At 45.7% G+C, this 71,239-nt stretch overlaps 2 protein-coding genes across 2 annotated transcripts; one reads left to right on the forward strand and one right to left on the reverse strand.

Moving 5' to 3' along the window:
* Positions 1 to 8,557: 8,557 nt before the first annotated feature.
* On the reverse strand, positions 8,558 to 20,603 carry HBEGF (heparin binding EGF like growth factor). Its single transcript, XM_081501002.1, has 6 exons — positions 20,199 to 20,603; positions 19,827 to 20,000; positions 16,724 to 16,901; positions 11,278 to 11,433; positions 10,428 to 10,518; positions 8,558 to 10,020 (listed from the first exon to the last, which is right to left on the reverse strand). Exons 1-5 carry the CDS (start codon positions 20,242 to 20,244, stop codon positions 10,446 to 10,448), a joined length of 627 nt encoding a protein of 208 aa, XP_081357128.1. The 5' UTR covers positions 20,245 to 20,603; the 3' UTR covers positions 8,558 to 10,020; positions 10,428 to 10,445.
* Positions 20,604 to 35,048: 14,445 nt separating this feature from the next.
* SLC4A9 (solute carrier family 4 member 9) lies at positions 35,049 to 47,354 on the forward strand. Its single transcript, XM_081501003.1, has 21 exons — positions 35,049 to 35,266; positions 35,619 to 35,779; positions 36,070 to 36,183; positions 37,440 to 37,495; positions 37,645 to 37,796; positions 38,031 to 38,118; positions 38,449 to 38,603; positions 38,926 to 39,042; positions 39,212 to 39,386; positions 39,527 to 39,660; positions 39,828 to 40,090; positions 41,171 to 41,229; positions 41,442 to 41,630; positions 41,759 to 41,872; positions 43,073 to 43,234; positions 43,380 to 43,558; positions 44,234 to 44,306; positions 45,726 to 45,794; positions 46,004 to 46,177; positions 46,783 to 46,938; positions 47,301 to 47,354. Exons 1-21 carry the CDS (start codon positions 35,049 to 35,051, stop codon positions 47,352 to 47,354), a joined length of 2,862 nt encoding a protein of 953 aa, XP_081357129.1.
* Positions 47,355 to 71,239: the final 23,885 nt, after the last annotated feature.

Consider the following 71,239-nt stretch of genomic DNA (forward strand, 5'->3'; position numbering starts at 1 on the left):
ACCCAGCCCAGCTGTCTACACTCCTGTCACAGCAAAATCAGTTCCTCATTCACATCATCCTCCCTCCCACTACTGACTGTTCCTTTGCTTAGAATAAGCTTAACCCCTCTCTTCCCCTGGGCCACATCTGTTCATCTTTTAGGACTCAGCTTGAATTTCACTTCCTCAAGAGGTGGCCTCCTTGACCCCCGCCGGAGCAGGCTCACCCACCTGGTACTTCCTACTGCCCCATCACAAGTCTCTTGACACTTGATTGGTGTGACTTGTTTAATTGTCTATCTTTCCTGTTAGAGTACAAATTCCTAGAGGGCAGAGCCTGAGTCCTGTTCACTCTTGTATTCTTAGCTTCTAGAACAAAATAGGAATCACTGTATGATGGTAAATGAACACATGCTCTCAGTAAACTAGATCAGTAACTATCAACTAAAAGTTGCAATATGGCCTTTCTCAGCAGCCTCTTAGAAATATCAGTGCTTGTTCATGATAGCAGTTAATTCTCAGAGTTTCTCTGTGATCTGAGTCAGCGGTGATGTGCTCTGATTTCTTAATGAGGAAACAGAGCTCCAAGGGAGCAGGTGATCTGCCCCAGGGAAGCAGAGAGGTGAGGCAGTCAAGGGCTCCAACTATGACCACACCACCTCCACCTCCCCCCACCCCAGTTTTCTTGTTTCTGAGTACAAGGCGGAAATGTAATGTCATGACACACTGGGGGATTTCTTTCTTCCACTGCATTTTTCTGATGTGACTCCAGCCTGGGGGGTTGGGGGAGCACAGGCCACAGCGGGAGGGAGGCGGTGGCGGGGAGGTTCGCTGCCACCACATTCCTCAGCGGCCTCCGTTTGCATAGCTCTGAGAGAGAAGAAAGAAGTTAGCAAGCTTTGGCAGACGCACTGGGCATTCAGCTCCTGTTCTGGCAGCTGGAGAGCCTGGGCCCAAACACATGTTCTGCCAAGGCCAGGGAGGCCGGCCCTCTCCCGGCCCAGGCTGCCAGAATGAGGTAGAGGAGGTCAGGGCCTCTGCCTAAGATGGGGGATCACAGAAAGAGTCCCCTTCTTTCTGCCCAGTCTGGCAGCCAGTTGGCCAGGAGCCAGTAAGTGTGCATGCATGGGGTGGGGAAGTAATGTCAGGGCTTCAAGGCAAGTCCTTCCAGGTTAGAGGGCTGGTGTGGACACTGGAGAGCCTGGGCGCTATCTCTGCCCTTGCACACACTGGAGATCCTGGAGGGGAAGCCCCTGGACAGATGTCCCCACCCAGTTGCTGGGGCCACTGCCACCACATTCCAGAGAGGGCCACAAGTCACAGACCATAGCTTGAGAAAGAACATGAGGCCTTGCTCACTATGGAAACCAGGCTTCCCAGGAAAAGGTCACATAGTTGATGTGGCTGTCATCCAGACACCTTAAAAGAAGCCCTGTTCCTCCTTTTTCTGAGGACGCCTGTCCGTAGAAAGGGCCTGAGATAATGGGGATAGCCATTGACCTGTTGTGCCCGGCTCCAGGCAGGCCCCTGTCAGAGTTTCCCCCTCTCAGGAAAGCCCAGTGCTATATGCACATCCATAGCCTGACTCCGACTTGTACCCGCTGGGTCAGCCCTGCAGGCACAGCCATGAGTCCGGCAAGGAGACTGACAACAAGAGCCACAATGGTAAAAACCAGCAGAGGGCTAGAAGTCAGAGCTTGTCAATAGCTGTCCCGGATTGAGTACGTCCTTCACACTGGGTATTATGATAAGTGCTTTACATGCACCATAATCCTCCCAAAAATCCTAATAGGAAAAGTGAAGCTTTATGCAACTAGAGATTATCATACCAAGTGAAATAAGTCAGAAAGGGAAAGATAACATATGATATCACTCATAACCAGAATCTAAAATATAACACAAATGAACCTATCTGTGAAACAGAAACAGAATCACAGACATAGAGAACAGACTGGTGGTTGCCAAGGGGGAGCGGGTTGGGGGAGGGATGGAGTGGGAGATTGGGGTTAACAAAGCTAAGCTTTTATATAGAATAGATAAACAACAAGGTCCTACTGGATAGCACAGAGAACTATATTCAATATCCTATGATAAACCATAACAGAAAAGAATTTTTAAAAAGTAAAGCTTTGAGAGGTCAAATAACTTGTCTAAGGTAATTATACAACCAGAAATTGGCCTGGTCAGGATTTGAGGACTTCCCGGATGGCTCAGTGGTAAAGAATCCACCTGCAATGCAGGAGCCACAGGAGCTGCGGTTTCAATTCCTGTGTTGGGAAGATCCCCTGAAGGAGGAAATGGCAACCCACTCCAGTATTCTTGCCTGGAAAATCCCATGGACCCAGCTTTGTCTAATGCAGAGCCTGGACTCTTAACTTCTACCCTATTTTCACTCATTTCTTTTTTCATGCATTCATTCATTTATTCAATTGTCCATTCATGCATGTATCAAACATTTAGTGAGAGCCTCTGATGAGCTAGGAACTGTGTCAGGTACAGGCAGAGAGAGCTGCAAAAGAACACTCTCCATGACCTCCACGAGCTCACAGTGGGAAAAACAGATGAGCAAACAATAACCATACACAGTGCAATGGAAGCCATGGGAGAGGAAAACCAAAGCTGCCATGAGAAGAGGACCAGTTTTCCTTGCATTGTCCAGGCCCAGGTGCTGTGAAAGTGCAAAGGAGGAGTGACAAATACAACTGGGACTGGACTCCAAACTAGGAAAGGATGTTTGTACCTGCAGGGTGGAACTTGGATCAGGCTTTGCACACCTTGAATCTTGGTGTCTGGAGTTGCATCCACTGGGCAGGAGAGCACACTTACCTGCAAATGGACCTGATCAGGCCCTCCTTACCAGGCACAGGGCTTCCCAAGGCCACTGATCCACTCAGTACCACCGAAGAAATAGAAAGAAATCAAGCCTTCCTAGAGAGTCTTGGGTGAGAGTGTGGTATACATAACCAGGCTTAACCCAGACACAAATGGCATAAGGAAGAACAAGCTGGTAGCTTCTTCCTTTTTTCACACTCTCAGTGAAGCATGCCTGCTATTGAAAGCTGGAGGACAACAAAAATAAAACTAGTCTCTCATCATAGGGAAACCAACCCAATGACTTCTAGGTTACAAGGAAATGAGGGTTGGGGAAAAGGGTGACTTAATTCCTCCTGTCTGTCTGGTTGCTACACCCACATCATACATCTTTGGGGAAGCCTCCCACACAGGCTATGAGCCACTAACTACAGCACTCCAGCCCTGAAAGGAGCCCTTTTCCTTAGATGCCCTGTTGTTTAGTAATGGCCAAGATGCTGGGAGGGAAGAAAGAAGGGAGGGGGGATGTTCTCTGAAGAGCAAGAGGGCTGGCTTCCTTTACAGCTGTGTGGGTGGCAGTGAGCTAAGAGGTCCTGTTTTCTCCTCCATCAGTCAAGGGGGCAATCAAGAAAAAATGTGCAACTTTAAAAGTTCAAAAAGAAAATCCAAGTCACAACAACCTCCAAATTACATTAGCATGGTGGTGGCCTGACACTCCAGAAACCAACCATGGAGCGGGCAATTCTAACTTCCCTCCCCTGCTCTCAGGCAAGGTTAGCCTTTTCCTTTTTTCCAGGAATGACACTGCCTGGTGTCCTGTTCCCAGAGGCCTGTCTCAGCTTGGGCACCTCCCCACAGTGAGGAGGAAAACACAGAGCCGCCTTCTCTCTTTGGAGAACAGGGGTCAAGATAGAAGCTTGAGGTCAATGAGGAGCCTGGGCCCTGCCGGACTAGACAGCATTCACCAAATTGCATTAGGTAGTAGTAGCAGCCTTCATTCCTCTGAGTTTCAGAGCCTTCTTCCATTAAACTGGAGATAATAATGCTATCCATCTCCCCCAGGCACTATAAGGATTAAATGGCTCAGACGGTAAAGCGTCTGCCTACAACACAGGAGACCAGAGTTCAATCCCTGGGTTGGAAAGATCCCCTGGAGAAGGAAATGGCAATGCACTCCAGTATTCTTGCCTGGAAAATCCCATGGACAGAGGAGTCTGGTAGACTACAGTCCATGGGGTCACAAAGAGTCGGACACGACTGAGCGACTTCACTTTCACTTTCTAATAGAAGAGTTGTGAAATACTATATGTCATGTGTCTTTTTCTCTTTTTCCTTTTTCTATCTTCAAGTCCTTCTTATTTACCCTTTTGGTTCCATTTTTCTCCTCCTTGCATCCTTTTCCCGCCCATCACTCTCACTTATAGTGCCTTTCTTTACCTCATGTGGACTTAATATGTCCATGAAAGAATTCTTGATTTCTGTGGCCCCTGTGAACATGATTCCCCATTCCTTCCCATCCTGATGAACACAACCATTATGCGGCCAGTTTCTCAGGCTAAAATCCAAGAAATCAACCTTGATTCTTTTCTTCCCATAGTGCCCACCTTTGATCCATCAGTCTGTCTTACAGGTGGTTCCTCCAATATGTATCCTGTATTGGACCACCACCTCCTCTGCTCCCACCCTAATCCTGGCCACCATCATGTCTTGCCTGGATGACTCCAAAGGTCTCCTAATTTTTGTCCCCTAAGACTCCGTCTCTGTATATCAAAGTCATATGTGTTAAACGTACATCAAATCATATCACTCCTCTACTCAAAACACTCCACTGGCTTCCAGATTGTTCACCACAGCCTACAAGGCCCCACATGATCTGGTCCTTACCTCCTTCTTAAGTCTCTGATGCCTATGCTGCAGCTCAGGGGTTCTTTTTTGTCACACACACATACTAAGCTTATTCTTTGCGTGCCTGATCTTGTCTTGTCCCAGTTCAGATGTTATCTCCTCAGAGAGACCTTTTTTGAGCCACCTATATAAATTAATTCTACCCCCACTGACTCTCTAGCAGATCATACTTGTGTGTGTATTTCTGAAATTATTCTATTTCTTTATTTACACATGTGTTGTTGATCCATGTGTCACTCTTGTTCACTGTTCTCCAGAAACAAGGATAGTACTTGGCACATTATAAGTGCCCGGTCGATTTTTTTTGAATGAGTAAATGAATGTACTTGCTGCAAGACAGCTTCTTCTCCCTCCCCTGCCTCCCACAACTCTATCAAAATGCCCTTCCTCTTCTTCAGAGCATGGATTTCATTGGAAGTTGATAGAGAGGCCTCTACAAATATTCACTGAATGAATGAAGCTAAAATGAATTATGTCAACCAAGAATGCTAGCCTCTTAACACATGGCTATTCCCAAGAATATCAGTATTCTTAAACAGGAAGCTTGAATTTCAGGCACTGTTGACAAAGGCAGAAATTTCAGGCCAGCCAAGTTGAAGTGATATGTTTAGATTGAGTTGCTGTTCCATGGCTTCTTAAATCCACATATATTTGTTAAAAACCAAAACTGATGGCAAAATGTAAGACAATTGAAAAGTATTGTTCGTTTCTAAGGAAAAGAACTGTGGACTGAGAATCAGAAGCCTGGGTTTCAACCTTGGATGTGCCACTAATTACCTTGGATGTGCCACTAATTAGCTTCTTGGACAGGTTGCTGATGATAATCAACATTTACTGAGCAATCTAACATTTGGCTGGCCCTGAGTGAGGCACTTTACTCACACAGATCATTTCTGCAACTCTTCCAGGTGGGTATTTTTAGTATGTCTAGTTTATAGGTAGGGAGGAAGGTTCAGAGAGGTCAGGTACCATGCATGATACAGTGGAGCCTAGACTCGGGCTCAAGTGTGTATCAAGCTGTACTCCTGCTCCTCCCCTGGCACCCTAATAAGGCACCTTAGGGCAGGAGAAGAAACTCTGAGGAGTTGCTCTCTCAGATTTCTTTGGTGGCATTTCTTCACTATATTGTTTTTTGGATTTGGGAGGAAGAGAAGATAAATATGGCCCCAAGAACTCATTTGGGAATGTAGTTAGTGGTTAAAGGATTAGGTTAACAGTCTGACTTTACCCCTCAACTTAAGCAACTACAACACAGGAGAGTCAGAGCACTTCTCTCCTGACCCAGCGGACCCTGTTCAGTGAGCACTCAATGACTGTTAAACGTTTATTAACCTGATAATGATGATTACGAACATCATAAAGTCTCTCCAAGGCTGCTGAAAGGGAAGCTCACAGACAAGAGGTAGATGCTCCTCAGTACTCACGAGGGCCCAATCTCTTCTGCTGACCAATCTTGAAAAGTGGCTGATGGTTCAGATGCTCCCAGAGACACTGTTATCAGCCAGGTAGATGCCCAGGGGACCTCCTCTGAGGATGCTGAGGAGAGCTTTCAGCAGCAGGGGCAGGAGGAGAGAGCAGCTGAAAAGCAGGAAGCCCAGAGCCCACAGGAAACATTAGCTGTGCTCAGAAAAGCCCAGCCCCGTGTGAGGACTAGAGGCTTGAAGCTTAGAAGCAGGAAAGAGAGCCCCATGAAGAGTTCAAAGTAACTCATACTCCAGTTACTTCTGACATTTGTACCATTTTTTTCTGACTACTGTAGTAATACATTGGTATTTTACAGAGCTTTGCATAATGCAAACAGCAAAAGAGTCCCCTATCCAAGTTTTAAGAATCTTTGAAGTTTAAACAAAAAAAAAGAAAAAACAAAGAAGAATCTTTGAAGTTTAGTACCTATAAAAAATTGCACAAATCACACTCAAATTTTCTCAAAGTGAGGGGCACCTAGGTAGTCAGTACCTAAATCTTGGAATATAACATCAGAACACCAGAAGTATCACTATCTGTCCCCTTCCAGTCATTACAGATCCTAATAGCAATCCCTTTCCTGATTTCTTTCCCTACAGATTAGTTTTAAAATTTTAAATAAATGGGATCACACAGAACGTATATATCCTTTTGTGTCTGGTTTCTTTGATTCAGCAGTATGTTGTGCTGTGCGCTCAGTTGCTCAGTCATGTCTGACTCTCCGCAACCCCATGGATTGTGGCCCACCAGGCTCCTGTCCTTGGGATTTTCCAGGCAAAAATACTGGAGTATGAGATTCATCTATATTGCTATTTAATATTTCATTGTATAGCTATACCACACTGTATTTGTTCATTTCATCATCAAATACTGATGAGTAATGGGGTAGTTTCCAGTTTTCAGTTATTGTAAACAATGCTAAGAGCACTCTTGTACATACCTTTTGGTGAGCATACGTACTCATTTGTCTTGTGTAGATCCCTGGAAGTGCTTGGTTACAGGTGTACATGTGTTCAGTTCTGGATATTCAAAGAGATATAAGATCTCTGTGTGGGCTCCTGGAGAAACTTCACAGTGTCACAACTCTCTAAGAGAAGAGGATGAGGAGGGGGCATCCATTAGCACTGTTCCATGGCCTCCCAATGGATCTCTGCCTCCAGTCTATCCAGGTCACTACGACCTGCCCCAAATTCCATTCACCCTGTCATCCCCATCCATCCTCCCCAACAAAGACCCTTCTTTAAACCCAACCACACTTCTAGGGCAGTACTGCATCCCATATCTGTCCACTTGCTGGCCTTGGACTGGATTTTAGTCATCTCTTGTATTCACTCATCCACATAACAAATATTGTGTGCCTCCAACTCAATTACACTGTTTTACAATCTGGGATTGGAGCAATGTCCACACCCCAATCTTCATGGAGCTAGCATTCTAGTAGGAAGAGATAGACAAAAACAAATAAGAATATGTTAGTGGTGATGAGGGCAGTGGAGAAAAATAAGGCAGAATAACAAGGAGAGCAAGAGTGGGCTGGGAAGCAATGTGCTATTGTGTAACAGGGTGGTCAGGAAAGGCCTGCAAGACAGACAAGTTCTGGATTATGTTTTAAATGATCACTGAGTTTTATGTTGGAAATGGGCTACATGGGAGTAAGGAGGAAGAAAGGAGACATCACAAGAGTCGGGGTAAGAGAGAATTCCCTGGTGGTTCAATAGTTAGGACTCCACACTTTCATTGCTGAGAGCATAGGTTCAACTCCTGGTCAGGGAACTAAGATCCCCACAAGTGGTGAGACCAAGTCAAAAGTTAAAAAAATGAAGTCTGGGTGAGAGATGATGGCGAATTCGACTGAGGTGATGATAGTGGCAGTGATAAGAAGTGGCTGCACTCAGCAAGTATCCAAAAGGTGGGTCTGACAAGATTGGCTAATACATGGAATGTAGAGCATGAGAGGGGAGTCAACGTGTCTGTTTCCACCAGGAGCAATGCCTGCTTGCACAGACAGCATAGTAGGGTCAGGTCCTAAGGCCAAGGTCTGCTGACTGAATGGGTAGATGTCTTTCTCAGTTACAACCTTTCCTTTGTGAAAAGCCTGTTCTCTCCTGTCTCAGATATGCTATCATATAAGTATTAAGACAAACAATCAAAGTCAGATTACCAGTTGCAGCTCTGTCACTTACCAACTAGGTATCCTCAGGCAAGATACATAGACTTTCCAAGCATCAGTTTCTGATTTTGGAAAAATGAGACAACAATGGTAGCTTCCTACACAGGGTTGTTGGGGATACTGAGATAGTATACATAAACAGACCTGGTGCAGAGCCCAACAGAGAGTCAGGGCTTAGAAAATACCTGCATTAAACCACTCCCCAGTTAAAACAAGCAGACAGAAGGCTACAGAGTAAGGGTTATCTTTATTTGAATTGCAAAGTATAAATATGAACCGAGTTTGGAAATACAGTTTTAGAAATACAGGTTTGGAAATACAGGTTTGTAACAGTTCAGTAATGGCACCAGAAACTTCCAGAAGGGACCATGACAGCATACCTTTGTAGTTTGGGTGAGGTGGGTGGGTTTACACAAAAGCCCTCCTCACCTCCATCCTTCTCTGTAGCAATTGGTAGGTTATCAATTACTAAGAACAGTCAGCTCCAATGTTTCCTGTTCCTCCTCAGCCTTTTTCTTTGCGAATACCTTCTCTAGGTTATCCTCTGCTGCACTGACCCCTGCATGGAGTAGCACCAGAAGAACGGCAGGAGTAAGAGAAATGTCTTGACACAAGGGACAGTGAGTTCCCACTCTGTGGACTTGAGCCCACGGAGAGTGAGGGACCAGGAAAGCTGGAGGCATGGAAGCCCAACCTCTTCTGGGATCAGGCAGGGAAAGGACACAGGATAACACTGATATCTGTTACATCTTGACATCAGCACCGCGGGCTTTCAAAACACAAATGGTAGACACAATCGCCTAGGCAAGACTGCAGTCCAACTCATAGAGTGGATCTGACAAAGTTAATTCCTACATCCTGACCATACAGAACTCCCCTTGTGGCACTCTGATCATGGAAGATCTTCAGAAATGTGGACAGACAATGGATGACTACAGTTGGGTCACCGAGCCATCTCATGTTTGCGGCAGAAGAGTCTAATGTTGAGCCAGATGGTGGGGGATATGGGGTGGAGGGCCAGGAAATTGCCAAAGTAACAGTCTAGGCACTTGAAAAATTATTGTTAGATTGTTAAAAACTAAATAAATTAACATACATAGAATAAAATAAATATATAATTTAAGAGGCATTTACAAACAAACAAACAAACAAAAATAGTTGTTATTTTTCCATCTGGGTAGAAATCCCAAAATTCAGAGTTCTCAGGTCTATGGTATTTCACAGTTAACCCATCAAATCCAGCGCTGGAGGGTCCAAATGGCAGATCCCTTGGTGGTGACTTGAGTACATGGCTTCTCGATCTTTGTTCCTGTCTTCCAGTCCCCAAATCTTTCTTTCTTCCTCTCCTGTTTTTTCAGTCAAAGATCCTGGAGCATATGGAATTTAACTGGCATATTTAATCCAGAAGAGAAGTGTTCAAACAAACGTATGGGGGTAAGTAGGGCTTGGTGCAGGAGAATCAGGAGGACACGAAGTTCCCTCACTTCTGCTTTCTTCTGACCCAGATCCCACTGGACATATTCTGTTTGGCACTTGAAAGCTCTGGTATTTTGGCAAAGCAATTATGGGAGGCCCAATCTCGATGGCAACTGGGGATGAAGGAATCTTCATGGCTAGTAGTGAAGTCCTTCCCTCTGTAGAATCCGTGATCAGCTTGTATCTTCTCAGAGGTAGCAGTCCCCAGCTGATTCCTAAAGCACAAGAAGAAGGTATTTAAAGCTGGATCCAGCTTAAGAGATCTTAAGAGTCTCCTAGGTCCAGCTTTAAGAAGTGGAAAATCTAAAAACAAATGACAACAACAAGTGGAAAGATCTTCTGGGAAGGGGTGGGAAGGAGAGGAGAAGAGGATGGGAGAAGCTGTCTTCTCAGGCATCTCTCTTGGGTATCTCTCTGGCAACTGTCACCCTAAGTAGAGATGCAGCACTGACAACCTTTTTGAAAACAATTCTGCAATGGGTCCCTCACTCCATGGTAGCCTGCCCCCTAACTCCTAGGTCAAGAGAAGAATGCCTGGAAAGAAGAATCCAGCATGCCTGGATCTCTTCCTAGATCCAGGAAAGGTGGTGATGGTACCATGGGGTAAAGGATGGACCATTACCTTGAGCGCAGGTTCCTTTCAGTGGGACGTAGTCATGCCCAACTTCACTTTCTCTTCATTTTCCACATCATAACCTCCTCTCCTGTGGTACCTGAGGAAGGTAAGTGTTGTGAGCAAGCTCTGCCTGCTGTAACAGGGTGTGGGTCCCAGAGCTGGCCTCCTAAAAGATTCTGGCCCAGTGGTTCTCTCCACTTGGAAAAACCCAGAGGACATGGTGGGTCAACAGACCTCCGGCCAAAGGTCCAAATGCCCGTATCCCAAGGATGCCTGTCTCTAATAGCAGGCCACAATTTGCTAAGAGTTTTCATCTCATTTATACAATACTCACAACATCTTTATGAGGTAGGGGAACAGAGATTACAATCCCTGGAAGATTACAACTCTTAGAAAGACAGGTAACTAGATCCAGGTCTCACAACAGATGAACTGCACTGCTTATAAATGGTCACAGAGTGCTTAGTAGGTCCGTCTGATCTACAACAGAAGCAGGATCAGAAGCGTGGCCTGGGGTCCAGATGCCTCAGATTTAGAAAAATATACCAATAGCACCACCCATGCTCTGATGACCAAATCACATCCTGATGCCAAAAGAAAATCGAGTCAGGAAAAAGAACTGTGTGAAGATGTGGCTTCATGGGAGGGTTGCAGAGCCTGCTAGGAGAACAGGACCTCCTATGACCTGGCGATTTTGGCCCTGGGCTCTAGACACTGGACACATGTCATACCAAAGAAGCCAGGCTCTTGGAGAGCCCGTACCCAAGAATGTCAGTCAGGCTCTTAGGCCAGGATTTAGCTGAGGGTAGGGGGAGCAGGGGGTGGGTGATTTGCAGAAACAGCCTGTAACACTCACCAAAACATGAGAAGACCCATGATGACCAGCAGACAGACGGATGACAGTACCACAGCCACCACAACCAGGATGGTTGTGTGATCATACGTATATAAGCGATTTTTCACCGGGAGGCTCAGCCCATGGCACCTCTCTCCGTGATAACCCGGGTGGCAGCTGGTCCAAAACAGAACAAAGCAGAGATGAAGTTAGTGGTCTGGCTTCACTCCTGGTGACGGGCTGCCTACATAAGCCAAACCTTACTCCTCACAGCTTCAGCCTCTCTGTCTCTGTGATCCCTGTTGCTCCTCTATTCTTCTCTAGTACAAGGCTCTTTGGAAGCCCCTCTAAAGGCTCTGTGGCTTTCCTCCTTCACTCCAAGCCCTTCCCTTCTTCATTCCCTTCGGTTTTCTGGCCCCACATTCCTGCTCCAGGCAGGGAAAAAGAAAAGACTGCAGGTTTTGGCTAGATATGTTCCACGTGTGGATGATTAACTACATGTGTGTAAAGATGTTGTTTCAGTCAGTTCAGAGGACTTAGACACAAGAGCTGGTGGGTTGCACTGAGGGGATTCAATATCACTCCCTCTAGTGAGGCCCTTCATCACTCCGACCCAGAAATAAACCCAGCCTTCCCCACCGATGCTCCCAGCAGCCAGTCCCTCTCTGCCACTGCCCAGCCTATTAATAGGCCTTGTTCCTTTGCCAGGAGTCATTTTTCTCAAGTTTCCTTCATTTAACTCCCAGCTCCCCCTGGGTGCAAGGCCCAACTTGAAAGCTGAATTCTAGCCTTTGGCCTCTGAACATCTAGCTATCATCCCAAGACAAAGCAAACAAAGCAAGAAAAACATCTTCTTGCCCAGCTGTCCTGCCAGCACATTTTAGAACATCAGAAACAACCCCTTCGGCTTTTCTCACTCAAGAAATAAATTAGGGGCTTCCCTGGCGGTCCAGTGGTTAAGACTCTATGCTTCCAAGGCAGGGGATGAGGATTTGATCCCTGGTCAGGGATCTAGGATCCTTGCCACAGGGCATGGCCAGAAAGAAAAAGAAAGAAATCACAGGCAACAGCCTCTTCTAACACAAAACTTTTCCTGGAAGCTCTTGGGAAGACTGAGAAATGCCCACAGTTGATTAGGCACATTCACGTCCCTTTCTTTATCTCAGCATCCCACGGATCCTTTGATGTAGGTAGGAGCCCGTGTCATTGAAAGAGCAATTTTCCCCATGGTCACACAGCAGGGCAGAAACACAGATGCAGACTGTCTGACGGTGAGCTCAGTGTGCTGCTCACTCGCATCCATGAATGCCTAGTCAGGGATGCGGTGGCACTGTCTGCCCATGGCCTTTAGGCCATTTGCTGCAAGAGGAAGCACCAAGAAGTTGGGGACCCTTTATTCTGAACTGCACATCCTCTGGGGAGAAGGTGAGGCACCTGGTTCCTCAAAGCAAAGCATCCCTTTTTCCTGTGGAGAGGTAGCAAGCAAGTTCCAAGGAACAGACCTATGCAGACCCAGGGGCTGGGCTGCCCCTGTCATCCTGCCCAGCACCTCTTCCTCTCCCAGCTCCTGCATGTTTCGGAGAACCATCTCGTTGCAAGATAAAGGTAGGTCAGGCCCACAGCACAGCACACAGTTCCTTGCCCAGCCTCTCCACACAACTGTCCCATTGACCCAGGTGGGCAAGACAATGACCCCTATTCCTGCCGAGACATACAGGATGCTCTCAGGAGCGCCCCTGGAACATCACCTGTGCACCACACTTTACAGTTTACAAGACACTATTCTTATCAACTAGCCTAACTAAGACAACACCCTGGTAGCCAGAGATAGCCTCTTTTACATATTGAAAGACTAAGATTAAGGTCAGAAGAGAGTAAACAATTTGCCAAATGTTTCAAAACTAGAGAGCAGAAGGGCCAAATTCCAAATTCATAATTCTTTCCATTCTGAATAGTGTTGGTTACCCCCAAGGAAACACACATCTGATGGGCCTGATGGATTTCGGGGGTTGCCTGACTCTAATTTCTCAATTATTAGTATCTTGAATGATAAATCAATAATTATTAACAGCACACATTACAGGTTTACTATTAGCCAAGTACTGTGCTAATGGCTTTACAAGGATCATTTCTTCTTAAAAATACCCCTCTGAAGTAGGAGTTACTATCTTCATTTTAAAGATGAAGGGATTGAGGCTGGACTTCTGTTAGATAACCTGCCCAAGACTATACAGTGTGTGAGTGGTAGAGTCAGGATTCAACCCAGCAATCTGGCTGACTTCAGAGACTGTGCTTTCCTGGGGGGAAGGGAGCTGAAGTTGAGTCTGTTTTTCACTTCAAGCCCATCATTCAAACCCCACAGGTACTTACTCAGATGATAGAAATAAAGCTTGGCCTCAGAGTCCCGCAATTCAGTTACATAATCCCTCCACCCCCTCCGCCACCCTGAGTCAAAAGGATAATAATGTAAACATCCTAATATTACCCACCTCCCCCTCCCTTTGTAGACAACTCCTGGCTCCCCCAGGGAAGGGGCATTCCAAGCATCCCAGGGTGGTGACAAGATCATGTCTCTTGCCCAGAGCTGGCGACCCATCAAATCGGGACATGTTCCTCCTACCCATGTCTGTGGCCCATTTCAGAACTTGTATTATAACAGAACCCTCTAGAGTCCAGAGACATCTTCCAAGTTGGATTTCTCTATGCCTATCCCAGGAGGTGGTAGGGCACCATTTGGCAGAGGGGACTCCACATATATGAGTTCCAGACTGCCTCTGCTACTATTTCTAGCCAAGGGATCTGGAGTAAGGGAGGGTCACGTTTCCAAGCTTTGATTTTCTCATGTGAAAGACAGGAATAATAAGTGCCTACCTCACTAGAGCTTTGTGAAGATCAAATGAGATAATATGGATAAAAGCACTGAATAAAAGGCCAAATCCCACTTGTGTGGGAGTTAATCAAATTCCAGAGGATACTGCCCATATCCTGAGGAAAGGGGTACCAGAGTCAGGCAGTCAAGGGGAAGGGGGCTCGCCATTGCTTCTTGGCATCTGGGCAGTGAGGCCAAGTCGAGCCCTCTTTCAGCACTGAGTCCTCCTCAGGCTAACTGCCCCTAGGCTTCCTCTAGCCACAGGAAATTTTGCAGTCAATTTCTGGGTCAGCAGCTCGTCAGGAGCCCCAGGAAACTGCTCTTTGAGGGTAACTTTTGGCTGGTGACACAAAAGGGTTTTCCTGTGGATGATGGCTGCGGAGGGCTGGTTTAGGAAGCCAGCCAGCCTCAAGCTCACCACGGCAGCCTGGACACACCCTGGCTGGTGGTTGCTGGGTCTGGAGGCAAGGAGGAGCCACAAAGGGCCCCAGATTTAGGTGCCCAGATGTCACATTCTCCCAAACCAGGAGCTCTGTGTCTTCTTGCTGCCTGCTGCCCTGAGTACCAAGGGCTGGAGGCAGGAGGCAGAAAAACAAGACACAGAATCCAGCCCCTTGAAAATCTGCCTCGGAAGCAGACACGAAGTTGTCACATCAGACATCAACATGCTCTTCAACTAGTAAAAGCCTTAAGAGACCTCTAGTACAATAGCTGCCCTCTATAAAGCTGTGCTCCAACTCTGTAAGAACAGACAGGGAAGAAGGAAGCAAGCCAACACCTAGTACAGCCTGGGGGCATGAAAAGCATGTTGGACTGGAAGTCAGGCACCTGAGTGCCTGTCCTATTTCCACCCACTTTATTTAGCTGCTGATCTCAAACCAAATCATTTCCTACTTCCGGGCTCCAGTTTCCTTATCTTTCAAGTAGAGACAGCAAGCCCTGCCTACCCAGCAGAGTGTTTTTGAGAATACAGGGCTGTATTTTCCCATTCCCTAGAATAACTAGCACCAAGTGGGTGCTCAACATATACCTGCTGGGCTCAATTCACACTAAATGTAAACTGTTAAGCTCCAGGAAAAAGGAGAGAAGGCATTATCACAGTCTTCATCACCATCCCTAGGGGTACCTTGGCCCTGGACACCATTACCTAGGTTCTCTGGGCTTAGGTGGTGGGTCGAGCCCAGCTCTCCAGGAGAGCAGTCTTACAAGGGTTCTCAGCTGAACAATGGAAGTCCATCCACCAATGCCTTGGCCGGTTCAGCCCAGACAGATTCCTGGCCTCAATCCATCTTGACAACCCTCAGAGTCACTGCCTCCATCCTGTGTTAATGAGGCCATTTTACAAATTTAAGACAAACATCCCCTGCCCTGTCCCCTGACCTCTGGAAGAATAATATGGGGACTGTTTGGGCTACTCTTAAGCACCCCCATCCAATACCAAGTTCCTGATACAGATATTGAAGAAGAGGACCCATAAGTGACTGTGGACATGGACGGGGGTGATGGATCCTACTGCCAAATACAGGGCAACTCTGCTATATGAGATCAGATGGCAAAAGGAAGCTTTAAAAAAATATCAAAGGATCTGTACCAATCACAGCAGAAGAAGTGCCAGGCAGCCAAGCCTTCCTGCCACGCTGGGAGGCAGTGTGCACACAGTAGTTTCCTGATCTATCCAGAGTCTCCCAGGTCACATAGAAACTCAAGCCCAACAGAAGAGAGGGCATGATTGCAGCCTGATGTGGGTGTGGGTCTCGGGCACAGTGGTGACATTATGCCTGCCACAGAGCATGGCAGTGTCGTCATCCCTGAGGAACTGCCAAGGCAGCCGTTTGCTGGGCTCAGCCTAGCAGAGTAGCTGGGGAACCCATGGCCCCTCCACCCACACCGCTGCCCAGGGAAGGGGTGGTGCTGTCTGACCGGGGGCTGATGCCTACACTGAGACGGATTTTATTTTCCGTTAATCCTTCACAAAGGAAGTGTTCTCCCACCCCCATGGCCAAAGGTCAATACCCACCACGTCCCCCACCTCCTGGCCCTCGCTGGGGTGAGGAAGAAGGGCTTCTCCCTGCTCCCACAATGATTGCTTTCTATACAACCTGCCATGCCTTAGAATTAACCCACATCTGCTCACTCACATGCACATTTGTCTGAGCACACCTGCACAGCACACATCCAAAAGCACCTCGTACCTGCCTGCAGGACTTGGGAAAGGAGGCCACGGGAGCTGCATTCCACCCAGGAGCCCACTCTGCCATGTTTCCTACTCGCTTCTCCCATCTGGAGCAGGGCATGAGGCAGAGATGAGGAACCTGCCTTCAGGTGTCAGCTCTCCTAGTCACATGCTCATTTCTGAGCAAGCAGGAAATACCCCCAAAGATGAAAGAGCGTCACAAACCCACGCCACAGGAAATTGCATCCTATGTTGGGGGGAGCCCCTTCCGCTGACTAAAAATATTTCCCCTCCTCCCAACTTCCTCCCAGAGGGTGAGAAGAAGCTGAGTGGATTTATGAATTCAAGGAACAGTGATAATGGAAGAACAGCCACCAGGCTGACAAAGAGTGAGCTGATAACAGCCCCAGGGAAGGGACACTTACATGCAGGTTGGAACCCGGAGCTCCTTCACATATTTGCATTCTCCGTGGATGCAGAAGTCCTTGTATCTCCGAAGACACGGGTTTCTCTTCTTCCCTAACCCCTTGCCTTTCTTCTTTCTTTTCCCACGCTCCTCCTTGCTCGGTGTGGCCAGAGCCTGTGGCTTGGAGGAGAAAGCAGCTGCAATAGAAAAGTACCCTGTTAAGTCTTTGACTCCCTCAAGGGAAATAAAAAAATCAGAACAGCACAGTGTTTAGAAGGACACTTTGATTCTACCTAAAGTCAGAGTCTAGGCAGACCACCCAAAAGTGGTAGAGGAAGTAGAGGCTGGTGGGGGGCCCAATGAAGGCATTTCACAACCTCATTTTAAGAAACTCATTCTAAGAATGTTAGCTTCTGTTGAGTAATTGCAGCTGATTGGGCAATTATACTGACCTCACCCCCACCCCACTGTCCATCCTCATCTCCTACTCCCCCACACCCACTTGGTTCTATTTTGGCCTTAAATCAGCCTCATTTCCTGGTGTTGCACTCAGTGACCCACTTGCAGGAAGACAGTGTCAGAGATAAAAACTGCTTCTGGAGAAGGCACTTGGAGGGTATTTTAGAGGAAAGAGGTTTGTAAAATAAGAATAATGCCCATGTTCAGGCGGTGCCCTCTGGGGTACCCTTTAGCACCAGGGTACCATAAGCCCAGACCAGAACCCAGCTCAGGGACAGCAAGCAGGCCATCCTTGGCCAGACACTTGCTTCTTAACTTTAAAAACAAATTTTTTTTAATTTTAATTTTTAAAAATATTTTTATTGATCTATAATTGATTTATAATATTATGCTAATTTCAAAGAGCCTTGCTTTTTTGACATCAAGCAAAATATCTACCCTGCTCGGTGCTCTTTGCAGCTCACTACTTCTCGAAGACACATTTACATTTATCCCCAGATGTCCTGTTTATCGCTTTCTAGGATGGGGTGCCCAAGAGGTAGAAAGATGGAGAGCAAAGAACTATCAAAAGGAACTAGAACAATGATGGCTCTCTCCATTCTTTCCATGCTTCAAAGGGGAAAAACAATCTCACACAGACATCCAGCTGGGACTGACCCTGGGCTATGCCCATCAGCCCAGGGGTCTGACGCCAGTCTTCCCTCCGCTGTCCTAGCAGAAGAAAAGGTGCCTGCTGTCTATGGCTATAGCCACATGGCTGGCAGAAGGGTGAGCATCATACATTATTAGACTGGAGGCCTAGGATCCTGAAAGTAGAATTGACTTCAAAATATATGGCTTTCCATTTTCAAATGAAAAACCTGAGGTCCCAAAAGGCAGTGACTTGACCAAGGTCATGCAAGTTTGGGATCTGAAATGTGGTCTCTGGACTCCATATCCAGTGCTCTTCCCCAACACACTAAGCTGCTTCATACACCCCAGCAGTCTCCTCCTCCAGACCAGCCCAGAGCACCTGGGATGCTGAGCCAGGAACCAGACAATGAATGGGCTCTGAAGTCAGCAGAATGGTGCTCGAATTTCAGCCATGTGATCCTGGGCAAGTCCCTTAATCTCTCTGAACCCTGGGGTTCTCAGTAAAAAGTGGAGAACAGGTGTTCCTATTTCAGAGGGTTGCAACAGGATTAATTAATTCACAATAACATGTTAAGTGACTAGAACACAGGAGACACCCTGTGTTCTAGACATAGGCGACTGTTAGTAAATGGTAACGGTTACTTATTTCAGGTGACAGGATCCCTAGACTTGAAAAATAGTCTTTGCCCAGCAAACCCGAGAAAAGAAAAGAGACAGGTGCCAATAGTCCCATAGTCCCCTGTTCCTACAGTGCAGACCCAGGCCCCTTCAGAACTCAGAAGAGGCAGATGCTCAGAGGAAATTAGTGACCACGGTTGTGATGAAACTGAGGCAGGAGGACCAAGCCAATCAGAAAAGGGAGGGAGAGAGTGACAGGGTGACAGCCAGGCTCCTGCCGGGGAGGGGGAGCAGTGAGTCAGGTCTGTGAGCTATGAGGAGCAGCTGTGTGGGTGGAGAGTGAGTCACAGCCCAGCTCTGCCCTGCCTAGGAGAGGGCCAGGAGAATCCAGGTTGTTCAGGCCAGGGGTGACTACCCCCCGCTGCAAGAGGGCTACTGTGAGAGGATGGAAGGTGAGCGCCCAGTCTCAGCTTTGGAGTGGACAGCACCTAAGGGAATCCCTGGGTAAGGAAGAAGAGTGGCAGAGAAGCAGGCAGAGCTGGAACAGGTGGGTATCTTTCCAACCAAATACAGTCATTCCGGGGCTCCAGGGCTCAGTCCCTGCTCCACCCTCAAGAATCTCTGCAGGTGACTGGGGGCAGGGAAGCTGGCAATACTGGAGGCTCTGGACTCTGCCCTGTGCTTGTATGTACTTGGCCACAGCACCTTTGCTGGTTGAAGGATCCCACCTGGCCCTTCCTCCCCTGGAGCCCCTCTCAGGGTCTCAAAGTGGTCAGGAAGTATCCAGGCTTGTAAAGGATTTGTGGACACCCAGCATATCAAAACAGCTCTCTAGGGTCCCAGTGCTCGCCATTCACAGCCTCCCCAAGAGATGCTGGCCTCACCTCCCCAAGAGATGCTGGCCTCACCTCGCCGGACCAAGTGTTCCTCACTCCCCACTGTTTCTCCAACCTGGAGACAGGTGGATGGAGGAGACTAATCCTGCACAACTGGTATGCGCATAGCCTCTCCACATCTGTTATTTTATATGTAATAGTCAATTGATGTGGAAATTAGGTCTTGTGCACATTTTTACATAGAAACTCTAGGGAAAGCATCTCAACCAGTCCTTGTTCCTGTCACCCAGCTTACCTCAGAGAAGAGCATACAAAACCCACGCACCTTGCCTGTCTCAATTTGCCCCCAAATATGCAGAAGGGCAGCAACGTGGCATGTGAGACCCCAGGGCAAGAAAGACAACAGGACCTAGGTTCTAGGATCCCCCAGGGAGCTTGTCAGGCCAAGAGGCTTTTCCTTGAAGTCCTCTCTTGAAAAGCCCCAAACCACAGGTGTGCCCAATCGGCATAAATGCCAGATCCTATGATACTTCAACTGACCACCAGGGTCCGAGGATGGGCAGCCCCCACACCCACCTCTGAAAAGGTCCAGGTTTGCCTCTTCCAAGTCCAGGACTTCCCGGCCTTGGCCACCTCCCGCGGGCAGCAGCTGGTCCGTAGATTGAGTAGGGGAGTCCAGATTGCTGGTTCCAGCCGCCAGGCCTCTCCGAAGCCGCTCCAGGCTCTCGCCAGTCACCAACGCCGAAAGCACTGTGGGCAAGGGGCGAAGCCGCCTCAGACCCCCAGCCCAGACCCCCGTCGCCATGCACCGCGGTCGGCGCCCGCCAGCCAGGCAGCACGGGCCCCACCAAGTGGCCCGCGCCGGGGACGCTGCAGCGATCTTCCCCGTGCCCCCAGCAGAGCGTCCCCATCCCCCCAGACCTCCGGGAGCGGCGGCAGCCCGCTTACCTGCAGCAAGAAAGAGCTTCAGCACCACCGTCGGCAGCAGCTTCATGGTCCCGGACTCGGCGGAGGCGGCGAGGCAGCAATCACTTTGGGGGGCGGCGGCCGGACGCTGGCACGGGAGCTGGGCGGGAGGAGCGCTGGAGATCCCGGCGGGCACGGTCGGCTGCCGGCCTCTGGGTGCAAGCCTGCCTGGGATTTGCGCGGAGCTCGCGGCCGCTGGGTGTCTCTCTATTCACTCCGTCTGTCCGACCGCCCGAGCCCTAGTGCCTCAAGCAAGATAGCCAGCTGCTTGCCGCGCGCAGCTCCCTGGGTCGACTGAGCGCTCCTCGGCGCGCAGCCGGGAATAAGGCTCCGGGAGGCGCCGAGGCTCCGCCCCGCCCCCCGCGGCCCCTTCCCCCCTCCCGCTCTGGGATGCCGGCCGGGCTCCCGGCGCCGACCGCGCAGCCCCCGACCACGCGGGCGCGGCGGGGAAAGGGGGCGGGAGAAAGGGGCGGCGCTCACATATTTTGGGACTAGGCCAGGGCAGCCGCGGCCTGACTGTGGGTAGGGCTGCTGACCGGCAGGTGGCGGGGACCAGTTCCTACCTTTCCCCAAATGCTGGTCCGCCTCTGCAGCCTTGTGACCGCTGAGCTGTGCTTCGCCCTTGGACACCCCTCGTTCTTTCTTCTCTTCCAGGCCTGGGCCCTCCGGTTATCCGTGCTCTAAACCAAAGATCTCCGCCCATGTCTTCTGAGTTTCAGAAACCTGCTTCTTTGCCTACCCACAAATCAAGGAGTAAATAATAATTAATTCATTTATTATTTAAAAATTAAACACATGAATGCCAGCAAGTCTCGTAAGCCTAAGGTTACCAGAGTTGCAGCTGCAGGCATCTGGTATCAATCCACCAAAAGCAAAGGAAGTTACTATTCTTCCATCCACTGAAGTGGCTTCTCTCCATCTTTGTCCCAGATGACATAGTCTCCGTTAGGATTTTTGAACTGTAGATTATAATTCCCAGGCTTCTGGGACTGAAGAAACACAGGCTTTGAAACAAGCCTTATACTTTTCTTTGTCTTTGAACACCATCTTTTTCAACAGAAAAGCTGAGCCCCCTCCCACAGGACCCAGCTGACTGGCCTAGGTTGCCACCTTCAACAGGTGCCAGGAGACTGATGTGTTTCTCTTCCAATCTATGTATTTTTACAGAAGTCCTCTGGAGTCAATGCCCTGACCCAAAGAAATGACTCTCTCAGTAGGCATTTCAGCTCCCAGGGACATGCTGGGGCGGGAGTTGTATGACACAAGGCTGGGTTGGCATTCAGAGCCCTCAAATTGTGCCAGATAGAGCTGCTTGCCTGCTTCAGCCCATGTGTAGGAATAAAAACAGGCCTGCTATTTATACACAGCCTGTTCCACTCTCCCTCCCCATCCATAATGCTGCAGGAGTCCATGGGGCTCTGCCTTCTTAACTTGCCCCTTGCAACTCTCCCCAGGTTTAGGTTTGCACAGTGCCCTGGAATCACTATAGACCTAAGCTGGAATCCTGACTTGGCTTCTTACTGTGTGACCTTGGACAAGATGTTTAATCTCACCGAGTCTCAGTTTCCACGTCTCTCAAATGGGAATAACAAAAATAATAATGCCTACTTTATAGAGAGCTTCTTGAAGATTGATCAAGGGAACACACATAGAGCAGTCAGTACCGTGCCAGACATGTTCTAGTAAATGTGCCATATTATTATCATTATTATTACTAAGCATTCTACATTGACCATTCCATTTCTTTTTTTTTTTTTTTTTTTTTGACCATTCCATTTCTTTAGAGATTTCTTTTCTCTCCCTTCCCCACAGGTCTGAGGCTTCATGTGTGGTTGGGCTGGTTTTAGGAGGAAGCTTACCTATTGCCTATTTGGCCAAGCGCCACTGTGGGATTGTTCCTTTGGGTGATCAGTATCGGGCCTAGGACCTCAGTAGACAGTCACCACCCAGGCCACACCTTTGTCCTCCCTCAACAGCTGCCTGACAACCTGCTTCCCCACAACAAAACCACCTCAGGGTCAGGGCTCTCCCGAGGGGAGGGTGGAGGGAAACACTTCCTGACACACAGCCAAGTCACCCCCTTCCCCCTACCACTGCCAGGTTCACACCCTGCTCTCCTGTCTCAGCCTGCCTCTCAATTCACACGCTCTGTCCTTCCGCCTTCTCACCCTCACATCAGTCTCACCCTCACATCAGTCGTAGCCTATTCATGGGGCAACTCCAAGTTTTCATCACACCTGTGAGCCTCACCCCAGCTATGTTTGTGTGTCAGCCAGTTTTTACAGGAAGGACCTGGAAAAAGAATTCAAAAGGCCTGGAATGGTTTGGGGACAGTCACTTCTCCTCTCAGAACTTTCAGTGTCCTCTAATCTGAAAAAGAAATCATGGACTTACCTGGTGGTCCAGTGGTTAAGAATCCACCTGCCAATGCAAGGTACACAGGTTTGGTCCCTGGTCCCAGAAGATCCCACATGCTGCGGAGCGACTAAGCCTGTGTGCGACAACTATTGAGCCCACGAGCCCCAACTACTGAAGCTTGCAGGCTAGAGCCCATGCTACGCAACGAGAGTAGCCTCCACTCATCACAATCAGAGAAAGTCCACGTGCAGCAAAGACCCAGCTCAGCCAATAAATAAATTAGTTTTCAAAAATAGAAAAAGGAGGGGCTTCCCTGGTGACTCAGTGGTAAAGAATCTGCCTGCCAATGCAGGAGATACAGGTTCAATCCCTGGTTCGGGAAGATCGCACGTACCACAAAGCAACTAAGCCCAAGAGCCACAACTCTTGAGCCTATGCTCTAGAGCCTGGGAGTTGCAACTACTGAAGTCCGGGTCCCTAGAGCTCATGCTCCGCAACAAGAGAAGCCCGCAGTGAGAAGCCTGCACAACAACAAACCCAGCACAGCCAAAAATAAATTAAAAATTATGTTAAAAAAATAGAAAAAGGAATTACACTTCATTCTGGGGCAATATCATTAACTCATTTATTCCACAAACAATCACTGAACACTTTTCAGGCACTAAGAGACAGCAATAAACAAGACAGCCAAGGATGTGCTATTATGGAGCTCACATTCTACAGTAGGGGGAGACAGGCAACACATTAAATAAACTAAAAAGGAAAATAGATCCTATGATGACAAATGCTAAGATGAAAGTTAAATTTTAATGATATATTCTAGGATGCTATGTCCCAGTGCTTGGAACAACACTTTAGATTTTGGTGACTGATTAGCAAAGGTCTTTCTGAGCCTGTGACCTGGAAGCTGATGCTTGAATAACAGAAGGAACCGACTTGTGATGATCCACTGCTTAAGTATTCTAAGCCTCAGGCAAAGACTTTGAGGTGGAAACAAGCCTGGAGCACTCAGGGAACAGCCGTTCAGTTCAGTTCAGTCTCTCAGTCGTGTCCAACTCTTTGCGACCCCATGAATTGCAGCACGCCAGGCCTCTCTGTCCATCACCAACTCCTGGAGTCTACCCAAACCCATGTCCATCGAGTCGGTGATGCCATCCAACCATCTCATCCTCTGTCGTCCCCTTCTCCTCCCGCCCCCAATCCTACCCAGCATTAGGGTCTTTTCCAATGAGTCAACTCTTCGCATGAGGTGGCCAAAGTATTGGAGTTTCAGCTTCAACATCAGTCCTTCCAATGATCGCCCAGGATTGATCTCTTTTAGGATGGATTGATTGGATCTCCTTGCAGTCCAAGGGACTCTCAAGAGTCTTCTCCAACACCACAGTTCAAAAGCCTCAATTCTTCGGCGCTCAGCTTTCTTCACCGTCCAACTCTCACATCCATACATGACCACTGGAAAAACCATAGCCTTGACTAGACAGACTTTTGTTGGCAAAGTAATGTCTCTGCTTTTAAATATGCTATCTAGGTTGGCCATAACCTTCCTTCCAAGGAGTAAGCGTCTTTTAATTTCATGGCTGCAGTCACCATCAGCAGTGATTCTGGAGCCCCAAAAAATAAAGTCAGTCACTGTTTCCACTGTTTCCCCATCTATTTCCCATGAAGTGGTGGGACCAGATGCCATGATCTTAGTTTTCTGAACGTTGAGCTTTAAGCCAACTTTTTCACTCTCCTCTTTCACCTTCATCAAGAGGCTCTTTAGTTCTTCTTCACTTTCTGCCCTAAGGGTGTGTCATCTGCATATCTGAGGTTATTGATATTTCTCCCAGCAATCTTGATTCCAGCTTGTGTTTCTTCCAGCCCAGCGTTTCTCATGATGTACTCTGCATATAAGTTAAATAAGCAGGGTGACAATATACAGCCTTGATGTACTCCTTTTCCTGTTTGGAACCAGTCAGGGAACAGCAAGAAGGCCAGAAAGGAGGGAGGGTTAGGAGATAACATTAAAGCAAAGACCAAAGACAGATAACAGAGAATGTTATAGGCCCCAGGTTGTTGTTATTGTTTAGTTGCTAAGTCATGTCTGAATCTGTTTGAAAGCCTTTGAACTGTAGCCCACAAGGCTCCTCTGTCCAGGCAAGAATACTGGAGGAGGTTTCCATTTCCTTCTCCAGGGGTCCTCTCCTGCATTGGCAGGCAAATTCTTTACCACTGAGCCACCAGGGAAACCCCCAAGCCCCAGGTAGATGCTGGATTCAGGCCTCTTCATGCTCTCTGGCGTTCAAGCACCAAGGACACACTCCTAAGGAAGCAGACAGGCCACTCTGCTTTTCCTGACTATCTAGTGCTGGACAATGGGCAACTGAGGCTTGGAAACCTGCTGGCCCTGGGCCACCAGTGAGTCCCAAGTGGGCAAATCCACAGCAGAAACCCTGGCATCCTGCTTCCCCACTCTGTTCTGGGTTCCCAGGCCTCTGGAAAGGCAGGCTCCATGGGACCCTGGGCGTCACTGACTCTCTGCTAGGCCACACAGACCTACATTTGGGAAGAGCACTTGCGAGCCAGTGGGGAGGAGGTGCTGGTGGTGACAAGAAAGGGGAGAAGGGGACGTGGAGAAGGGACCCATCTGAGTCCATTCCCCACATGTGGCTGAGACGTCTATGCAGGTCAATTGGTGCTCCCACACCTGACTGTGCATCAGGATGACCTGAGAATTTATTTAAGATAAAGAGGTCCAAGCCTCATCCCAGTCCTCCTAATTCAAAACTTCCTGGGGTGGGGCCCAAACATTTATATTTTGAGTATGTAATTCTGACATCAACCAGGGTTTGAAGCACTGGTCTACCTAATTAACTAGGGTAGCAAATTAAGCATTTGAGCAAAATCTGAACCTCTGAGGCAGAGACAGTCGAGCTTTAAGTAATGACACTTCCCATGTGCTCATAATCTTGCATGATCTTCACAACTGTCCTAAGACTAGATTCTCCTCCCTATTTTAAAGGGGTAAAGCTAAAAACAGGTGAGTAACAGCCCAAGGCCACCCAGTTATTAAGAATCTCAGCCTCAATTAGAATTCCTCTCTTTCTCCTGGGCCTGTGCTCTTAGGTTCAGCGCTACTCTGAACAAACGCATAGATGATGGCCACCCTCCTTCTGCCTCTATGGACAGTAACGTCCTCAGCTTCACTGAGGCTCAGTGCTCCACCTGTCCTGGGGGAGGTGGTAAGAATCTCTGCCTCATAGACTGGAAGGAGGCCTAGGTAAGAGCAGCAGGGCAGCTAACGAAATGGGTACACTCTAGGGAACCGTGGGTTCAAATTTGGGTTCTGCTATTTTTCTAGCTTTCTAACTTCGGACATGTTAGTCAACTTCTCTGATCTATAGTTTGCTCATCTGCAAAATGGGGACAATAATAAGAGAAGAATATGATGCCTGGCCCATTGTAGGTGCTGACTTAGTTAGTGACAGCTGCAGTTAAGAGCAGATTCTTTCTTCCTCTTTCTTCCTCCCCCCTTCCTTCCTTCCAGTGGGAGTTTAGTAAGGTGCTGCTTTAACCTGGACCAGTCATCCTCAGTCGAAGTGGTCCCTCTCTGCTGGGAGATGACCATAATTACCAATGAGACAGTGGCTCTGCAAGGCCACTTAGTTTCAGAAACCTCCACCCAAAAAGCAGTCCTGACTCACAACATGTGTCCCATGGGGGAGAGGATATAGCTGCCTTCTCTTTCCATTCTGACCCGGAGAAGTGAGTGCTAAGTGGACCCAGAGCTCAGCTGGCTGGGGAGACTGATAAGGGAGGGGTTCCTCCATGGAGGATACTTCTATCACCAGGTGGCCATGAGCCCAGTTATCCAAGTTTGGAAGCTCAGGGTAAGGGGTCACTGCTCCTATCCCAGTCTGATTTCTCTCATCCATATCTCTCTCCCCATCAGAAATGGTTGATCCAGCAGTTTTGGAGGTGCAGCTGGATTTGAACTCGGGCCTGCCCTTTGGAGTCCCCTTGCGCCTCCTACGCTGACTGGGGACCCCTGGAGGAAGTGCCAGATAATGCTTCAGGCATACCCAGGGGGTGGAGAGGCTTTGCTGTCTGATTGCATGGGGTCAAGATACTTTGAATAGGATGAAAGTAGGGATGGATGGAGGGGGAGGTTAGAGGATGTCTGGAACCCCTGTCATCCACAGAAGATGTTGAGGAAAGGGATTTATGATGTGCTTGGCGAAGGCCTGGATTCCAAGCCATCCCCCTCCATTTCTGGGCCCATTTCTGACTTCAAGAGATTTAAATTTCCAGTCCCATGACTTTACCCCTTCAGTCATCCCCTAGCATAGATGGCTCTCTGTTCGAAGGGAGAGGCAAGTGATTCTTGTGCATCACACAACCTGCCTCCCTCCTCAAGCCTCAGGTTCCTCTGTGTAAAATGAAACTTTGAAACAATTGTTCTGTATTCAGGCACTGGCCAATGATGTCCATCGTGAACTGTTTGCAGTCATGCTGCTGTGAAAAGGCTTGCCGAGACAATTGCATGACGATCTACAGTCCCTGATCTACAAGGCGTGATAACCTTTCTCTCTGTGCCTCAACTTTGTCTTCTGATGGGGAGAGAATAACAATCTTCTTAGGGGGCTCTTGTGACAATTGAAGGAGCTAGCATCTCCGAAAGTGCTTGGCAAAAGGGAAAGCACTATATGAATAGGTCAGAACTACTATTAACATCTCCAGAGCTCTTGGAATGAGGTCACATCACATCCTGTACCAGGAATGTGTAAGTTTCATTCTCTTTAGAAATGTGGTTGGGGCTTCCCTAGTGGCTCAGTAGTAAAGAATCTGCCTGTCAATGCAGGGGACGTGGGTTCTGATCTCTGATCCAGGAAATTCCTACATGCCTTGGAGCAACTAAGTCTGTGCGCCACAACTATTGAGCCTGTGCTCTAGAGCCGGTGAGCCACAGCTACTGAAGCCTGCGTGCCCTAAAGCCCATGCTCCTCAACAAGGGAAACCACAGCAGTGAGAAACCTGAGCACTGAAACTAGAGCAGCCCTCGCTCGCTACAACTAGAGAAAAGCCCGTAGCAATGAAGACCCAGCACAGCCAAAAATAAATAAATAAATAAATAAATAAATAAATAAATTTGGTCAAAGAGCTGCAATTTAACAATATCCATTTACCTTTTTATTTTATTATTTTATTTAATTTTGGGGGCTGTGCCTAGCGGCTTGCAGGATCTTAGTTCCCCAACCAGGGATCGGGCCCATGCCCCCTGAAGTGGAAGCTCAGAGTCCTAACCACTGGACCACCAAGGAAGTCCCATTTGTTCTTTTTTATAATTTAGGATTGATCTAAGACAATGATTCACAAAGGAAGAGGTACTAACTCCTAGGGGACATTTTAGAAATCTGTGGGAAAGTTTTCATTGTCACCAATTGAGGAATCCTCAGGCATTTATTTGTGAGGGAAAGCTGTTGGGCTCACACTATTAAGAATTGCCCGTGAGTGGAGAAGGAAATGGCAACCTACTCCAGTATTCTTGCCTGGGAAATCCCACAGACAGGGGAGCCTGGTGACTCCCTACAGTTCATGGGGTTGCAAAGAGCTGGACACGACTTAGGGACTAAACAACAATGTGATATCTATTCATAGGTAAACCATATAGTATACTATGATTACTTTGTCTTTTCCAGTGCATTTGTTTTCCCTGGAGTGAAATGATTTTCTGGTGTTTTTATCTTGGTTTAATTTTCTATGTACTTAGTAGTAATTCAAATCCAAACACTTCCTCAATTATATAAATCTCTTTTCAAAATCTTTAAGTTCATTGAGGGTTGTGTTAAGTTTGTCTTCTTGAAGAAATCACTCCTAAAGTTCTCTAACTATGTGGGTTCAGTGTTCTCTTAGCCTGGTTCCCCGTTTCTGTCACCCTCAGGATTCATTCTGATCCTGCCTTGTGTTGGATCTTCTGAATCCTGGACTCCCATGTCTGTATTTATTTGATTCAAACTCTTGTGTTTTGGTAGAGGACATTCTCCAGTAGTTTTCTAATAAAAGGAGTTGGGGAGATGGAAAAAAAAAGAACTGCCCCTGGGAATTGGAGGATGCTTCAATGACATTTAAGATTCTTGATGGGTTGTTTGTAAAGGTGACTTGGCCGGACATGTCAATAAGCAATTTATGGGAGAAAAAAGTTGCTGCACATTCCACACTGCTGTTGAGTGTCCCACCAGACACTCATATGGGTAAAACTCTTGATTACAATTACTTGAACCTAGATTCATCCCTAATTCACAAAGAAACACAAAAAGAGGGACTTCCCTGGTGGTGCTGTGGCTGGAACTCCGTGCTTCCAATGCAAGAAGTTTGGGTCTGATCCCTGGTTGGAGAACTTCTGCAGCTAAGAGGTCACACGCTGCAACTGAAGATCCAACTTGCTGCAGCTAGGACCTGGTACGGCCAAATAAATAAGCAAATATTTTTAAAAACACAAAAATGGTTTTTGCACTGTTTTCCAGGAATGAAATTAAGCATGAGTTATTAATTTTGGTGGTATTTGAGTTGCTGAACAACAAACCTATATTTATATTTGTAGTTGTCACATTCAAGACAAGTCTGTGTAGGTGCAAGTAATGGGCTACTTCATTGAGATTTCTAAAGTAGTTGTGGCCAAGCATTTGATATTCAAATATCATATTTTTAATCACCACTTTTATATTAATTAGGGTATTGACTATATATATACACACACACATACATACTCACACACATATATTTTAATGCTTTAGAGCACACCACGTGGCATGCAGGGATCTTAGTTCCTCAACAAGGGATGGAACCCATACAACCTGCATTGAGAGTGTGGAGTTATAGCTGCTGGACTGCCAGAGATGTCCTGGGTATTGACTTTCTTTAAAGAGAAAAGTGTGCAGATAGGATATTATTGTTAACTTAATTTCAGAATATTAAAAGGTTGTTAATATATTTGTAATGAAAAGGAAATACTGATTCAGAAAGGGTTGAGAATCACTAACATAAGACATATTCACATGGAATACGAATATCTGTATCCTATGTAAAAGCACTGTTCTAGACATTACTACATATAAGGTCCCTGGCCAGTGCCTGAATGAAGTACAATAAATTCCTCCTGTAGCTCAATGTTAAGAAGCTTCGCTCATCTGGTATCTGGTAGAGGTACTTCCTTTTAGGAGACAATGCAAGTGTGGAATTCATATGTTCCTTTTTTGCATCCACCGCCAGGAAGCTCACAGTTAAGCTTTGATGCTCAATTACAGCAATTATCCCTTATTCAGCATTTTGAGGACAATTATTTCTTTCTTCTCCAATTTCATTTCATTATGGGGTTCTCTAATCATTCTTTAAATACTTGTTTCTATGTTTCTTGCTGTCTAAACCTTTTCTGGAAGTAAGGGGAGCATAAGTAATTACTCTGAAACTCAACAATCACATACCTGCAGTTGCCTTTCCAACACTTCCTGAGCCTGGAAGTCTGGGTCAGAGGTGACTGGTAGAGCAATTTAGGCTCAGGCATTTTTCCTCTTTTTCCTCTGCTTCTTTCTTTCAAGTGGTTCAGAGGTAAAGAATCTGCCTGCAATGCAGGAGAACCGGGTTCAATCTCTGGGTTGGGAGGATCCCCTGGAGAAGAAAATGGCAACCCACTCCAGTATTCTTGCCTGGAAAATCCCATGGACAGAGGAGCCTGGCAGGCTATAGTCCATGGGGTTGCAAAGAACTGGACATGACTGAAGCGACTAACACGATTTCCTTTCATAGGCTCTCACTCTTCCACTCCAGATGGAGTCTGGGTATTGTGAGAAGTGGAAGCAGGCTCCAGCTGTTAGCGTACACTCCAAGTCTTGACTGGATGTTGGTGGTCTGGGGTCAAGGTGGGGTCAGAGAAGGGCACCCCAGCTCCAGGATGAGAGAAGCCCAAAGCTCCAGCTGCAGAGACCCTCCCTCCACACACATTCCGCATCTTGTCTGAATCCCTCAGTGAGGAGGCTTTGAAGCTCAGATTGAGGCATGCAACTGACCCTTTTATAAACCCTGGGCCCACCAGACCCCAGCTCTGATCTTGAGCAAGGTACCTCTCTGAGCCTCATCTGCTTCCTCACCAGAAATGAGAATGTTAGCTACCTCAAAGGGCTACTGCAAAGACTCACTGAGATAACCTGCAAGGTGTTCAGGCAGTGACTGGAACATAGCAAGTGTTCAGAAACCACCAGTGGCTGTTCATCCCAGTCTGCTCTGGGTTGGTATGACTCACAGGCCTGTCTGCTGCCCCACAACTGTGAGCTCCTGAAGGCAAGAGTATGCACTCAATCGTGGCTCCTCATTCATAAGCTTAGTGACTATGGCAAACTGCTTTCCTTTCTGAGCCTCAGTGTCTTTACAATAAAATAAGGATAATGAACTACACCTCAAATTTGTGGTCTGAGTAAAATTTGTGGTCTGAGTATGGGCATTTGAAAATTTATTTTAGTTTTAATCTTATGAATATTTTCTATTTTTTTCTATAACAAATATAAGTTATTCATATAAGTCATTTTTTAAAAAACATGCTTTTTTTGGAAAAAAAGGAAAAAAACCTTAAATTTATTGAATACATGCTATTCAATTTTAGGTGTTGTTCTAAGCACTTTACATACATTATTTCATTTCATTCTCACTCCCATTTTATAGATGAGAAAACCAAGTCTTGAGGAGCAATTTGCCCAGTTGGGTGTAAGTGAATCTATACATATGATAAAATTGCATAAAACTATACACACAAACAGACACATGAGTGCCTATAGAAACAAGTGAAACCTGAATAAGGCCTGCAGTCTAGTTAACAGTGTTGTACTTATGTCATCATCCTGGTTTTGGTGTTGTACTGTTGTTATGTAAGATGTTACCACTGGGGGAAGATGGATGATAGGTACCAGCCAGAGACTTACTTTTTTTTTTTTGGTAACTTTTCCTATAATTAGACTCACATAAATAGTTTTTAAAAAATAAATTAAAAGTTTTTAAAAATAAAGTTTTTAAAAAGCTTGTCCTAAGGATTATATGAGAAAATGTGCGACGCACGGTGGTTGGATGCAATTGACATTTCAGCATACATTTTGTTTTCTCTCCACTCCAGAAGTGACTATATTCATAGTTTTTAATAGTAACAGCCTCCCTTTATTGTGTTTACTATTTACCAGGCCTATTTTACATGCATTGTTTCTTTAATAAAGCCTATGAAGTGGGCACGTTTATTATTCCTCTCCTGCTAATAGGAAAACTCGGGTTCTGCAAGGATAAATCTCTTCTCTACTTTCTAGACGGTGACCAAGCTGGAATTTATACCCAGGCAGCCGGCTGGTGACACGGCTCCCCCGTGAACTGCTAAAGGTCTGCTTTAAACACTGTCGCAGTTTTGGTAGAAGAAAACGGGCTCAGAGGCAGGAAGAGCTTTGCTCAAGGACACCTGACAAGTCTGTGACTGAGCCAGGAGGAAAACCAAGTCTGTGAATCCTGGGCCAGGGTATTTTCCAGGGCTCATGCCCAGTACTCATCTCTCAGACAGCACACTTTCACTGGCCCTGTCTGGGAGACCACTGATGCCCACAGACAGATCCTCACTCACTCCCTCATCAACCTGTGCAGCTCAGAGCACTTGAGACCTAAGAGGAAAAAGGGTCTGGAGAGGATGGAGGCATGGTGGCCCTCTACTACAGGCAGCCTGGGGAGCCAGAGTAGTTGGGGCCAGAGAGGGCAGGGCAGACCCTCTGAACTTTAGCTGGAGTGGGGGTGAGGAGGGAGGCTATGCTTGTGAGGGGGTATTCATGCCAAATCCAGCTCCTGTCCCCCTCAGGCTCCCTTGAGTCACTGGCCCCTGGGGTTAGGACACATTCTTGAAGGAGTGCTCACAGGGATTCCCTGAACTTTCAGTCCCTAGGCCAGTTTCTAGTCATCGTGGATTGAAACCAATTTCCCCTCTCAGACTCAGCACCCATTCCCAACTGGTAGTATGGTGACTCGCTCCTCTAATTCCTGCCCTGGGACCTCCGTGAACTTGGAGGTATTTGCCACAAGTCCAGACCTGGGGTTGGTGGGGGAGGGCCGGCCTGAGTCCCATTTCTCAGAGAGGAAACGGGTCCCAGGTATCTAGTGGGGGGGTTTGATTGACCCACATCAGATGAGACTGATGGGTCTCTCGCCCCAGGCTTGTTGCGCCCAGCTACACCCCAAGACAAGGCAGAGGATTCAAGGACCTCCTTTGTGCCGCCCCGCCATCTCTGCACCCTACGGGCCCGCGCAAGAAGCAAACTCTGCCGCTTGGCCCAAGGGAGCGGCTCTAGCGATCCAGTCCGCGGGGAGCAGCGCCCTCGTGTGGTCTCCAGGAGAAGCTCAGCACTTTCCCCAGCCCCTCCCTTTCTATGAGCTCATTGAACAGGTATTTATTGAGTGCCACTAGGTGCTCTAGGGGCAGTGGTGAAGAAGATAGATAAAATACCTGCTTTGTGGACTGTACATTCCAGTGTGTGTGTGTGGAGGGGTAGGCAATAAACGATTAAAAATAAATAAATAAACAAGGCAGTTACTAGTAGTGACAATTGCCAGGGAGAAAATAAAACAGAGAACAGTGATGAAGAAACTTAGAATGCCATGAGTAGGTAACGTCTGAAATGAGATTTAGATGACAGGGATGCAGCCCTGTGACGATCTGGGGTAAAAACCCTTCTTGCAGAGAGAAGAGGTGCTGCAAAGACCCTCCCTCAGGAACAGGCTTCACATAAGAGAGGGAGGCCAGTGTGGCTGGAAAGGAGCGAGCAAGGACAGAACAGTCAGAGCCCATCAGGGAGGTGGGCTGGGGCCAGACTATAGATCAGATCTTCAGGCCATGACAGAGTTTGATTATTCTACTAAGAGTAATGAGAATGTATTGTGTGGATTTTCAGCAGAATAAAAGGACCATTATGTTTGAATGAAATGGAAATGTAGTTTAAACATTAAAAATAATAGGGCTTTCCCGGTAGCTCAGTGGTAAAGAATCTGCCTGCAAATGCAGGAGACACAGTTTGGATCCCTACTCCGGGAAGATCTCTCATGCCATGGAACAACTAAGCCTGTGCACCCAACAATTGAACTCAAGCTCTAGAGCCCAAGCTCCACAACCAGAGAAACCACTGCAGTGAGAAATCCACATCTTGCAATGAAGAGTAGTCCCACTTCATGCAACTAGAGAAAAGCCCTCAAAGCAACAAAGACCCAGAACCGCCAAAAATAAATAATAAGGTTATTAAAATAATAATATAATAGGGCTTCCCTTGTAGCTCAGCTGGTAAAGAATCTGCCTGCAATGAAGGAGACCTGGGTTCAATCTCTGGGTTGGGAAGATCCCCTGGAGAAGGGAAAGGCTACTCATTCCAGTATTCTGGCCTAGAGAATTCCATGGACTGTATAGTCCATGGGGTCACAAAGAGCTGGACACGACTTAGCGACTTTCACTTACGCTTACTAATAATATAATAAGGACCTCTCTGCTGCTTTGTGGAGAATGAAAGAGTGGAAGCAGAAAGATCTCCACAAGAAATTAGAAAGCTGCTGAAATAATTCAGGTGAGACGTGATTGCAGCTTGGAACAAGGAGGTCACGTTGGAAGTGGGGAGGTGTGGTTGAATTCTGGGTCTGTTTTGAAGGTTGAGTCAATAGGACTTGCTAACAGACCATGTTCTCCCTTGCTCATCTAGCTCCAGGAACTCCTCCACACATACACCCTAGGTGGCTCCTCCATCTTCACTGAGGGGCTGAGTTAGAGAGGCCAGCCCCAGGCACACAGCTAAATTAGGAAGTTTCCAGGTGTTGTTGGACAAACGAAGTTAAGACTCGGGCCTATGTTCTCCATGAACTGCCTCCACTTTCCATCACTAGCTCGTTTAATGACAGGGCCTCTGCTTGCTGTCTCTCTTCTTCCTTAGTCTGCCTAACTTCTACAGACCCAGTTATTTAGTAGGCCTCTGTTTCTCCAAATGGGTGCCCTCAGGGTGTGTTGGTAACACCCAAAACAGTCCACTGTATTTGATGTTTGTATTTGATACAGAGTATGGGGTGGTATAATCTGGGAGTCAGTCCTCAGACCCAAGCCAGTGATATACTCCCATTAATTTACACAAAATACAATGGGGTCAGACCTGATCCCACAGGAAACGCGCATAACACTTTTGCCCCAGGTTGGGCATTTCTGGAGAGCCTGGGAAAGGTCAGGTTGGCCTCACAGTCTCGGGCTAGCTGAGAGGGGAAAACAGCCACAGGGGAGGTGACTAGTTGGCTCTGGAGTTAGCAGGTCTGGCCCTGTTTGTGTTGTGTGGCAGGGATGGGGGAAGGTCGGGGGTGGGGTGGGGGGTGCATTATAAATGCAGCCAGCCAGAGGGCCCCTGGCCTCAGAACCTAGGACCACACCAGTCCCTGAGAGTTTGTAGAAGCTTCACTGAGATGAAGCTGCCAGGCCAAGAGGAGTCTGACGTCTCCAGTGCTAGTGAAAATGTGCCCACAAGAGAGCTGGACAGTGGCCCTGGCTCTGGCCCCAGCCCTGATGGCCCCTTAGACACAGACAGCAGGGAACTGGAGGTACCCAAGGACCCTCCGCTCTTCATTCAGCTGAATGAGCTGCTGGGCTGGCCCCACGCGCCCAAGTGGAAAGAGACAGGCAGGTGAGTGGGATCCAGGACAGTTTTACGGGGTCCTTCCCCTTCCCCCATTGGGACCTCCTCCATGACCCCCAGCTCTTCCTGTGTGTGGGGTTGGTATTATCACCCCCAGTCACAAGTTTCTTTCTGTGTTCCCCGTTTCAGATCTTCACGCTCTATGGTGCTCAGGCTTTTCTGCAGTCTGGTTTTGAGTTCCCCAAGATCCAAGATGAGGGGGTGACTTCCCTGGGGAGGGGCTCTGTACCGCTAGGCCTACAACTTCCCCCTTGTCTCACCTTCCCTGGCTCTCCTGCGTCCTCACTCTTGAACCTGGGAGAGACGCTCGCGGTAACACCGTCTGTCCCTCTCACCATAGGTGGGTGCTGTTTGAGGAGAAGTTGGAAGTGGGTGCAGGCCGGTGGAGCGCCCCCCATGTGCCCACTGTGGCACTGCCCAGCCTCCAGAAGCTCCGCAGCTTGTTGGCCAAGGGCCTTGTCCTGCTGGACTGTCCAGCTCTGAGCCTCCAGGAGCTCGCAGGTACCCTGGGACCCTTTGCTGGGAGGGCCTGGGCATCCTCCTGATTTCTCTAAGATTTCCTCCATAAAGTCTTAGAATTTTCCAGAGCCCACCCCACCCCACTCTTGAGAATTATCCACCCCTGTATCACAAGGGAGAGATGGAAATGCAGAGGGGAAGAGCAAGTCCATTGGCCCCTGTGTTCCCTGAGACTCTTGGAAGGGAAAGGAACATGGGCAGAGGGGAAAGGGGAAGAATTCAGGGGCAGGCAATTCTCAGGAAAGGGTGTGAGCCCCACCTCTGTTCTTCAGAGCAGGTGACCAGAGTGGAGTCACTGAGCCCAGAGCTGAGAGGGAAGCTGAAGGCCTTGTTGCTGCGGAGACCCCAGCACTTCATCCAGACCCCATGCACCAGCCCCTGCTGGGGTAAGAGGCCCCTCCCTGGCTCCAAGACCAAAATCCCTGGGGTGGGAGGACCCCAGGTCTCCCCTCACCTTCCTGCACCAGGAGTGGCCTAACATTTGCTCAGGCCTCAACTCAGTGGATGAGAAGAAGCAGGGGCGGTAGTGAGGGGAGAGGAATGGAAGGGCTAGACGCACAAGAGCCAGAGCTCTGTGAACAGATGTTCTTGGTGGGCATTGTGGTGAGCTTTACACACAGCAGCTCATTTAATCTTCACAACAACACTGGGAGGTAATACCATAATTATCCTCATTTTAGTGATGAGAAAACTGAGGAGTAGAGGGGGGAAGGTGTGTTCCAGTTTCCATAACAATGCAAAGCTGATCAGGGAACCCTGGTGGATCCACCCCCAAGGCCTGTGGGTTTTTACAATACAATATATAGATATTCAGTTCACTTCAGTCGCTGAGTCGTGTCCAACTCTTTGGAACCCCATGGACTGCAGCACAACAGGCCTCCCTATCCAGCCCAACTCCGGAGTTTACCCAAACTCATGTCCATTGAGTTAGTGATGCCATCCAACCATCTCATCCTCTATCATCCCCTTCTCATCCTGCCTTCAATCTTTCCCAGAATCAGGGGCTTTTCCAATGAGTCAGCTCTTCTCATCAGGTGGCCAAAGTATTTATTGGAGTTTCAACTTCAACATCAGTCTTTCCAATGAACACTCAGGACTGATCTCCTTTAGGATGGACTGGTTGGATCTCCTTGCAGTCCAAGGGACTCTCAAGAGTCTTCTCCAACACCACAGTTAAAAACCATCAATTCTTCGGTGCTCAGCTTTCTTTATAGTCCAACTCTCACATCCATACATCACTACTGGAAAAACCATAGCCTGGACGAGATGGACCTTTGTTGGCAAAGTAATGTCTCTGCTTTTTAATATGCTGTCTAGGTTGGTCATAACTTTTCTTCCAAGGAGTAAGCGTCTTTTAATTTCATGGCTGCAGTCATCATCTGCAGTGATTATGATATAGGTTTTATTTATTATTATTATTTGGCTGTGCTGGGTCTTCCTTGCTGAGCAAGGGCTTTCTCTAGTCGCAGCAAGTAGGGGCTGCCCTTTAGTTGGGCTTAGTTGCTCTGTTGCATGTATGATCTTCCCAGACCAGGGACTGAACCCATATTCCCTGCACTGGCAGGTGGATTCTTAACTACTGGACCACTAGGGAAGTCCCAAAAGCCTGTGCTCTTAATCACCACATAATCCTGTTTTGTAGGATCTGCCCATCTGAGAGAGGCTTCTCAGGAGGAGGAAGCCCCCCTGAAGCAACAGGTTTGTGACCCTTCCAAGGGCAGGGCTGGGAGAGGAATCAGGGGAGCCCCCCTCCACTGGGCTCCTCATCAGTCAAGATCCTGCCTATATCCCTTCCCCTGAATAACCTTTCATCCTCTGTGTCTCCTTGAACCCCCACCCAACATCAGAACCCTCTAAGACAGAAGTTCCCTCCAGGGACTGAAGCAGGAGCTGTGCTGGCAGGACAGCTGGGCTTCCTGGAACAGCCACTAGGGGTCTTTGTGCGACTGCGGGATCCAGTGGTGCTGGGGCCCCTTATTGAGGTGCCCCTCCCCAGCAGGTGAGGTGGCTGAGTGGTGGGTCAGGGATCCTGGAATCCAGAAAAGGCCTTTACCCAGGAGGGTATTAGGAGGTCTCTAGGGTGTGGGGGTGGTGGTGCTTAGGGCGGGGTAGTGGTTAGAGCTGCAAAGAAGGTGTGAGCTTGTATATGGGGAGTAGTAATGAGGTCAGAGGCCAGGGCTACCCTGTGAGATAGCAGCCTCTGATTCTCTCCAGGACCTGGTTCTTTCCTCAGGTTTTTCTGCCTCCTCCTCGGTCCTCATACACTGGGAAGGGGTTACCATGAGATGGGCCGAGCAGTGGCCATCCTCCTCAGTGACCTGGTGAGCTGGACAGGCATGTGTGTCTGTGTGCATGCACATAAGTTTGTGTCAAGTGAGTGTGTGTGTGTGTGTGTACTCTGTAGGCTTCCTGTCTGTGAGCAGGAGGATTGAAGTTGCCTTGGCTACCACCACAGCCCCCCTTACCTAGCACAGAGCTGGCACACAGTAGGCACCCACAGATACTCCCTGAATGCATGCATGCCTGAATGAATGCTTGAATGACCCATCTGCCTATATGACCTGTGTCTAGTTTTGAAACTGTGAAAATGCATGTAAGAACAGATCTGTATTTAGACTGTATATAGTGCCTCTCTGTGCCCCTCTCCCCAGCAATTTCAGTGGAGAGTTCGGCGGGCCAGTGGCCTTCATGACCTTCTGGCAGCCCTGGATGCTTTCTTAGAGGAAGTGACAGTGCTCCCTCCAGGTCGATGGGACCCGACAGCTCGGATTCCCCCACCTAAATGCCTGCCCTCTGAGCACAAAAGGTATCTGGGGGGTCATCATGCCACAGAGATCCTTCCAGTGTTGAGGAAGGGCAGTTGGGGGGGGGGCGCAGGAGGAAAGGGGAAGACCTGCGTTCTGCTGGACCACTCTGTGGCTGTGAGACCTTGAGTACCTTCCCCTGCTGGAGCCTGGCTTTCACTCCTCTTAGAAGGTCACAATATGACCTGAACCTTGTGGCGTTGGCGGCGCCCCTAGCCCGCAGACACACAAGCCGCCGCCAGGGGGCGGCCCGCCGAGAACTCTGGCGCCGAGTCGCGGTCTGGTCCCGGATCCTTAGCCAACTCGGGTTCCCCTGGTCCTCAGGCTCCCCTCGCAACTGCGGGTGGCCAAGGGGCCCTCTGTCCGGCGAAGGACCCCAGCTGAGGACAGGCACGGCCGCAGGCAGCACGCGGCCAACCCGGAGTTGCGGCGGACAGGCAGGTGAGGCGTGCTGGGGTGGGAGCCAGGGTACCTTGGGTGGTGGGGGGAGGGCAGTGGGGTGTCATGGGCCCTAGGTGTGCGCTCACTGTGGGGGGCGGGGGAGAGGCTCACCTGGCCCCAGGGACTTGGGATGCTGAAGCCTGGATCACTGACAATCCACGGGCGGGAGGCTGTTCGGGGGCCTTATCCAGGACGTGCGGCGGAAAGCCTCGTGGTACCCCAGCGACTTCTTGGACGCCCTGCACCCCCAGTGCTTCTCGGCCGTGCTCTACATTTACCTGGCCACCGTCACTAACGCCATCACTTTCGGGGGTCTGCTGGGAGAAGCCACCGACGGTGCGCAGGTGAATGGGTGGGAAGGAGGCCTATCTTGGGTGTTCCGCCAGCTGTGCCCTACGCCCTCCTCTGATGTCTATGGGTGGGCTGAGGAGGCTCCCAGGGAACTTGGGTACCTGTGCTGACGGGGACCATTGGTGGCTTCTAGGGGGTGCTGGAAAGCTTCCTGGGCACGGCAGTGACTGGAGCTGCCTTCTGCCTGACGGCTGGCCAGCCCCTCACCATCCTTAGCAGCACCGGGCCAGTGCTGGTCTTTGAACGTCTGCTCTTCTCCTTCAGCAGGTAGGAGAAGTCCCCCACCTCACCTGACCTCACTAGCACACCCTCAGCCTAGTCTCAGGTGCGTCATTAGGGGAGGGTAGAAACTGGCTCCAGGGGCACCTGACCTGGGTTAGGTTGGGAGCAAGAGTGGGCCCAGGCAAACCCTGCCTTTCTCTCACCGCCCTCAGAGATCACAGCCTGGATTACCTGCCCTTCCGCCTGTGGGTGGGCATCTGGGTGGCCATCTTTTGCCTGGTGCTGGTGGCCACGGAAGCCAGTGTGCTGGTGCGCTACTTTACCCGCTTCACCGAGGAAGGCTTCTGTGCACTCATCAGTCTCATCTTCATCTATGATGCTGTTGGAAAAATGCTGACCTTGACCCGTGCCTATCCCATTCAGAGACCTGGCTCTCCTGCCTATGGCTGTCTCTGCCAGTACCCAGATCCAGGAGGTGGGTGAGGGAAATTGTTGTTTGGTCACTAAGTTATGTTCAACTCTTTTTGCAATCCCATGGACTGTAGCCTGCCAGGCTCCTCTGTCCATGGGATTTCCCAGGAAAGAATATTGGAGCAGTTGTCATTCCCTTCACCAGGGTATCTTCCCCAACCAGGGATCAAACCCACATCTCCTGCATTGGCAGACAGATTCTTTACCACTGAGCCACCTGGGAAGCCCAAGGGAAATAAGGAGCTTGGCAAAATAAGGGAGGATGCAGGAAGGGTTGTCCCCTTAGTTAAGTTCAGCAAAATGCTGAGTACCTACCCAGTAGCCAACAGCAAAGTTCCATTCTCTGGTTCTGGGTCAGATAAAAAATAAGTCAACAGAGCAGGCCCAGTTTCATCTTTTATTTCTTCCAGTGCTAAGAGAAGATCATGATTATATCTGTGAGCATGTGGGCTTCCTAACGATGAAACCAAAATTGGACCGACTTACCCACCCAGTCATGGCCATGCTGGACAGGGACTGTCTCGCCCTAGAGGAGCAGAGCTCGATGCATGCAGGGTGCTTACTTCCTAGAGAGGGAGAGGAAGGGGCAGGACCAGGCATGCCCAGCTTCTTCTCCCAAAGTCACCAACCAAATAAATCACTGCTCTTCCCCTGGGCCATGTGAGTGACTGGGTGGAGAGGACCTCAGAGTATTACACTAGCACATTTCCCTCCACATGGCCAGGAACACCAGGACTGGGGAATAGGTGTCCTCTCAAGAGTGCCAGGATCTGTACCAGGCATGAACAAGAATAATTCTGACGCTGGTGGAAACACACAGATGTGTGTGCTCAGTCATTTACTGCGCATTTGCTTTGGCTGGTCCTGTAGCAGCCACCAGGGATACAGATAGGGAGGGAATTTGAAGGGATTAGGGTGAGAGGCAGGGTCCTGAGAACAGACTGGGTAGTGATCGGAGTCAGCAGACAGATGAGTCAGAACAAAGAACTCTCTGGTTCAGCTGGACCTGTGAAATTAGGCTTCTGATTAGGGCTGGGGAAGGTTCCCAGGGGAAGAAAACTCACTTGAATTCTCTGCTTCCCAGGAAATAAGTCTCAGTGGACAAGCACAAACCCTAAAGACAGAGATGACATCTTGAGCATGGTAAGGGCCTGTTCCTGGGAGGGCCTGAGAAAGAGAGGGTGGAGGTCAAAGAAGTCAGTGGTTCCAGGCTCTTCTGACCCTTCATAGGTTACTGAGACCCAACCATTTGCTATGGCTGGAGATCTCTTATCTGGTGTCCTCAGTCTCAGTGGGCATCAGTGGACCTTTAACCTACTGCCCATAATCCCATCCTGGATGACCTCTCCACACAGGACCTAGGCCTGGTCAATGCATCCTTGCTGCCCCCATCTGAGTGTGCCCAGCGGGGAGGCCATCCTCGTGGGCCCAGCTGTCATACAGTCCCAGACATTGCCTTCTTCTCCATCCTCCTCTTCCTTACTTCCTTCCTCTTTGCCATGGCCCTCAAGCACGTAAAGACCAGTCACTTCTTCCCCTCCGTGGTGAGTGTCACCTGTACTTCTGTGGGAGAGAACTGGTTCTTGGCCTTGGACCCTATCTGCAAATGGGAAAGGGGGCAGAAGGAGGGGGTGGTGGCCTGAACCTGACTGAGTGTCCGCTGGGTGGCCAGGTACGCAAGATGCTGGGTGACTTCTCTTCGGTCCTGGCCATCCTGCTAGGCTGTGGCCTCGATGCCTTCCTTGGCCTAGCCACACCGAAGCTCATGGTGCCCAGAGAGTTCAAGGTGAGAGCTGGGCGTGGAGGGGAGAGGGCAAAACAGGGTCAGCAGACAGGACCCTAGAGGAGGAAGATGAATCGATACCACACTTCTCTAGCCTTCTGTTTTCTCATTCATAAGATAGAAATAGTATAATAATGGTCTCACAGAATTGTTGTGAGGGCACATTGTGTGCCAGACACATAGTAAGCATAAGATAGGTAGCTACTGTTGCAGGTAAGAGGTTAAAAGAGTGGGTTCTGGTCCTCCAGCCCTGGGTCTGAGTCCCACTTCTGTCACTGCCTAGCTGTGTGTCTTAGGGGAGTTAACACACATTCTGAGCCTCAATTTCTTCATCTATAAAATGGAAATAATAAATAACAATAGTTTCTGCCTCATAGGTTGTTTTGAGGTTCATAGAAGATCATAGTTCAAAGCACTGTCCCATTACTGGGACTGGCACATACCAACACCTCAATTAATGCTAGTTATTGTTGTTCTGTGTTCTCCCTACCCTTGGCATGGCCCTACTCACTACTTTGCACCCCCAACTGCCTGCTCTGATGTGGTCAAGCTAGAGCTCCCTGCCCAGGGCATGACTGCACAGGACAAGACTCAGCACTCACTTAGTACCTAAACTTGGTCGGTGCATTTGGAGACCTCCCCTCCAGCTTCCCTCAGGACAAGAAAGCAGGGGGGCTCCAAGGCTCGAAGGCAGCCTTAGGGGCTCAGAACCCAAGATAGCAGCTGGGGCCCCTCCCTGACACAGACGCCTTGTAATCAGAGCAGACGCAGACACACCCAGCCCTACCCCTGCCCCAGCCCCAGATCAAGGCAGGTCTGAACCTGAGTTGCCCAGCCCTTGGTAGGGGGGTGGGGAGGGGGGGTGGTTGCTTAGGGAGAAGTGCTCTGTACATCAAGAAGTGTGGGCAGGCCTCATCCACTACCTCCTCCTCTTGCAGGGAGGGAAGGACCCTGAGAATCAAAGTCCAGAGCCCCTGGTTCCAGCTCATCCCCCAGGCTGGTCCCCATCCTTCTGCCATGTGCCATCCTAGCCCTGGGATGCACTGAACCAGCTGTACACACACAGACTGCTCCCACCTAGCATCCAGTGTCTTAGAGTGGGCGGGGAGGGGGGCATTGTGGAAGAATGCCATGGCTGGAGTATGTAGATGAGGTGTTCTTAAGATAGCCTCTCCAACCTGTCCATGGACTCCTCTTCCCCAGCCCACACTCCCTGGACGTGGCTGGCTGGTGTCACCTTTTGGTGCCAACCCCTGGTGGCTGAGTGTGGCAGCTTCCCTGCCTGCTCTGCTATTGTCTATCCTCATTTTCATGGACCAGCAGATCACAGGGGTCATCCTCAACCGTGCTGAATACAGACTGAGGGTAAGGCCTGCGGGATCAGACCCTAGGTCCCTAGCCCCAGGGACAGGAGCTCCAGGGTGGGGTCTGGATTTCCCCTCTCCCACCCCAGAGGACAGAGGGCCCAGATCTGGGTAGCTTCATCCTTACTCCCCCACACTACCTGCAGAAGGGAGCTGGCTTCCACCTGGACCTCTTCTGTGTGGCTGTGCTCATGCTCCTCACATCAGCGCTTGGGCTGCCCTGGTATGTCTCGGCCACTGTCATCTCCCTGGCCCACATGGACAGTCTTCAGAGAGAGAGCAGAGCCTGTGCTCCAGGGGAGGCTCCCAGCTTCCTGGGCATCAGGTAAGGCCAGTATTCAGGAGCCTGGAATGAGACGTGGGCAGCAAGGTCAGGTACTGGGTACAGGGCAGAGTTATTTGGGCAACTTGAATTCTAAGCTGGTGACTCCAGAGGGCTCTCTCACTGCCCCATGAGCACTGCAGTAGGGTGAATGGGTGGGTGCTGGGCTCCTTCAGCCGTGGGACTGGGGGCATCCAGGGGAGCTCCAGGGGAGCATCATAGAGGTGAGTGTGAAGGCTGAGCAAAGATGAGGTGCCACCTAAGAATCCCACTCAGTGTAGAAGCACCTCATTGATTTATAGAGTAACATCACAAAAACAATTTTATTGGGAATGCAATCTAATTGTTGAAAGTATAGGAAATCAACTTTGTACATTATGAAGTAAAAGTTTCTATGGTAGTATAAGATTGCTTAAATTTTCCATCAAAATAAAAACAAAGAGCAACTTTGAACCTGAGCTGCTGAAGAGGACTGGGACCCTTGTATGGAGGTGCCCTGTGCCTTCTTCTTCACCAATTTTTCACACCAAGCTCAGGTCCCCTCCCTTCCAGGGAACTATCAAGGGATCCCTCCACTTCCCTCCTGCCAGGGCCCCCAACCTGGCAGGGGCTCCCCCAGAGCTAACCCCAGAGGTACCCCAGGGGCTCCCCCAAAGCTAACTCCTCCTTTCCCCACAGAGAGCAGAGGCTGACGGGCCTGGCAGTATTCATCCTCACAGGAATCTCCATCTTCCTGGCACCTATACTCAAGGTACCTTAGACAAGCCAGCATCAGGGGCAGGGCAATAATAACAATAAATACAGCAAGAATTGACATTGGCTGAACATTTACCATGTACTGGGCACTGTGTTAAGTTTTCTTCACCCATAGACTCATTTAATCCTGACATTACCCATGAGAAGCATATGCACTTTTAAAATGAGGAAACTGAAGGTTAAAGAGGTTAAGGAACTCAAAAGAGACCACCAAGAGAGCTGGTTTCTCAGATCTATCTGAGAACCTGAACTCTGACCCAATTGGCTTTCTACCCAGTGGAGCAGAGTAGAGACATGCCATCATCCCCAGGGGCCAAGCACTAGCTACTCTTACTCCACACTCAATGAGTCTTAGACTAAGAACATGATCATCACAACCCAGGAAAACTTCTGAGGCAAAACCCTTCCACTTCTCCTTCACCAGATGTTTACAGAATCCCTGCTGAGTGCAAGGCTCGGAGAGGCACCTGGGAGAAGGGTATGGGAAGGGGAGGAATACTGAAAAAGAATATGGAACTAAGCCCCTGTCAGCAACACATACACATGAATCAAAATTATGTAACAAGTAACAGCAGAAAGGTTCCACAAGCCAGTACAGCAGAGCAGTCAAGGAGGGTGTGGAGAATTGTACACAAGAGTCACTGGCAGGACGACAGGAGGTTAGGGGAGCGAAAGGTCATGGAAGCTGGGTAAGAGCAGAGTAGTTGAAAGAGCCGGATGGACTGGATCGGCCTCTGACTAAACTAGGTGACTCCCATTCAGCAGATATTTACCTAGCATAAGCCATATGCCAAGCACTGTTCCAGGGACTCCGGATATAGTGGTGATCAAAAGAGATCATCCACATCTTGCATTCTTGTGAGAGGAGACAGATAAAAACAATTAAAACAATAAAATAGGATAATTTCAGATAGTGATAACTTCTATGAAAAATAAAAGAGGGTGCAGTGATCAGGAGCACCTTAATGGTGCTGGGCAGGGAAGGAGTCACAAGCTGTCCTGAGCTGTCACGACAGGAGTAATGAGAGGGAGATCAGGGAAGAGCATTTATGTGGAGGGAATAGCAAAGCAAAAGGTCTTGCATGAGGTAGAAGTAAACTTGGGCATATTGAGGAAAGGAAAGGGGGCCAGTACAACAGGAACAGAGAGAACAGAGAGGAATGTGAGAAAGAAGAGTGGAGAGGTAATGGGCATTTACTTAGCCTCTCTGAAATCCAACTTCTCCATCTGTAAAATGGAGACAATTATAGAATTTACCTCATTTGACTGATGTGAAGATTCAATGAAATCAGGCATGCAAAGTGGGTATGTTTAGATCTTGGAGGCTGGAGGCTGGGCTTGGGGCCTAAATGGGGTTATCTGGGCAGCTGGCAGAGGCGAGCTGCTTTGCCAGCTCTCCAATTCTCTCTACCAGTTCATCCCAATGCCTCTGCTCTATGGCATCTTCCTGTACATGGGGGTGACAGCGATTAGCAGCATCCAGGTGAGCCCATTACTTCCTGCCTACATTTGCTAGTTCTCCTCCTCTCCTCTTTTCCTGCCTCTCCTGGGCACAGAGCCTCTGCTGCCACACTCTGGATGGAGAGGGGACCAAGGGAGCCTTCTGACCTCCAAGCTAGGCTTGGACAGCTAACAGCGACACCCTCCAGACTACCTGAGTACCCTGTTTTCTTCCTCCCCTTGTTCCCCCAGTTCACGAAGAGGGTGCAGCTATTATTGATACCAGCGAAGCACCAGCCAGACCTTCTGTTCTTGCGGCATGTGCCCCTGAGCAGGGTCCACCTGTTCACAGCCATCCAGCTTGCCTGCCTGGGTCTGCTTTGGATAATCAAGTCTACCCCTGCAGCTATCATCTTCCCCATCATGGTGACTTGCGGCAGGGTTGGGTGGTGTCCTGGTGGCTCTCTGAGCCTGAGAGGGTGGTCAAGGCCTCACAAGAGGAAGAATCTCTCCTCTGTCACTTGTCCTGGCTCTGCCTGGTTGGGAATCTTAGGTCAAGGAAAAATGGCCAAGGGATGACTGTGAGGCTCTGGACCTGAGATATCTGGTTTAATTCCTTTCCCAACCTCTTTGGGTTGATCAACCACAGGTAGGGATAAAAGGCCCAGAAGGAAACTGAGGACCTGGGAGAGGCAAGGCTGGCACTTTTTTACCCAGTTAGGTGATACTGTAAGCTTCTGGCTTTGTTCTTACTCACTGAGGAAGTTAAGAGTCATGGGCTTTGCTTTGGAACCAATCTGGTTACTACATCTCAGTTCTGTGACCTCTGAGAAGTTAGTAAGCTCCCAGGGTCTCAGTTTCCTCCTCTGTACAATGGAAATAATTATCATGTCTACCTCATATGAATGTGTCAGCATTCACTGAAACTATACACGATGCCTTGCACATGGGAAGTGCTCAATAAATGTGGTTGTTGTTAACGTTCCTGCTGCTATTGCTGACGGCCCTTGGCTGTGTTTCTATCCTTGCAGTTGCTGGGCCTGGTGGGGGTCCGAAAGGCACTGGAGTGGGTCTTCTCACCTCAGGAACTCCTCTGGCTGGATGAGCTGATGCCGGAGAGGGAGAGAAGCATCCCTGAGAAGGGCGTGGAGCCAGAGTACTCGTTCAGTGGAAGTGACAGTGAAGATGTGAGCTCCTGGAGGACAGGGCAGGGGTAGGGGAGAGAAGTCATCTCCAAGAGTTGTAGCTGAAGTATAATATCTCTATTAAGTCTGAAGAGCTGACCAACACAGTGACTCCTCCTAGTCTGTATTAACATAGGCACACTGAAGGAGTGAGGGAAATTTTTCTTCATATGAGTCCAGGGCTGTATGAGGGCTGGAAATGGTCGAGGACAAAACTCTTAAGTGGATTGTCTTACTCAACTCGGATCTTTGTCTTAAGGTGGGTTTATATCCTTTCACTCTCTGGGTCCTTTTCTCTCTGCTCTCTCTCTCACTCTTTTGTCTTTTTATTATTCCCAACTCATCTTGAGATCTCTGTTCCACAGTCAGAGCTGATGTATCAGCCAAAGGCTCCGGAAATCAACATCTCTGTGAATTAGCTGGAGTAGGAGATGGAGTTGAGACCCAGGAAACTGAGGTAAGGGTGTGAGGGAAATGCCCCCAGTGTCGAGGGTGGGGTGGTGGGGGCTCCAGTGGTGGAAAGCTCGTCTGTGTGCTGAACGGCTGTTTTCTCTACATGCTCCAGTCCTTCATGAACCCCAGAGTCGGGGAGTGGGTAGAAGAATCTCTCCAGAGAAAAGCTGGAAACAAGCCAGGGTACCTGGGCATGGCTCCCTGTGGCACTGAAGTCCAGCCAGTAGAGGGAGCTCAAGCTCACATCAACCTGGCAGGGATGGGAACTGGGGAAGGGAAGGGTGTGAAGATAAAAGAATGGAAAGGAATGGGAGGAGAGAAAGAGAGGTTAAAGCTCCCAGCAGCTTCTTGCTGAGCCTTGGAGGCTCCTTCCAGAGGCTGCCAAGAACCACACTACAGACAAGTTGGGGCGGGGGTGTTCTTTGTCACTTGCCCTCTCTGCCATTCTTTCATTTTATTCATTCATTTCTCAAAATATTTTCTTAGCACTTCTGGAGTGTCCAGGTACTAGTGGTATAATAGTCACAGTTCCTGACCTCAGGAAGTTAAAATTCCCGTTGGAAAGACACACTGGCAACTGTTAGAGTGGGATAGTGCTGGCTCAGGGAAGGAGAAGCTGTGGCAGCAGAGAGGCCCCAAAGGAGGGTAAAGTGGTGGGAGTTGGGTAGGGCCTCCAAGAGGAAGTGGTCCATAATTTGAAATCTGAAGAACAAACAGAAGCTAGTCAGGATAAAATGGAGGGGAAACATTCTAGGCAAAGTGTGCAGCATGTGCAAAAGCCTGGAATTTTTCTCCTTTGATAAAATGAACTCTTTGGGGTTTGTCCTCTCTTTGGTCCCCCAAGTCCAAGAGCCTGAGTCCCCACTGGCTGCAGTGGAAAATTCTGGGGGCTAAAGGGAGACAGGGCAAATCACGGGCTGGCCCAGAACAAGATCTCCTGAGCTCCCCCTTACTCCCTGCCACTCCCTGCTTGGCTCTATTCGTTGTCTTACATGTGTCCCTGAGCACTTGCTCTGACCCCACTGTGTCTTCTCTCTGTTCACAGGTATTTACTCAGGAAGTCAGGAAATTACTGGCCTTTGGCTTAACTGCCAGATGCTCAGTTAGCTGGGAACCTGGAACACTGGGGCAGGACTGGAAGGCAGCTGGCCAAGACCTCAGTCACCCTCCTGAGCTGGAGGTAGAGAGTGGCAGGGAACAAGCAGGCTTGCTTTGTGGTTAGGAAAGTCTGGTAAGTCAGAGGGACTGACCAGGCCCCATCCACTCTTTACTTCATTAAAGGAAACTAAGTCTAGGAGCCCTTCTTATTTTGAAACTTCTATCCTCACAGATCCTCTTTTATACAATCAGGGGGTTGTCAGGGAACTCTTCTGTTTGCAAAAGGGGAAAAATTCCCTCTTTTCAGAATAAGTATTCCTCTATTTTAAAGAGTTTTTACATGTATAAAAATAAACTTAATTTTTTTTAACCACAGAAGTGAATGAGATTATTGCAAAATATTGGAACACTCTAGAAATGTGTAATTTTGAAATGGAAACCATCCCAGAGATAACTAGGGCTCACACTTTAGTGTATATTGTTCAGATTTATTGAGTTCTATAACATGCTTGATACTTAGGATGCATTGGATGTTTTCCCCATGTCAGTACTGCATACATATCCAACTTATTCTTTTTGCATAGAATAAATAACTTTATAAGCTGGAAAAGATATCATATATATAAAAGAGTATATAAAATGTCTTCTGCAAGGGCAAGAATTTCTCCAGAGTATATACCTAGGAGTGAAATTAAAGAGTAACAATAAAAAGAACACCTGCCAAAGAAGACATAGAGATGGCCAACAAACACATGAAAAGAGGCTCAACATTGCTCGTTATTAGAGAAACATAAATCAAAACTACAATGAGATACCACCTCACACCCGTCAGAATGGCCATCATAAAAATATCTACAAACAATAAATGCTGGAAAGGGTGTGGAGAAAAGGGAACCCTCTTGCACTGTTAGCAGGAATGTAAATTGATAAAACCACTGTGGAGAACAGTAAAGAGGTTCCTTTAAAAATGAAACTACCATATGATCCAGCAATCCCACTATTGGGAATATACCAATATGCCCAATACCAGGAAACTATAATTCAAAAAGACACATGTAAAAAATAATAAAAACAAACAAACAAAAAGCAAACAAACAAACAAAAAGACACATATACCCCAGGATTCACTGCAGCACTATTTACAACAGCCAAGACATGGAAGCAACCTAAATGTTCATCAACAGATGAATAGGTAAAGAAGATTCGGTACATATATACAATGGAATATTACTGAGCCATAAAAAGGAACGAAACTGGGTCATTTGTAGTGATGTGGATGAATCTTGACTCTGTCATACAGAGTGAAGTCAGAAAGAGAAAAATATTGTATATTAACACATATATATGAAATTTAGAAAAGTGGTACTAATGAACCTATTTGGAGGGCAGGAATAAAGATGCAGACATAGAGAATAGACTGTGGACACAGAAGGGGAAGAAGAGGGTGGGATGAATTGAGAAAGTAGCATTGACATATATACACTATCATGGGTAAAATAGATAGCTAGTGGGAAGCTGCTGTTTCACACAGGAAGCCCAGTCCGGTGCTCTGTGATGAATTAGAGGAATGGAATGGGATAGGGGAGAGGGGGATATATGTATACATGTAGCTGATTCCTATTGTTGTACAGCAGAGTGTAACACAATATTGTAAACCAGTTATACTCCAATTAAAAAAATAAATAACAGACAAGTAAATAAATAAATAAAAATTTTAAAAGAACACATGTATCCAACACTCAGGTAAGAGGTAGCCTGTCATTGGTGGTGGTGTTGTTCAGTCACTGAGTCATGTATGATTCTTTGCAACCCTCGGACTGCAGCATGCAAGGCTCCCTTGTCCTTTATTATCGCCTGGAGTTTGCTCAGATTCATGTCTATTGAGTCAGGGATGCTATCCAACCATTTCACCCTCTGTCGTCCCCTTTTCCTTTTGCATTCAATCTTTCCCAGCATCAGGATCTTTTCCAAAGAGTTGGCTCTTTGCATCAGATGGCCAAAGTATTAGAGTTTGAGCTTCAGCATTAGTCCTTCCAATGAATATTCAGGGTTGATTTCATTTAGGATTGACTGGTTTGATCTCCTTGCAGTCCAGGGGACTCTCAAGAGTCTTCTTCAGCACCACAATTCAAAAGCATCAGTTCTTCGGTGCTCAGTCTTCTTCATGGTCCAACTCTCACACCTGTACATGACCATTGGGAAAAACGTAGCTTTGACTATATGGAACTTTGTCAGCAAAGTGATGTTTCTGACTTTTAATATGCTGTCTAGATTTGTCATAACTTTCCTTCCAAGAAGTAAGTGTCTTCTAATTCCATGGGTGCAGTCACCATCTGCAGTGATTTTCAGTTCAGTTCAGCTGCTCAGTCGTATCCGACTCTTTGCGACCCCATGAACCGCAGCACGCCAGGCCTCCCTGTCCATCACCAACTCCCAGAGTCCACCCAAACCCATGTCCATTGAGTCAGTGATGCCATCCAACCATCTCATCCTCCATCGTCCCCTTCTTCTCCTGCCCTCAATATTTCTCAGCATCAGGGTCTTTTCCAATGAGTCAACTCTTCACATCAGGTGGCCAAAGTATTGGAGTTTCAGCTCCAACATCACTCCTTCCAGTGAACACCCAGGACTGATCCTTAGGATGGACTGGTTGGATCCCCTTGCAGTCCAAGGGACTCTCAAGAGTCTTCTCCAACATCACAGTTAAAAAGCATCAATTCTTCTGTGCTCAGCTTTCTTTATAGTCCAACTCTCACATCCATACATGACCACTGGAAAAACCATAGCCTTGACTAGATGGGCCTTTGTTGGCAAAGTCATGTCTCTGCTTTTTAATATGCTGTCTACGTTGGTCATAACTTTCCTTCCAAGGAGTAAGCGTCTTTTAACTTCATGGCTGCAATCACCATCAGCAGTGATTTTGGAGCCCAGAAAAATAAAGACAGCCACTGTTTCCCCATCTATTTGCCATGAAGTGATGGGACCGGATGCCATGATCTTAGTTTTCTGAATGTTGAACTTTAAGCCAACTTTGTCACTCTCCTCTTTCACTTTCATCAAGAGGCTCTTTAGTTCTTCTTCACTTTCTGCCCTAAGGGTGGTGTCATCTGCATATCTGAGGTTATTGATATTTCTCCCAGCAATCTTGATTCCAGCTTGTGCTTCTTCCAGCCCAGCATTTCTCATGATGTACTCTGCATATAAGTTAAATAAGCAGGGTGACAATATACGGCCTTGACGTACTCCTTTTCCTATTTGGAACCAGTCTATTGTTCCATGTCCATTTCTAACTGTTGCTTCCTGACCTGCATACAAGTTTCTTAAGAGGCAGGTTAGGTGGTCTGGTATTCCCATCTCTTTCAGAATTTTCCACAGTTTATTGTGATCCACACAGTCAAAGGCTTTGGCATAGTCAATAAAGCAGAAATAGATGTTTTTCTGGAACTCTCTTGCTTTTTCAATGATCCAGCGAATGTTGGCAATTTGATCTCTGGTTCCTCTCCCTTTTCTAAAACCAGCTTGAACATCTGGAAGTTCAGCCCAAGAAAAAGAAAGTCTGTCACTGTTTCCACTGTTTCCCCATCTATTTGCCATGAAGTGATGGGACTGGATGCCATGATCTTAGTTTTTTGAATATTGAGTTTTAGGCTCGCTTTTTCATTCTGTTCTTTCACTCTCATTAAGAGGCTCTTTGAGTTCCTCTTCACTTTCTTCAATTAGAGTGGTATCATCTGGATATCTAAGGTTGTTGATATTTCTTCTGCAGTCTTGCTTCCAGCTTGTGCTTCATCCAGCTCAGCATTTCAAATGATGTACTCTGCATGTAAGTTAAATAAGCAGGGTGACAATATACCAGTCACTCCCGACCAGTAATGCTGAAGAAGCTGAAGTTGAACAGTTCTATGAAGACCTACAAGACCTTCTAGAACTAACACCCAAAAAAGATGTCCTTTTCATTATAGGGGACTGGAACGCAAAAGTAGGAAGTCAAGAGATACCTGGAGTAACAGGCAAATTTGGCCTTGGAGTACAAAATGAAACAGGTCAAAGGCTAACAGTTTTGCCAAGAGAACGCACTGGTCATAGTAAACACCCTCTTCCCACAGCACAAGAGAAGACTCTACACATGGACATCACCAGATGGTCAATACCAAAATCAGATTGATTATATACTTTGCAGCCAAAGATGGAGAAGCTCTATAGAGTCAGCAAAAACAAGACAGGGAGCTGACTGTGGCTCAGATCATGAACTCCTTATTGCCAAATTCAGACTTAAATTGAAGAAAGTAGGGAAAACCACTAGACCATTCAGGTATGACCTATATTAAATCCCTTGTGATTATACAGTGGAAGTGAGAAATAGATGCAAGGGATTAGATCTGATAGACAGAGTGCCTGATGAACTATGGATGGAGGTTTGTGACATTGTACAGGAGGCAGTGATCAAGACCATCCCCAAGAAAAAGAAATGCAACAAGGCAAAATGGTTGTCTGAGGAGGCCTTATAAATAGCTGAGAAAAGAAGAGAAGCAAAAGGCAAAGGAGAAAAGGAAAGACATACCCATTTGAATGTAGAGTTCCAAAGAATAGCAAGGAGAGATAAGAAAACCTTTTAAAGTGATCAATGCAAAGAAATAGAGGAAAATGATAGAATGGGAAAGACTAGAGATCTCTTCAAGAAAATTAGAGATACCAAGGGAACATTTCAAGCAAAGATGGGCTCAATAAAGGACAGAAATAGTATGGACCTAACAGAAGCAGAAGATATTAAGAAGAGGTGGTAAGAATACACAGAAGAACTATACAAAAAAGATCCTCATGACCCAGGTAACCATGATGGTGTGATCACTCACCTAGAGCCAGACATCCTGGAATGAGAAGTCAAGTGGGCCTTAGGAAGCATCACTATGAACAAAGCTAGTGGAGGTGATGGAATTCCAGTTGAGCTATTTCAAATCCTAAAAGATGATGCTGTGAAAGTGCTGCACTCGATGTGCCAGCAAATTTGGAAAACTCAGCAGTGGCCACAGGACTGGAAAAGGTCAGTTTTCATTCCAATCTCAAAGAAAGGCAATGGCAAAGAAGGTTCAAACTACTGCACAATTGCCCTCATCTCACACGCTAGCAAAGTAATGCTCAAAATTTTCCAAGCCAGGCTTTAACAGTACGTGAACCGTGAACTTCCAGATGTTCAAGCTGGATTTAGAAAAGGCAGAGGAACCAAACTGCCAATATCTGTTGGATCATCCAAAAAGCAAAAGAGTTCCAGAAAAACATCTATTTCTGCTTGATTGACTACACCAAAGCCTTTGACTGTGTGGATCACAATAAACTGTGGAAAATTCTGAAAGAGATGAGAATACCAGACCATCTGACTTGCCTCCTGAGAAATCTGTCTGCTGGTCAAGAAGCAACAGTTAGAACTGGACATGGAACAACAGACTGGTTCCAAATCGGGAAAGCAGTATGTCAAGTCTGTATATTGTCACCCTACTTATTTAACATCAATGTAGAGTACATCATGCTAAATGCTGGGCTGGATGAAGCACAAGCTGGAATCAAGACTGCCAGGAGAAATATCAATAACCTCAGATATGCAGATGACACCACCCTTATGGCAGAAAGAGAAGAAGAACTAAAGAGCCTCCTGATGAAAATGAAAGAGGAAAGTGAAAAAGTTGGCTTAAAACTCAGCATTCAGAAAACAGAAATCATGGCATCTGGTCCCATCACTTCATGGCAAATAGATGGGGAAACAATGGAAACAGTGACAGACTTAATTTTGGGGGGCTCCAAAATCACTGCAGATGGTGACTGCAGCCATGAAATTAAAAGATGCTTGCTTCTTGGAAAAAAAGCTATGACCAACCCAGACAGCATATTAAAAAGCAGAGACATTACTTTGTCGACAAAGGCCTGTCTAGTCAAAGCTATTGTTTTTCCAGTAGTCATGTATAGATGTGAGAGTTGGACTATAAAGGAAGCTGAGCGCTGAAGAATTGGTGCTTTTGAACTGTGATATTGGAGAAGACTCTTGAGAGTTCCTTGAACAGCAAGGAGATCCAACCAGTCCATCCTAAAGAAAATCAGTCCTGAATATTCATTGGAAGGACTGATGCTGAAACTCCAATACTTTGGCCACCTGATGCAGAAAACTGACTCATTGGAAAAGCCCCTGATGCTGGGAAAGATTGAAGGCAGGAGAAGGGGACGACAGAGGATGAGATGGTTGGATGGCATCACCATCTCGATGGACATGAGTTTGAGTAAGCTCTGGGAGTTGGTGATGGACAGGGAAGCCTGGAGTGCTGCAGTCCATGGGGTCACAAAGAGTTGGACATGACTGAGTGACTGAACTGAACTGAATTGACAATATACAGCCTTGTCGTACTCCTTTTCCAATTTTTAACCAGTCTGTTGTTCCATGTGCAGTTATAATGGTTGCTTCTTGACTTGCATCCTAGTACCTCAGAAATCCCTCTGTATGTTCCTCACATATTGCACCCCCAATTCCATCAAACACATCTTCATCTTATGGTAATTATTTTCTTGCTTTTCCTTATAGTTTTAATATTTATTTATGATACCTGTGTATTTATTATTTTGCCTATTTAAAAAAATTATTTATTTATAATTTATTTTATTTTGACTGTGCTGGGTCTTCACTGCTGTACTTGGTCTTTCTCTAGTTGCAGTGGGCAGGGCTACTTTTTGCAGTTCCATGTGCTTCTCATTGCAGTGGCTTTTCTTGTTGGGGAGCAAGGCTCTAGGTGCATGGGCTTCAGTAGTGGCACCACTCAGGCTCAGTAGTTGTGGCTCACAGGCCCCAGAGCATACAGGCTCCAATAGTTGTGGCTCTTGGGCTCAGTAGTTATGGGCTTTAGTTGCTTCTTGGCATGTGGAAGCTTTCAGGACCAGGGATCAAACCCGAGTCCCCTGCATTGGCAGGTAGATTCCTAGTCATTTACCACCAGGGAAGCCCTGTTTTGCCAATTTTTAAATATTATATAAATGGAATCACAGCGTATGTATTCTCTGGCTGCTTCTTTCACTCAACATTGTTTTCAGAATCATTGATGTGGATGTATGCAGCTGTAGTTTACTCATTTCATTGCTGTGTAGCACTCCATTGTAGGACTCTACCACAATCAATTATCCATTTTTCTTTTGACTCCAAGAATTCATTCCTGACACCATCTGGACCAGGTGCTTGCTTTGAGGAAAGTTAAGTTCATTCAAATTCTTCAATGGCTATAAGACTTTTTTTTAAATTAAAGACTATATACTTTAAGGATGGGAAAAAAAAATCTAACTTTAATTTGTAATTAACAAAGGTAAAATGAAGTTTGATTTTTTTGTTTTTGTTTTCTTCTTTTTTGGCCTTGTAGCTTGTGGGACCCTTGTTCTCTGACAAGGAATTGAACCTGGGCCCCCCAGCAGTGGAAGTGCCAAGTCCTAACTACTGGATCACCAGGGAATTCCCAAAATGAAGGTTTTTATTGGATTATTTGACAGCCTAAAATTTTTTCCCCAAAACATGACAACCCAAACATCCTGTAAACAATAAACTGTGTATCCAAAGCACACAGCCTTTTTCATTACTGAAAATATTATCTTTATCTTATTTCCATTGGTCCAAGGTGAGTTTTAGCGGCATTATTTTGGTAATTTGGGCTTCTCGTTGCTTCATGTTTTAACCCTCAAAAATGAAAAACTACTGTCTCTTTTGCCATGCTTTCCCAAAATGATGTAATAAATCTGCTTCACTATTTGCAACACTGGTTGAGAGTAACATTGGGGGAAGGTACACAATGAAAAAGACAGTACATAGTCTATTAATATAAATTTATGACCTCAAATAAGGATTTAAATAATTGGAGGGGACTTCCTTGTTGTTGCAGTGGCTACTCCAGGCTCCCAGTGCAGGGGACTTGGATTCAATCCTCGGTCAGGGAACTCTATCCTACATACTGCAGCTAAGAGTTAGAATGCTGTCGACAAAGATTGACGATCCCAAGTGCCCAAACTAAGGCTCAGTGCAGCCAAAGAAAGAAAGAAAAATGGGAGCCTGAATCAGTTGTGTAATTTTTTCATGGCGATGAAAGGCACTAAAACAGAGATATCTGTATCCACAAGAGAAAGGAAATATGAAGTATTAAGTTCTTAAATGTAGTTTTTAAAATTGAAGAGTCCTAATTTTCCCCTTCATCACATAGGCAGCACGTTTGAAGTAAACAGATCACTAACTTGATCAGTTTTTTGGAATGCAGATCACAGCATGCCCCAACCCAGCTTCTGATGGTTAGCTGCATCATAAGCTCTACAGCCTGACCTCAGGGAAAGATTATACTTTTTTAGCACAGTTTTAGGTTCATGTTACAGATTATAGGATTTTCAGGCTCTTTATTTCTTCTTTAGCCAGTTTTGTGGAACTGTATTTTTCTAGGAATCTATTCATTTTATCTAAGTTTTCATATCTATTGGCATAAAGTTATCAAAACCTTTGTCTGTTTAATCTATGTAGCACACTTAGCTATAGTCCCTTGTCATTTTGTTGTTGTTGTTGTAAATATTTATACATTTCTGAATTTTTAATATCATTTGCATTTTCTATTTTTGTTCTTGGTAACTCTTGCCAGAAGTTAGCCAGTTAGTCTATTTTATTAGTCTTTTCAAATTAACTTCTGGTTTTGTTGATCTTCCCTATTAATCCTTTTACTTCATTAATTTCTACTCTTTATTATTTCCTTCTATTTTCTGTGGTTTATTCTGTTAATTTTCTAACTTCTTAGCTCATTATTTTGAGCTTTATTTCTTTCCTGATGTAAGCACTACTGCCATCGATTTTCTTCCTAGTACCACTTTAGTTGCACCCCAGTTTTGATATAGTATCCTCATTACTATTTATTTCTAAGTATTTTCTAATTTCTACTATGAATTCCTCTTTGACCCACAAGTTGTTGAAAAGTATATTTAAAAAAATTTCCAACTAACACTTAGTAAAAGTAGGCACTTGAAATTCCAGGTGGAAATTCAGAATGTATATATATTCAGAATTCTTCTTTACAAATATAAAATCTTTCATTAAACAGGAAAGTCTTAAATACCAGTCAAAGCAACTTACTTTTAATAAGCATTCTTAGACGCAGTGTTATCATAGTAAATCCATTGCTGGCTAATATACCTATCAGAGATTAAGATATATTTTCTCCATGTCTTTGTGGGGGGTTTGGGTATAATACAGAAGACTCTTTCTAAAGGTATGTAGTTAGCCTCTTAATGGCTCTAGTAACCATTCTCAGTTTACCCTGCCTTCCTCCATAAACGTGAATTAAATGAAGATCCTCTCCAGCACCAGGACACAGCTGGCAACAGCCTTGCTGAAAGAGACAAGTGTCAGGTGTGTTCCCAAGACTCTTCCTGCCCTGTTGGAAGCTCCACGACTGAGGGCAAATGGGTCACATGGTTGCCACTGAGGGACTGGTTGAAGTGCTTCAGCTTTTTCAGAAATCATTTTCATAAAGCTTGGACAGCAGGCCAATCTGAATGGGTGGAAATCTTTTCTTGTCATTCTTTCAAAAATGGATGATAGAGTTGAAAATAAAAGATGGAAGATACAAAAAAAAAAAAAGTTCCAGGGACTTCCCTGGTGGTCCAGTAGTTAAAAATCTACCTTCCAGTGGAGGGGATGTGGGTTCGATCCTGGTTGGAGAACTACGATCCCACGAGCCACAAGGCCCACAAGCCACAGCTACTGAGCCCATGCGCTCTGGAGCCCAGCACAGCCAAAAAAAAAATTGTTTCCAAACCTATGTCATTTTTCCCCTTATCTTTTTATAACTGATTTCTAACTTAACTGCATTTCGACATTTGTGAGGCTAACTTTATGTGTGTGGTTGATTTTTGGAAATGTTCCATAGGTGCTTGAAAAAGAATGCTTATGCTCCAATTTTTGGGAGCAATTTGCTATCTATTTCTATTAGGACAGCCTACCAATAGTGCTGTTTAAAATGTTCTGTGTATTTCATAACTTCTTTTTGGGTCTGTTTGAACTATCAAATACTAGAGGAGGTATTTTAATATACTTACTCTAATAATAAATTGATTAATATCTCCTTTTAGACATGTCAAGTTTTGCTTTTATATCTTTTTAAAAGCTGTGGTATTGGATACTTTCCGGTTTAGAACTGTTATATTTTCCTGGTTAATTGTTATATCTTCCTTGTTAATTGGTTTACTATTTTGTAATGACTAGGAATGCTTTCTGCTTAAAAGTTATTTTGTCTTCTAGAAATGCAGTTAATTCAGCTTTCTTTTGGTTAGAATTTACCTATATTGTACATTTACATTCTTTGAATTTTAGTCTTTCTCTGTTTTGATATTTTAGGTGTATCTGTTATAACTAGCACATAGCCAGATAGGTTTTTTTTAATTCAATTTGACAATCCATTTTTTAGTTAGAGAACTCAGTACATTTACATTTAGAGTAATTACTAACATAGTTGGTTTTCTATTCTGTTTTTCTGTTTTTTTTCCCTTTTCTTGTCTTATTTTGGATTGATTGTGCTTTCTTGTCTTTTAATTCTGTTTTCCATTTTCCTCCCTCTGCTCATTTAGGATATGAAAAAAAAACGAAGTCAAGGATGACTGCAATGTTTTTCACATAAGTAACAGGAAGAATGGAATTGCCACTGACTGAGCTCATATTTGGTCATTTTAAGTACGATGCTTTTTAGATAAAAAGACAGATGTCAAATATGCAGCTGGTCATGGAAATCTGAAGTTCAGTGGGGGAGGTCTGAGTCAGATAAAAATTTATAAGTTTATTAGTATACAAAATATATTTAAAATGGACTAGGTAAGATTGCCAAGGGGATGGACTTAGAAAAGAGATCCAAGGACCAAATTTTGGAACATTCCAGTGTTAGGAGGTTGAGGAGCAACTGGGAAAGGAGAAGACTGAGATGTTGGTGATGTGGAAGCAAAGCCAGAAGAACATGGTATCATTCTTGTAGCAAGAAAATGTTTCACAGAGACGTGTTTGTTTTGGGATCACTCTCTTTACTTTTGTACCAGTTCATCTATGAATTTTAAAGTTAAAAATTGTATTTAACCTAGCATTATATTTGTTTGACCTAGCATTTAGTGTTTAGGTTGTTCGGAAATTTTAATCCACACAACGCCAGAAATGGAAATTCTGATGCTTTATTTTAGTGTTATAAAGAATAGTCCAAGTGTCTATTGATTGAAAGAATATGTACCAAAAGTATCATTTAAACTTTAGATAATTGTATATTTTGTTCATTTTAACAGCATCTACATATTGTTGAAAACATCTTCATTTAAATGCTTTAAAATTTTTTTTAGACTTTTTTTTTAAGTCATTATTGAATTTGTTACAATACTGCTTTAATTTTATACTTTGGTTTTTTGGCTGTGAGGCATGCGGAGCTTAGCTCCCTGACCAGGGATCAAACCCGCAACCCCTGCACTGGAAGGCAAAGTCCTAACCATTGGACCACCATGTAAGACCCCTAATATTTATCTTTATTTATTTATTTGGCTGCACCGGGTCTTAGTTGTGGCATGCAGGATCTAGTTCCCTGACTGGAGATTGAACCCAGGCCTCTTGCATTGGGAGTGTGGAGTCTTAGCCACTGGACCATCAAGGGATTCCCAGAAAGCATCTTCACTAAGACTTATTTAAATATTCAACAAACACTTACTGAACATCCACAGTGTCCTATCAGATGAGGTTTCTGATTTCATGGAATTTACATTATACTGAAGGAGAGAAGTAAAAAGCAACGAATAAGATCATCTCAGATAATGGTAAATACTCTGAAGAAAATCAAATAGGGTAATACGACAAGGACAGGGAGAAGACAGGGAAGGCTTCTCTGAGGAGGTGATCTTAAGGTAAGACCTGAGTGACAAAGAATCAAATTATCATCTGCCTGCAGTCAAGGAGTGGTAAACATACACATGAATTTAGGAGCTCTATCGTCTTTTTTTTTGGGGTTGTGCCAGGGGAGCATTTTAGTTCCTCAACCAGAGATTGAATCTGTGCTCCCTGCAGTGGAAGCATGGGGTCCTACCCACTGGACCACGAGGGAATTCCCAAGAACTCTACAGTCTTTAGGTTGGGAACCACTGTCACAGATCAAAGATTTTGCAGTCAACACTGGCTTCAAACTTAGCCCTTACCTTGCTCAGTCCAGACCATATGAGCCTGAGATATTCCTTTCCAGGCTCTAACCCACAGACTACAGTTTTCTGTCAGTAAAATGGGGCCAAGAGCCTGGATTCTAGGGTGCTACAACAGTTAATTAATGCCTATAACATTCTTTAAGTTCTTTAGATGAAAGACCTAGTGCTGCATAGAGGGTTATTAGAGCCTCCCAAGACCCAGGGGAAATGTCTCCATATCAGTAACTTAGGTTCTCCTCTCTCCAGTCTGTAGCTATGGAACAGTGGTTCTCAAACTTCCATGGGAATTAAAATCAAAGGTTGTTATAATGTGAATTTCTGGGTTCTCTACTTCAAGTTCCTTGTTTGTCTACTTGAAGTTCTGATTCTCCCTAAGGTTCTGGTTCTCATCTTCTTGGTTCTGTGTTCTTCTGTCCTCTTGTCCTGTGCCTCATGCTTCACATTACTCCAGATTTTTGTCTTTGCAAATGGACCTGAGTGTGCATTTGTCCATATATACTATGATCAGAAACATCTTTGGTCATTTTTTCTGAGAGTCATTCAGAGCAGCTATTGGGAGAGGTAGGAATGTGTCCGTATCTACTTCTCAAATGTAGTCATGAGTTAGAAGGAGGATTTGGGGGAAACTTTTAAAAAATATATTTACTTATTTATTTTTGGCTGCTTGCACTGGGCCTTCGTTGCTGCGAGCAAGTTTTCTCTGGATGTAGCGAGTGGGAGCTTCTCTCTAGTTGCAGAGCACAGGCTCTAGGTACATGAGCTTGAACAGTTGTGACGCAAGGGCTGAGTTGCTCCTCAGCACGTGGGATCTTCCCGGACTAGGGATCCAATGTGCGTTTTCCACATTGGCAAGTGGATTCTTTACCACTGGACCACGAGGGAAGTCCCAGAAACTTTCAAATAAAAGGAGGGAGGAATTGTTGACTGGTACTAAATAGGAGGTAAATACATAGAAAGTGCTTAATCCTGGTTTGAGGACAAGTTCACTGCTTCTTACTTTTTTTTTTTTTTGGTGCTGTATCCCAGTATAGGGGCTGTGCAGGTCTTGAGTGATCAATTCATTCATTCAACAAATATGAATGTATTAAATATCTATCGTATGTCAGGTAGTGTTTATGTGTTGGAATTCACTGTTAAATAAGACAAGATCTCTTTTTTTCATGGAGTATCCATTCTAGTAGGGTGAGACAGAAAATAAATATATAAAGATACATACATAAGATTGTTTCAGACACTGATAAATACAATAATACAAGCTAATGTGATAAAGAGGGTGGGTGACTACCTTAGATTAACATTTGAGCAGATACCAAAATGACAAAAAGTAAGTCTTGAGAATAGGGAGGAGGGAACAGAGGGGAAGCATTTTTGGCAAAGGGAATATCACTGCAAAGCCCTTCAGGCAGGAAGAACTTCAGAATGTTTGAGAGAGTGAGAAAAGGCCCATATATCTAGAGTGAAGGAGTGAGGGAGAGAAAATTTCAAGATGAGGTTGGAGTGTCTGAGGATTAGGGTCATAGGTATAATGTATACCTTGGAAGAAGTAGTGCTGATGAGACCCTGTCCCTTGGGGTAAGAATAGGAGAGGCCAATTCAGAATTGCCAAAACAATCTTGAAAATGAAGAACTGTATTGGGGGACTCACACTTTCCAATTTCAAAACTTAATTCAAAGCTACAGTAATTAAGACAATGCAATACTGGCATAAGGAAAGACATATAGAAACCCTCACACTTATGGTTAATTAATTTTTGATAAGGGTGCCAAGACAATTTAATGGTGAAAGAATGGTCTTTTCAACAAGTGATACTGGGAAAGCTGGATATCTACATGCAAAAGAATAATTTGTCCCTCCCTCACACTATATGCAAAATTTAATTCAAAATGGATCAAAAACCTAAATGTAAGAGCTAAATCACCTCTTAGAAGAAAACATAGGTATAAATTTTCATGACCTTGGATTTGGAAATGGTTTCTTAGATATGATACCAAGAGCACAAATAACAAAATAAAAAAATTAATTAGGCATCACCAAAATTTAAAACTTCTGTTCTCCAAATGACACTATCTAGAAAGTGAAAAGACAACCCATAGAATGGGAGAAATATTTGCAATCATATATCTTTTAAGGGACTTTTATCTATAATTTATTAAGAACTCTTACAAAATAATAATAAAAGAGACAAATAACCTGATTTAAAAATGGACAAGGGGGGAACTTCCCGGTGGTCCAGAGGTTAAGAATCCATACTCTACTGCAGGGGGCATGGACTTGATCCCTAGTCAGGGAACTAAGATCCTGCATGCAGTGTAGCATGGCCAAAAAAAATAAAAATAAATATTTTTTAAAGTGGACAAGGAATATAAATAAACATTTAGACATATAAATGGCCTATAAGCACATGAAAAGATGCTTAACATCATTAGCCATCAGAGAAATGCAAATCAAAACCACAATGAAATACCATTCATATCCACTAAGATGGTTATAAATAACAAGTATTGGTAAGGATGTGGAGAAACTGGAACCCTCACACACTGTTGGTGGGAATGTAAAAAGGTATAGCAGCTCTGGAAAACAGTTAGTGTTCCTCAGAAAGTTAAACACAGAATTAACATACGACCCAGTAATTCAACTCCTAGGTATATACCCAAAAGAATTGAAACCAAGCACTCAAATGGACACTTGCATGTCAGTGTTCACAGCAGTATTATTCACAGTAGCCAAAAGGTGGAAACAACCCAAATGACCCAGCAACCCAAACTGATGAATAGATAAACAAAATGTGTTATGTCCATACAGTGAACTACTATTCAGCAATAAAATGGAACAAAGCACTGATACATACTACAACACTGATGAATGTTGAAAGTATCATTTTAAGTGAAAGAAGTTAATCACAAAGGACCATGTTGTATGATTCCATTCATATTAACCTATCCAGAATAGGCAAATATATAAAGACAAAAGGGATACAAGTGGTTGCCTAGGACTGGGAGCCTAGGGTGTTGAGAGATAATGGCTAATGGATTTAGGATTCCTTTTTAAGGGTGATGAAAATGTTCTGAAATAGAGATGATGGTTGTGCAACTCTGTGAATATAATAAAAACTCACTGAATTATACACTTTGGATGAATTGTGTGGTATGTGAATTATATTTCAATAAAGGTGTTAAAAAATAAAAAGAATGGTAAGGGCCAGAACCTGGTATCTAATTAGCAGAGTCACAACAAGGAGGCTGAAAACCTCTAGGGTCTCCAAAACCAAAGGAATTACCATTGCCGGGCAAGAACTGGGGAATTCTCCAATACCAACTCTAGGAACATACTAAGTTAAGTGAGCCCAAGGGAAGAGCCTTAGGAGGTTTCTGCAGGTTGTTTTCTGAAACCTGTGTTTGTTCATCTCCCATGAATATATCCATGTCCAAAGGGGATAATGTGTAGTGATGCAAACTAGAGCTATGTTCCTTCTCTCGATCCTCTGCTCTTTTCATGACAACATATTTATTTCAGAATCCTTAACTGCAGCCTGGACATATCTCCTGTTCATTAATAACTATAGGATCACAGAGCTGGAAGATCATCTCATTTGAAAGATACAGAAACTGAGGGTCCAGAGGAGATTGACCTGCATGATCACACAGTCAGTAAATGGCACAGTTGTTGTTCAGTCACTAAGTCATGTCTGACTCTTTGCCACCCCATGAACTGCAGCACGCCAGGCTTCCCTGTCCTTTACTATCTCCTGGATAGTAAAGGAGTTTGCTCCAAACTCATGTCCATTGAGTCAGTAATGCTATCCAACCATTTCATCCTCTGTTGCCCCCTTCTCCTCCTGCCCTCAATCTTTCCCAGTGTCAGGGTCTTTTCCCAAGGGACTCTCAAGAGTCTTCTCTAGCCCCACAATTCAAAAGCAATTCTCACATCCATACATGACTACTGGAAAAACCATAGCTTTGACTATATGGATCTTTGTCAGCAAAGTGATGTCTCTGTTTTGTAACATACTGTCGAGGTTTGTCATAGTTTTTCTTCTAAGAAGCAAGCCTCTTTTAATTTTGTGGCTGCAGCCACCATCCACAGTGATTTTGGAGCCCAAGATAATAAAATCTGTCACTGTTTCCACTTTTTCCCCATCTATTTGCCATGAAGTGATGAGACTGGATACCATGATCTTAGTTTTTTGAAAGTTGAGTTTTAAGCCAGCTTTTTCACTCTCCTCTTTCACCCTCATCAAGAGGCTCTTTAGTTCTTCATTTTCTGCCCTTAGAGTGGTATCATCTGCATATCTGAGGTTGTTGACATTTCTCCCAGCAATCTTGATTCCAGCTTGTGATTCATCCAGCCCAGCATTTCGCATGATGTACCCTGCATTGACATTAAATAACCAATATACAGCCTTATAGACAATATACAGCCTTGACATAGTCCTTTCCCAATTTTGAACCAGTCTGTTGTTCCATGTTGGGTATAACTGTTGCTTCTTGACCTGCATACAGGTTTCTCAGGAGGCAGGTAAGGTTGTATGGTATTCCCATCTCTTTAAGAATTTTCCACAGTTGTAATCCAGAGTCAAAGGCTTTAACGTAGTCAATGAAGCAGAATGTTCTGAAACATTTTCTACAGAAAAGTAGATGTTTTTCTGGAACTCCCCTGCTTTTTCTCTGATCCATGGGATATTGCCAATTTGATCTCTCTGGTTCCTCTGGCCTTTTCTAAATCCAGCTTATACATCTGGAAGTTCTTAGTTCATGTACTATTGAAGCCTAGCTTGAAGGATCTTTGAGCATTACCTTGCTAGCTAGCATCTGAAATGAGTGCAATTGTATGGTAGTTTGAACATTCTTTGGCATTGTCTTTCATTTCTTTGGATTGGAATGAAAACTGACCTTTTCCAGTCTTGTGGCCACTGCTGGGTTTTCCAAATTTGCTGACATATTGAGTGCAGCACTTTAACAGCATCATCTTTTAGGATTTTTAAATAGCTCAGCTGGAATTCCGTCACCTCCACCAGCTTTTTCGTAGTAGTGCTTCCTAAGGCCCACTTGACTTCACACTCCAGGATGTCTGGCTCTAGGTGAGTAATCACACCGTCATGGTTATCTGGGTCTTTAAGATCTTTTTGTATAATTCTTCTGTATATTCTTGCCACCTCTTCTTAATATCTTCTGCTTCTGTTAGGTCCATACCATTTCTGTCCTTTTTATGCCCATCTTTGCATGAATGTTCCCTTGGTATCTCTTCTTCTTGAAGAGATCTCTAGTCTTTCCCATTCTGTCATTTTCCTCTATTTCTTTGCACCATTCACTTAAGAAGGCTTTCTCTTATCTTAATGGCACAGAGGAAATTCAAATCATGGTAAAATGCCTTATGCCTAAATTCCCCATCCTAGTGACTATATCCCTAATGAATCAGTAATGGCCTAAGGAAAGAAGGGCTCAGAACAGGAGAGGGGTAGATGGTAGGAGGGAAAGAAGAAGCTTAGGTGAATGTGGAGATAGAAGGGGAGAAATAAGGAAAAGTAGTAGTTACTATTATGTTGGTTTACATTTTTTTTTCTTTAAGTTTGATTTCTTTCCATTTTGATTTAATTAACTATGTGGTACTATGGCCTAGAAGAATTGTTCATTCTTAAAGGCCATTGAAGGGTCTGTGCTTACTTGCTCAGTCATGTCTGACTCTTTGCGACCCTGTGAACAATAGCCCACCAGTCTCCTCTGTCCATGGGGATTCTCCAGGCAAGAATACTGGAGTGGGTTGCCATGCCCTCCTCCAGGGGATTTTCCCAAACCAGGGATTGAACCCAAGTCTCCCGCATTGCAAGCAGATTCTTTACCAGCTGAGCTACCAGAGAAGCTCATTGAAGGGTTTAGGCCATTTTAGGAAATAGGCCAAAGCAGAAGGAAGGGAATCCAAGTATTACTGCTTTAGGGATGTCCCAGGCTCCTTCCTGTCCATGCTATTGAGCTCAAGTGGACCAGATGTGGCCCCTGACAGTTTGTCTTTACTGGCTAACTCTGGGGTTTCTAAATAAAATCCTTAATGGCTGTGAAGGTGCATCACTCTCATCTGCCCTTTCCTAGTCTCTTTACCCAGCACAACCCATAAGTCTTATCTGGAGACTTCAATGGGAAGAAGAAGGGAAAGAAGTACCTTTTCCCTTTCATAGACTGATATCAGAGATACGCAGAGCATAGTTCAGACCTCTTATTCCCATGCTGGGCTAATGATGAGTGATGGCTGAGTGGGAAAAGACTGAAAACCCAGCAGAGTCTCCACAGGTCATCTACTCCACTCTTCTGTCTTCACTGGAACTGCTATACTACAGTGCTGCAGCAGTTCTGAAACTTTTTGGTCTCAGAACCCCTTTACACTCTGAAAAATTGTTACAGACCCAAAGAGCTCTTGTTTATATACGTAGGCTTTGTCTATTGATATTTTTGTCTATCAATGTTTACTGTATCAGAAGTTTAAACTGCGGAATTTTTTTTTTTTAGCCATACTGTGCGGCATGTGGGATCTTAGTTCCCTGACCAGAAATCAAACCTGTGCCCCCTGTACTGAAAGTGTGAGTCTTAACCACTGGACTGCCAGATAAGTCCCTAAACTGAGAAATTTTTAAAAATCTGTAATTTGATTTCATAAATGTGAACACAAGTTACATATTTTCATGAAAAAGTGTATCTTTCAAAACAAAAAGAATTTAATGAGAAGAGTGGAATTTTTAATGTCTGGCTTAATAAAAGACAGATGGATTCTCTTTATCTGCTTCCACATTCAGTCAATTGCAATATAGCATTTTGGTTGAATAATAGGAAGCAAATCTGGACTCGCACAGATATGAGTTGGAAAAGGGAAAAATATTTTAATGGCTTTTCCAGATAAGTGTAATTATTTTCTTTAATACCACACCAAAATTAAATGACTGTTAGTTTTGTAAAGGTTTAAAACATAACTATAAAGTTTTCATGCTCTGTTACATTAAAATCCATTGGTCTATCTTTGGATGGTTCTTTTATTCATTTATGGGTTTGTCACATCAAATATTGATCATTTGGGAAATATTGGTCCATTGAGTTATGTAGGAGTTGCAAATACTGACATATTTAACAATATAATTTTTTAAAAAACCACATTTGTTAATATTATCATTATCTCTTCAGAAAAATCTTTATGTTTTGGGAAACAGTAAACCAATGGTGGTGGATACAATTTTGCAAAATCCTCATTTTTGCCCCCAAGCCTGAATTTTACAACTGGAAACAGATATTGTCAGCTGTTTCCTTTCAAGTGGCAGGCTCCAGAAAATGTCTGACAAACACACAAGTCTGAATTATCAAAATTTATCTGTCAGTCACACTTTCAAGTAAAAATGATATTACATGAAAAAGTGGTTAGTTCAGCTTTGCAACTGCAATAGTTGCCTAAGTGATTTTCCTTGAGACAATCAATGTATTTGAGACAAGCAATGTATAGAAGTGCTTTGTGTATACTTTCCATTTCCTCATATAGAATGTTTAAAATATATATACTCAAGGGTTGAGTTTTAATAAAATTAATTTTACCACTCCATTAAGGATATTCATAGTAAACTTGGCTTTTTTTCCCTTTGAGTGCTGATTAGTGAAGACAAAATTAACTACTAGTACAGTTTGATACCATTGCCTTGAATAGTGCTAAGGCACCAGCAATCTGAACCCACCATTGCTTTTGTACTATCAGAAAGTCAACATGGTGAAATGTAGTATAGAATGATAATGGAAACAGTTTGACACACAGCCCTGAAAAGGCTCTGGGGCCTCCAGGAGTCTATAAACCATACTATGAGAACTGGCAATATATGAGGGTGTGTATGTATGGAAATATATGTAAAATAGTTATCTACTAAGTTGACATTTATCTGAGTTAAATATAATTCCCTACATTTGGCCTAAAAAATGGTGCATTCTAAATTTTAATTAATTTGCTTTTCCCCCAAGTTCAATTTACTGGATAAGTAACATAACAACAATAAAAATATTTTAAATTAAAAAAATCATCTACCAATTTCTACAGTTTAATTTTAAGGTAGTAATGGGAGTGCTTTTGGAAATCTTTTATTACAAATTATTGTATGCTCATCATAAACAAATTAAAACAATAAATGTACAAATACAATATTTTTATTCAAAAGCATAAATAATTGCATCTATTTTTCACTCAGCAGTTTACCACGAACATTTTACTTACAGGGACTAACTTGGTGGTCTAGTGGCTAAGACTCCACACTCCCAGTGCAGGGGGCCTGAGTTAAATCCCTGACCAGGGAACTAGATCCCACATGCCATAACTAAGATCTGACATAGCCAAATAAATAAATGTTTTTTTAAAATTTTTACAGATTTCATTCATTCTTTTTAACAAGAATATACTAAGTTATTTTATAGCCATACTGCAACTTATTTAGCCACTTTCTTATGGATGGACAGGCAGGGTTTCAATGAATATCTTTGTACAAGTATTTCTGAGCTCATATGTGAGTGTCTCTGTGCACTATACCTCCCAGAATTGGAAGCGGACTTGCTAATCAAGCAGTATGTACATTTAAAAATTTGAAGGCATTTCCAAACTGATTTCCCTTAAGACTGTATCAATTTACACACCTGACAAAGGTATATGAGAAGCAACATGGGACTTTTGAGTGTAACTGTTGCATATGAGATGATTGGACTTCCCTGGTAGCTCAGATGGTAAAGAATCTGCCTGCAATGCAGGAGACCTGGGTTCGATCTCTGTGTTAGAGATCCCATGAAGTAGGAAATGGCAACCCACATCAGAATTCTTGCCTGGAGAATCCCACGGACAGAAGTGACTGGTGGGCTATAGTCCATGGGGTCACAGAAAGTTGGACATGATTGAGCGACTTTCACTTCACATGAGATGATCAGGGTCTGAATAGTGGTCTCACTATTGTTCTCCAGGTTTTTTTTTTTTTTTTTTTTTAATGTTTCTGAATCCTTTGGTCACTCTTCAGGGATCCTAATACTCATCAAAAATCCCTACTAGATAGATCAATATTGCTGCTTTCTTAGGATTCTCTATTATGGCTCAATTTTGTATAAAAACCCTGCCAGATTATGGGCAGAGGCATTGGGACAGTCAAAGGCTGTAGCCAAACCCCAGAGGCCACTGACAGGCTTGCCCACTTCTCAGACATTTGTCTTACATAACTCTTGTACTGGTGAAGCAATCTTCTTCAACTGACAAACCTTTTGCATCTACTTATCTCTGCTGGAAAAGTCCAACTCTGGCTCTTTTCTTCTTGACACCGGTGTACCAATGCCAGGATTTAAGAGGGCCCTCTGAGTGAGAAGTTTCAAGGCAGAGTCCTGAACACAATTTTTCTTATAGCTTCTGTGAACTTGTACCAGACTCATGTCTCAACTAGACTGTCCATAGGTATATTTTTGGGGCCGTAGCAGACACCATGGAGAAAGCAATGGCACCCCACTCTGGTACTCTTGCCTGGAGAATCCCATGGACTGAGGAGCCTGGTAGGCTGCAGTCCATGGGGTCACTATGAGTCGGACACGATTGAGTGATTTCACTTTCACTTTCAACTTTCACGCATTGGAGAAGGAAATGGCAACCCACTCCAGTGTTCTTGCCTAGAGAATCCCAGGGACGGGGGAGCCTGGTGGGCTGCCGTCTATGGGGTCGCACAGAGTCGGACACGACTGAAGCGACTTAGCATCAGCAGCAGCAGCAGACACCATGCCACTTCTTTAGGGCAGAACATCTGGGAGGTGGCATTTGTAGCTGCCCTGCAGGTGAACGCCATGCTGCGTCTCCTGATTTATGAGCCTGTTTTGATGAGCAAGGGGTGTGGTAAACTGAGTTCAGTTCAAACACTCTACAAGAGTCTCCAAGATCAGCCTTCGGAATGACTCAGTTCTCACGTATAAGCCAAAATTCTTCCCCGAGCTGGAATCCTGGGCTTGCTGTCTTCTCACTTTGGTAAGCAATAATGTACCTTGGATTTTTATAGAAAACAGAGGGTTAGATAGATGGGGTCATATAGGAACCAGAGATTTTTCCTGGAAGATACTGACCCTAATACCCATTCCTCCAGTTCCTCCTTTATTAAAAGGAGGAGTACTTATTAAGAAGACTGAAGGACTCCTTAAGAGCTCTTCTGATTCAAAATTGCTGATTTACTACATGCCAGACCACTATGCGGAGAAGGCAATAGCAACCCACTCCAGTCCTTTTGCCTGGAAAATCCCATGGATGGAGGAGCCTGGGAGGCTGCAGTCCATGGGGTCACTAGGAGTCGGACATGACTGAGCGACTTCACTTTCACTTTTCACTTTCATGCCTTGGAGAAGGAAATGGCAACCCATTCCAGTACTCTTGCCTGGAGAATCTCAGGGACGGGGGAGCCTGGTGGGCGGCCGTCTCTGGGGTTGCACAGAGTCGGACACGACTGAAGCAACTTAGCAGCAACAGCAGCAGACCACTATGACTTGAAAAATAAGTTGATTCTTGCTGTGGGGGTTACTA

This window comes from Giraffa tippelskirchi, chromosome 6 (genome assembly GCF_054371585.1).
Source record: "Giraffa tippelskirchi isolate mGirTip1 chromosome 6, T2T-mGirTip1v1.2.pri, whole genome shotgun sequence".
Taxonomy (NCBI): domain Eukaryota; kingdom Metazoa; phylum Chordata; class Mammalia; order Artiodactyla; family Giraffidae; genus Giraffa; species Giraffa tippelskirchi.

Excerpts from the sequence above, each read along its gene's own strand:
- HBEGF (XM_081501002.1), bottom strand. The coding sequence starts at position 20,244 with ATGAAGCTGCTGCCGACGGTGGTGCTGAAGCTCTTTCTTGCTGCAG. Across the intron at positions 11,434-16,723 it reads CTCCGGGTTCCAACCTGCAT|CTGCCACCCGGGTTATCACG; the intron begins GTAAGTGTCCCT and ends GTTTTGGACCAG. Across the intron at positions 10,519-11,277 it reads ATGGGTCTTCTCATGTTTTG|GTACCACAGGAGAGGAGGTT; the intron begins GTGAGTGTTACA and ends TACCTTCCTCAG.
- SLC4A9 (XM_081501003.1), top strand. The coding sequence starts at position 35,049 with ATGAAGCTGCCAGGCCAAGAGGAGTCTGACGTCTCCAGTGCTAGTGAA. Across the intron at positions 37,496-37,644 it reads AAGCCCCCCTGAAGCAACAG|AACCCTCTAAGACAGAAGTT; the intron begins GTTTGTGACCCT and ends ACCCAACATCAG. Across the intron at positions 38,119-38,448 it reads CCATCCTCCTCAGTGACCTG|CAATTTCAGTGGAGAGTTCG; the intron begins GTGAGCTGGACA and ends CCCTCTCCCCAG.